General features: G+C 52.7%; 1 protein-coding gene across 1 annotated transcript; it reads left to right on the plus strand.

Moving 5' to 3' along the window:
* Positions 1 to 1,119: 1,119 nt before the first annotated feature.
* On the plus strand, positions 1,120 to 7,515 carry YIPF5 (Yip1 domain family member 5). Its single transcript, XM_064724631.1, has 6 exons — positions 1,120 to 1,223; positions 1,424 to 1,532; positions 2,673 to 2,845; positions 3,736 to 3,881; positions 5,475 to 5,656; positions 6,480 to 7,515. The coding sequence occupies exons 2-6, from the start codon at positions 1,432 to 1,434 to the stop codon at positions 6,640 to 6,642; spliced, it is 765 nt and encodes a 254-aa protein (XP_064580701.1). The 5' UTR covers positions 1,120 to 1,223; positions 1,424 to 1,431; the 3' UTR covers positions 6,643 to 7,515.
* The last annotated feature ends 62,563 nt before the right edge of the window (positions 7,516 to 70,078 follow it).

The raw sequence follows: 70,078 nt of genomic DNA on the forward strand, positions 1-70,078 counted from the left end.
AGCCATCAGGTGCAGCCCGCACACTGTGCAGCTCTCGCATGAACGCTGGCATCTTCTCAGCCTCCAAACACTCATTTTCCTAAAGCGTAAATTTGCATGAAGCAGCTTACGGCACAGTTACTGATCTCTGTTTTCCGTGGCTGCAATTCTCCTCTGTACTCCATTCAGCTCTACAAAGCGTCACATTTCCCGGGAGCCTGTTCCCGCCAGTGCCGTGGACTCTGCGCTGTCAGATCTGCTTTGCAGGTGAGGCTTGGAACAGGGCTGTGATTTAAATACAGCCATTTCACCGGCAGAATATTACATACACAAGTTTGTGACAAAATTACTGTAACTGTGTCCTGAGCCAAAATGAATTTAAAGAACCAAAGGAAAAACCTACACATATTTAAACCAGGAACATGGCCTGCATAATGTCGTGCGCCGCAGGGCTGGTGCTCGGCTCCAGGAGGCTGCCAGAGCTCAGAGCACATCATGCATGGGATGGAAATGGTTCTGGTGTAGTTCTGAGCCTCACCAGCGAGGTGTGAAACAGGGATAAAGCAGCAGCCCCGACTGAGCTCATTGGGAAGTTTCAGCTGCATTTCCTCAGTCAGGGTTTTCTGACTGCCGCCTCAAAGCCCACCCAAGCCACAAAACAGGGCTGCTCCTCCCTGTGCTCAGCTCCGGGACATGAGAGAGTTAATAAAAACAAATTCTAGTTAACAGGCTTCTAAAAGCTGCTGAAATCATTTTCCCCAGCCCTGTTTATAAGCAGTGAGTGACCCTAAAAGGAGCTTCTCCACATAAGAGTGTGTTCACAGTGCCAGTCATGTCAGCTCTCTCAGTGGCCCCGCATTCCCAGGTCCGCCAGCTCATTTGGGAGGGGTGAGCCAGCAGCCGGGCTGTGATACAAGAAGATTCACAGCTCTAGAAAAGCTATTTTCGTGTGGCACAGGAAAATATTTCTTGTAGACTTATGAAAGGGAGTGAAGCCGCTGCACCGGAGCCACACCGACCCCGTGTGGCTGAGCCTGGGCTCCAGGGAGCGCCGGGCTGAGGGAAGGCGGGGCTGAGGAGGGACTGAGGAGGGGCTGAGGGAGGGCCGGGACCAAGCCGGGCCGGGCCGGGGCCGTCCCGTCCCGCGCGTGCGCAGCGGCGCGCGGTGTCCCGGAAGTGGAGGCGCGGCCGTGACACGTCGCAGGGGCCGCGGCGGCGGGAGCGGGGCCGGGCCGGGGCCGCAGGTGAGGCCGGGACCCGGGCAGGGAGCGGGACCCCGGGCAGGGAGCGCGGGGCACAGACGGCCCGGGGCCCAGGGAACGGGGCGCGGGGCGCAGCGCGAGGTCCCGGGCCCGCGGCGGGGCCGAGCGGCGGGAGGGACAGCGGGCAGCGCCGCGCGGGGCCGCTCGGGCCGGCCGCAACCCGCCTCGCTGGTCTCTTGCAGAGGGGGCGATGTCCGGGTTCGACGGCTTCAACACCGAATTCTTCCAGACCAGTTACAGCATCGAGGACCAGGCGCAGCCCTACGACTACAGCGGGCGGCCGTACAGCAAGTAACTCGTGTGCCCTGCCGGGCACGGCATCCCGGGGCTCGGCTTGGGGCCCCCCAGACCTTATCCCGTCCCCCCCTGCCATGGCAGGGACTCCTCCCGCTGTCCCAGGCGCTCCCAGCCCTGTCCAGCCTGGCCTGGGGCACAGCCAGGGATCAGGGGCAGCCCCAGCTGCGCTGGGCACCTGTGCCAGAGCCTGCCACCCTCCCAGGGAGCAGTTCTTTCCCAATATCCCATCCAGCCCTGCCCTCTGGCATTGGGGAGCCGTTCCCCTTGTCCTGGCACTCCAGGCCCTTGTTCAAAGTCCCTCTCCAGCTCTCCTCTAGGTTTCCTTAGGATACTTCTGGGACAGTCTGTGTCTCCAGGAAAGGTTTGGCACTTCAGCCAGTTGCTGGTTTCTGGAAATGAGTCCCGGTTGTTCTGTTGGATGGAGAGCTGAACTCTCTGTAAATGGAGATCTGAAGGAATTTTGTGTTCAATTCTCTGCCTGGTAGATTTCAGAGCAAGTGTTAGAAGATGAAAGGACAAGCCCAATGAACAGTTTTAATTATATGAGTGATCTGCATGTCCTTGGGAGAAGAAATACTGTTTTTGTGCAGCTCCATCTCCAGTCACTCACTTGGGAACTAGGAATTAGTGCCACCTAAGTGAGCCTGCAGTGTCCCAGTGGCTCCCAGGCTGCAGCAGGGAGGTGTGGAGGGTGTTCCTGGGGCAGGGGGATCCTGGCAGCCCCATGTGAGCATCCAGCTGAGGGCTTTGCTCCCTCCGTGTGATCCCTGAGATGGGTGAGCAGGTCAGTGCCATTTGTGACCTGAACAAATGTGCCCCTGTGCTGGACTCTGCTGACACGAGGAGTTCTGCATTTTCCTTCTGTTTCGTAGTTAAAGATTTTGGAAGTGTTTATGGAAATCTCTGTGGTGAGACTTGGGATAGATTAGTGGCAGGAATACCTGAAGAGTTGTGTAGGGCAGAGGGTGGCTTTGATTGGGGTTTTTTGTGGAGGACCTATGGGATCACGTTGTGGAACTTTTTAACAGAGATGGAAGGGTTGGCTGTGACATACTGGCTGGAAGAAGCTTTGCCTTGCAGGAGGTGTTTCAGCAGCAGCTCTGGGTGTCCCTAACGTGGGCTTGTGCTTTGCAGGCCCTATGGAGGCTACGAGTACCCCCAGCAGGCTGGCTTTGTGCCCCACGACATGATGCAGCAGCAGCAGCCCTACACGGGGCAGATCTACCAGCCCACGCAGGGCTACACCCCAGCCTCAGCACAGTCTTTTTATGGAAGCAACTTTGAGGACGAGCCTCCGCTATTAGAAGGTATAACTTTGCTGTGGCCTAAATCCAGAACTCCTCCTAGTTTGGGTGTGAGTTGGTAGCAGTGTGTGCATTCCCTGCTGCTGGGACTGCTCAATGCGTTTGTAATTCTCATTAATTTTTGTAACCTGTATTTTGGCATGTGAAATCCTTGTTCTTGTGTGAACTTCTGCAGTTGGGAATTTGTGCTTTCTTGCTTCCCACCAGATTAAATCAGTTAACTGGGAGACCTGACTTTGTGGCAAAACACTCAATATTCCTCACGTTGCAAATAATAATTGTAACTGCCCACTTTGTAAAGTAAGTGCCTGCAGGTGCTGTGAGTTGATTCTTGGTTAGAATGGGAATGTTTCATTGCTAACAAGGAATGCTAAATACTGCAGAAATGCCTGTGTGGAGTACAGCCTGTGCAGAGTGCCAGGCTGGATATTCAGCTCAGTCTGGCTTGCTGGGATCAGATTCCAGCTTATTTCTGTTATTTTTCACTTCCCAACAACTGAATAAACTGTCCCTGTTACAGGGTGGAGAAACAGGCATCTGTCACACCTGTCACCTGTCCCCTGGCATGATACCTTCCACCCCCTGGGCTTTTTTATTAATATATTTATATGAATAAAATAGGATCAGGGTACTGGGCTGAAAGCACCCCTGTGAACCCAGAACTCTGTGCTTAGGCTCTTCCCTGGTCCTTCAGAAACCACCTGGGCCCTTCCCAGCACCTGAGACTGGGCCTGTGTGCAGGCAGCAGCAGGAGAGAGGGGAGGGCTCAATGCCCTGGTGCCCACCACGGATCTGGGGGAGATGGGAACTGGAGAGGCAGGGAACACAAAGGGGGGAGCAAGTGGGGCAGCCAGGAAGGGAAGAAATGAAATCCATGTTGTGTTCCCTTGCAGAATTGGGGATCAATTTCGACCACATCTGGCAGAAAACACTAACGGTGCTGCACCCCCTGAAGGTGGCTGATGGCACCATCATGAACGAGACGGACCTGGCGGGGCCCATGGTGTTCTGCCTGGCCTTTGGGGCCACCCTGCTGCTGGTGAGGCACTGCCAGGGGGGCTGCTGGGCACAGCTCTGCTGGGAAGGGCTCCTGGGGCTGGGCACGGGGCCAGCAAAGCTCATCCTGCCCATGCAGTGTCCTGAGTGGGAAGGGACCCCCAGGGATCATCAGAGGCCAGCTCCTCGCCCTGCACAGCACAGAAATTTGGGTGTGCATGGGAGAGGCGCTGGGGCCTCTCACGCTGCTGGGGTGGGTGAGCTCTGTCACACCAGGTGGGATTTCAGTGCCAGCTCCCTCTGGAGCAAACCTGCTCCCACACTGCTTGTGTTGCTCCATGGGGCTGGCACTGCTGCAGTCTGGTCAGTTTTTCTAACTGAGCTTAATTGGAATAATTGTGCTTTAATGGCTCAAAGATGACAGCAAACAGTGTTCCTTGGCATTGAAAGCTTCAGGGGTTTTAATCTGTTCTAGCTTTAAATGCTTCAGGCACTGCTTGTCATTTCTGCCTGAAATTTCATGTTGCTGTGACAGTTAAAACACACTCTGGTACCAAGGGCCCTTCAAGCCTACTTTAATAAGTAACTTCTATTTATGGAAAGTAGGCCAGTCAAATTAATGAACATGTTTAGAATAGATATGTTTCGATTTTCTTTTCCTTAAAATTTATTTCTCCTGTGTGCTTTTTAAAAAAATCCATGGAATGTGGTGAAAGGAAGTGGGCTGAGTCTGGCTCAGAGGTTGCACAGTTGTGATTGCTTCCTGTGCTGCTTGGGGAGGAGGAGAGCTGGGTCTGAGCACATCCAGTGGGAAGTTGTTGGAGGGGGACAGCCTGGAAGCTGCACAGCCCCCTGTCCTGCAGGGTGCCTCGGGCAGGTGCTGGAGGGGAGGCAGCAGTCTCAGCCTGGGAAAACCAGGAGATGCCCTGAATACATGGACATAAGCCACATGTGCTTCCCCTGTGCTTGTGAACAAGCAAATTTGGGTTTGGCTTTTTAAAATCTCCCTCAGATAATCCCAAGTTCACACGCAGTGCTTGGCAGCTCAGCCTCAGCTGTTCCTGGGATTTTTAAAGTAGTTCTCTTTGTGCCATAACTTTGTGCATTCTACCACAAATTAAAGGGCTTCAGCTCTGGGTTTGTCAAGAAGTTCCTGAATTACAGTTTGCAGTCTTACACACCAGTTCTGTAAAGATCATTATTGCAAATAATCAATCAGCATGAGAAGTCCTTGATAAACTCTAAGCAGTTCCTGGGCTGAGATCAGGGAACAACCAGATCCGAACCTGTTCATTAAGGTCCACAGAGGCAGGAGGAATTCCAGGCTCCTGGAGCATGAGATGTCTGGGACTCTGGGGGGAAGCACTCCCTGTGGGATGGAAATGAGGGAGCTGGGGCTGGGGGACAGTGCCTGTGCCCACCCCTGCTGTGTCCCAGGGTGGGTGGGTCTGCTCCCTGGGCTGGTTCCATCCTGACTCCATCCTGACTCCAGTCCTGTGCTGGTTCCATCCTGGGCTGGTTCTGTCCTGTGCTGGTTCCATCCTCTGCTGGTCCCATCCTGACCCCCATCCCAGTCCCCATCCTGACCCCATCCTGACCCCTATCTTGTGCTGACCCGGTGCTGTGCCCGCTGCAGGCTGGCAAGATCCAGTTCGGGTACGTGTACGGGATCAGCGCCATCGGCTGCCTGGGCATGTTCTGCCTGCTGAACCTGATGAGCATCACCGGGGTGTCCTTCGGCTGCGTGGCCAGCGTGCTGGGCTACTGCCTGCTGCCCATGATCCTGCTCTCCTCCTTCGCCATCGTCTTCTCTCTGCAGTAAGTGCTGCTGTGTGCCCCTGGGCACAGGGCCCTGCTGCCGTGGGAGGGAATCACTCACAGGGGTTTGCAGTTCAGTGCTGCAGCTGTGTATTGTTTGAATGGGACAGGAATCTTCAGTATGGGCAAGAATTAATTATCAATGCCTTCAGGTATTTACTGGGGGAAGGGGGTGAATCCTGGCTTGACCTCTAAGTCATTAAACAGCTTTTGAATACCTAGGCTCCAAGAGCAAGCTCAGGTTTGTTTTCAGCCAGCTCTGAATCTGACAGGTCTCATCACCTGTAAAATCTGAAAGTAATTATTATTGAAGACACAAATTAGGATTATACAAATACAAGAAAATGGGAGTGATTTGTCTTGGCTCTGCGAATTTAGGGACTGAAAAGAAACAGCTTGGCAGAGAATTTATATTCACTGCTTTGAAATTTTCATATGCATAGAGTTAATTTTGAGGGGGCTTTCCACTGTCATAATTAACTGATACTGTTATAAAATTCTAGAATCCCAGAATGGTTTGGGTTGGAAAAGCCAATCCAGTGGCACCCCTGCCATGGCAGGGACACCTCCTGCTGTCCCAGTTTGCTCCAACCCCCAGTGTCCAGCCTGGCCTTGGGCACTGCCAGGTTTGCAGGGGCAGCCGCAGCTGCTCTGGGCACCTGTGCCAGGGCTTTCCCAGTGCTTTTAGTGGGAATATTTCAGTTAATGCCAAATGCTGAAATTCATCCCAGAACCTGCACAAGGTGTTGATGAGTCCAGGTGTGACTCCTGCAGGTGGACATTCCCAGGGCTCACAGGAATTCTGTTCTTTCTGCCTTTGCAGGGGGATGATGGGGATTATTCTCACGGCTGGAATTATTGGCTGGTGCAGCTTTTCTGCTTCCAAGATCTTTATCTCTGCCTTAGCCATGGAGGGCCAGCAGCTGCTCGTGGCCTACCCCTGCGCGTTGCTGTACGGAGTCTTCGCCCTCATCTCCGTCTTCTGAACAGACTCTGGGGGCCAAAAGGAAAATCCCAGCGTGGAACATGGACTTGGACCAGAAACAGCTGCAAACAACTGTCTCGTGTTGCTATCATGAAACTTAGACCTGTTTGAATCACCTGGAACAATGGAAAATGTCTCGTGTTCACTTTTTTAGGACCTTGAATACTGTTTTCAATGACCTGGAGAGTCCAGAGCTTTAATACGTGTTCATGCTTATCAAGTTCCTGTGATTTCTTTCCCATTCCTAGGTATTTAGAAAAAGTAACTTTCAGTTGTTTATTTGAGGGTTGTGATTTTTGTTCGTTTTGTTTTGTTTTGTAGGGGAGGGCAAAGGGTTGCAGTTGCAAATTGGTAGATTTTTATCCAAAACAGTTAAAGGAGCTGCCGTGGATTTGGGGGACTCTGGATAAATCTGCAGGAAAGAGGAACCTGTTTCCTGACCCCTCTCACCAAAAATGCACAAATGAACAAAAGTAATTAGAGTATTTCCTGTATTTTAACCAATATCCTCCTAAGCTCTCCAGTCTCAATTATTTGTTCATTTGCTGTGAGAGTATTTCAGGATTTAAGATACTTAAATTATGAAGTAGAAAACAGATGCTTAAAAGTGAAAGGGATCTGTGATTCTGTCACACTTGAAACATGACCACATTGGGGTGTCTGTAGCTTTATGTTAACTGGGGTTTCTGAAGGACGTGGGCAGAGGTTCCTTCCCTCATGGTGCACATTCTGCTGGGTGGATGAAGAGGAATCTCTCTCACAGTGCTTCCAAGGAAAACACCATTTGGAAAACGTTATGCTTGTCAGTATTGTAGTTATTGTAAAATAATTTAAGGCATATTGATTAAATTTTCCTTAAATTTTGAAAAAGGTGTTTGATTTTCCTAACCTTTATTTTTGATGTTCAGTTACTAAAATAGAGACTTTCATGTTGAAACAAAATCACGTTTAAAATTGAATTCATTGGGTGGATTTGCTGTTTGCTACAGTGAGTGAAGAGCAGGAGGGAGCTCCTGTCCTGTGTCTGTGCAGTTCAATAGCATTGATTACCAAGAAGCCTAATTAACACAGTTCTAGGGCACAGAAGAGCTCCCTCAGCTGCTTGAGCAAGTCAGGTTCTAGCACTCTAATATTGTACTTTGAGAACAGCTAATTCAGCTTAGCCTGCACATTCCAGAGGGAAAGTTCTTACAGCTTTGCAGTGATTCCATAGGTGCCTTCCAGGGTGATCACCTGGGTAATAAAATACTATAAATAATGTTTTCTTTCACCACAGCATGAGCAGACTTCAGTGCACAGGAAGAACAACACAGTGTTGCCCTGGCAATAGAGCTGCTGAGTTTGGAGAAACCATAGGAAAAGGGATTTATTTAGATTTAAACGTTCACAAAGTCAGCAGTGGAGGACACTGCACGTTCTCCTCCAGCAGTGAGGGCTGACCCAGGAGTTTCCTCTCACAGAATTTAGCAGTTTGTAACTGAATTTCCAAGTGGTCTCTGGGGAGCAGAGAGAAGCAGATGAGAGCAGGAGGTCAAACACTTGACTTCGTGGAGGACTTGATAAAAACCAGTTATGTCTAGAGTGGTTGTCTTAAAGATCCCAAACTTCTGCTTCAGTAATTAATGTGATTGCCTCGACTCTTTATTGCCTTTCCAAAATCAATCCCATCGATTTTCCGTAATGAAGTTTTGTCCTAGTTCTTGCTTCAATTTTAGTTACATTTCAGATGATTCAGTCTCCCAGTCCCATAGAAAGGCAAGAGTGGAAGCTGGAGTTCTGCACTCCCACATTTGCCTTTCTCAGTTAGGACTTCTCTTCCCACGTCTGAGCTCCCCCTCAGTCTGTCCCCACCCTTCTCACCTGGCTTTCAGCACCACGTTATCCTGCTTTGGCTCCCTTTGTGTCGCTCAGGTTATAGCACCAAACAAATGCTGCCGTTGCCTTTTCAAACCCCCTTTTGTTACTCCCCCAATCCTGAAATCATGCCCTGCCCTGCAGGAGCTGTGAGTTGCCTTTCCCAGTCTGTCCATGGTCACCCTGGGCTGTTGGTGACAGTGGCAGTGGCTGTGTTTTCCAGGTCCCCTGTGCTGTGGGGCAGCTGCTGCCCCCGGTTCCGTTCGGTTCTGTTTGGTTCCGTTTGGTTCCGTTCGGTTCTGTTCCTGTCCCACATTCCCGGGCCCATCCCGTGCCGCCCTGTGTCGTTAAGGTGCTGCTGTGTCTGTCACCGCCGTGGGTGTGGAGCTGCTGAGTGCCGGCTGCAGGGACAGCGCTGGAGCGTTCCCCGGGGCTCTGTGTGCTGGCACCGGGCTGGCACCGTGCCCTGTGGGCGAGGGCTGGGCTGGCACGGCCGGGAGGGGTCACCTGGGGCCAGCTCTGTCCGCAGCAGCGTTCACGGGTGGTACTGGGTTTGGGCACTGCGGTAGTGACAGAGCTGCCCGAGCCTCGGCCCCAGGCCCCGACCGCTGCCCAGACACGGGGGCCAAGGCAGAGCAGCTGTCCCGGGCTGTCCCGGGCTGCTGCAGGGCCGGGCCGTGCGGAGCCGGGCGCTGCTGTTTGCAGCCTCTCCACTGGGTGGGTCTGCAGCACTCCCGATGTGCTCCGAGCCAGCGCAGAGCTCCGACATTGCTGGGAAAGCTCTTCCAGCCCACCGAGCCCAGCTGTGCCCGAACCCCAGCACAGAGCCCCGGCACAGAGCCCTGGCATCGCTGGGAAAACCCTCCCAGCACATGCAGCCCCAGCTTTGTGCCTGACCCCCGCCTTGTCCCGGCCCAGAGCAGCGGGCACCACGGCCAGGAATTCCTTGGGCACTCCAGGGATGGGGATCCAAACCCCCCTGCCGGCGTTAACACCTTGTCCCTGCAGAAATCCCTGCTGGATCCAGGTCCTGCAGTGCTGTGCAAACACCGAGCACCACGGTGCCACTGCTGCACCCAAAGCTGCTGCTGGGCTGCAGCAGGGCCTGGGGAGCCTTTCCCTCCTCCTGCCCTCCCTGCTGGTGTCCCACATCAGCAGCAGTGACATTCCCCGTGGGCACAGCCCTGATCCAGGGGCTCTCTGTCCCTGGCAGGGGAAGGGATCCATTCCAGCCACGATGGGGATGCTGCAGGGCCGGGATCCCTCCCCATTCGTGGGGAACCTTTGCCGTGTCTCACTCCTTGGGTAACAGGGAATTTCAGCATCTTCAATCAGAATGCACTGATGCATTCACATGTCTGCATAGTCAAGATGACAATTCCAACACCATGGGGTAGTTTATTTCCATTCATTTATTTAATTATCTGCTTTAAATATCAAAGTCTGTGTGTGGGTTTTGTTGGTTTTTAATTGCATGGGCCTCTCCTAATTTCACTTCTTCATCCCTGGTGATTTCCCTGTCATTGCTGGATACACCATCAGAATTAAGTTTCCAGTGTGCCTATTGACAAAAGAGAAGATAATAATTACAAATGATTGATCAGTGCAAGCCCACATCATTGAATTAATTCTTCCCTCCTTCCCACCACTGTTAATTCAGAATAAATTTGTAGCAATCAAGAGATCTTCACTCGTGTGCTGATGATCTTCATGTTCTGCCTGAGCTTTAATTGAGCTTAAAAGGCCTAATTCTGCCTCAATTCTATTCTTAGTGCTGTTTCAGACCTGATGTAGAGTTTGAATTTGAAGATGATCCTCCTGCCTACACCTCGCTGGGGTTAGTTCCCCACCCCATCAGTGCTTCCACTAACGGACCCCATTCCTGGGTGGGGTGGGAGGATGTGGGGTGGCTGTGCTGGGATGGAGCCCATGGATGGAATGGGATGGGATTGCATCCCCCGCTCCTCAGACCCACTGCAGGACACAGGGGCTTGACCAGAGGGTGCCAGGGGGAGACAAAGCCCCAGGGCTGGCACAGGGGCTTGGCTGGAGGGTGCCAGGGGGAGACAAAGCCCCAGGGCTGGCACAGGGGCTTGGCCAGAGGGTGCCAGGGGGAGACAAAGCCCCAGGGCTGGCACAGGGGCCCGAGGGAGTCCTCAGTGAGCACAGGGAGCTGTGGGGGTCACCCAGAGCACAGAGGCAGGCTCCTGTTGGGGAGCAGCAGGGTTTGCCTTCAGCTCTCTCCCTGCTTCTGCCTCTGCACATTCCCTGTTTGCTGCCTGGATTGCTGAGCAGGGGATGGAATAACCACGGGCTCCCTTTCTTGGACCCCCATTATTTCAAACACAGGCACAATCCCAGACCCCAGAGGAAAGGCAGCAAACCGAGTTTTGGACCTGTAAAGCACTGGCAGCAGCAAGATAACACCCATTAAAGCCATCAGGCTGGAGCTCTGAAACCTCTGCAGTTTACCCAGTAATTTGTCTGGAAGGCTGTTCTGAGGGAGCTTTTTCCATGGAAACCTGCAGTGTGATCCCCCAAACAACCCCGAGCGCTCTGCCGGCGCCGGGCTCGTGTTTAGATCCCACCCAGCTCTGTTGGCCTGGTTGCCATGGCCCCGTTGTCTCCCCAGACCCCGCTGGATGGAGCCCTGCAGGGAGCTGGGGCTGGGCTGTGCCCGTTCTGAGGGGTTGGGCTGGGCAGGGGTGGGCTGGAGGTGCTGCAGGTGCAGGAACGCTGCCAGTCCCTGCCCAGCCCGTGCCAAGCCCGTGCCAAGCCCGTGCCAGTCCCTGCCCAGCCCGTGCCAGTCCCTGCCCAGCCCGTGCCAGTCCCTGCCCAGGCCCTGTCCAGCCCCTGCCCAGCCTGTGCCAGCCCATGCCCAGCCCTGTGCCCACCCAGCCCCTGCCCAGCCCCTGCAGCCCCTCGGGCACTGACCCCTCTCCCTGCAGAGCAGCTCACAAAGGTGTTGGTTAATTATTGTTATAATTTCTGCACACCAGGGGGAGGGCAGGGGCACAGAGAAGGGGAATGTTTGTTGAGAGGTCACAGAACAGGACCCTGGCCCAGGCCCCCAGGTCTGCTGGGAAGCAACCCCAGCACAACAGCAGAGTGTCTTTGCCTTGTGCTCATCAATCCTGTTCTCAGCAATGTACCTGCATCCTTCTCTGAACCAGGAATTCCTGACTGGTTTTCGTATCTGTGGTTCTCGATACTCCTCACTGTTTCCAGGCTTTATCTCAGCACATCTCCAGAGGGATTCCCCTGCTCAGGCACAGATCCCTAGGGCACATGTCACCCCAGGCTTTACAGACGGGCTCCTTCCGCACCCTAAAGCCACGATGCCAGCTGGGCACCCCCTGTGCCCGAGGAGGGGAGCCCTGGGCACCCCTGGGGCAGGAGGGGGCACGGGCTGGCAGCAGGGACAGCCCGGGCACTGTGGATGGCAGCGGCGGGGTCACGGCTCCGAGCAGCCCTGCAGAGACACGGACCGGCCAGGGCCACCAAGGCTGGGGACAGAGCTGGGAGGGCGGCTCTGGGCGCCACTAGATGGCAACCGGCTCATTGCGATGGGGCATGCCAGCCAGAGTGTGCCATGAGGGCCCGGGGGGATGCGGGATGCCGCGGGATGCCGCGGGATGCTGCGGGTGCCATCGCTCCCGGCTGCGGGACTTGTGCGGGCTGGCACAGGAGCTGGCACAGCAGCGGGACCGGAGCTGGTCCCAGCCCGACAAACACAGCCAGAGCCAGGGCTGCTTTTGGATATGCCTTGGTGATGTGTTTGAGACATTTAACATGTCAGAGCTTAAGAGAGAAACTCTGCCTTCGATCTGTGAATTATCCAGAGCTTCCCCCTGATCCACAGAATTCACAGAATGTCCAGGTTGGAAGAGACCTTCAAGTTCCCCCAGGCCAGCCCGCGCCCCAGCAGCTCAGCTGGTGCAGGGACTCGTTGTGAAGAGAAGGAAGCAGTGGTCGGTGTTTGTGTTCCCAGGCTCTGTGCCTGCTGAGCAAGCCCACGATGCCTCTGGGTGCCCTGCAGCCAGCCCAGTGCCACCCCAGGTGCCACCCGGGGCACAGGACATGTGTGCACCCCGCTCCTCCTCATCCTCCTCACAGAGGCTCCCAATCCTCTGCAGCCACGCTAAAATAACCAGAAAGGGGTGGGGAGGATAATGGGTTCTGGCCAAGCGCCACTTCCCTTAGCAGGGAAAAGTTACTGGCTGTTCTAGTGACCTCCACAGTCATTTAACCAGCTACACTTAATTATGCTGAGTAATAGAAAAAATTCCTTATATTCTGCAAGCAAATTCCTCCTTGGTCGATGGAAACCAGAAATCCAGTGGAGCAGGAAAATGCCTCTGCCTGACAGCGCTGCCTTATAATCTATTTTTAACTGAATTTCTCCATCTCCTTTGTAAAGAAATAACACTTCTTCATTGCCTCTGGCCATAATTAATGTGCCGTAACTCAAGTCCAAGAGACATATAAAACCAGACTTTAAACAGAGCATTAGCTTTCAAGCAGAGCAAATAATTCTGGAGAAAATAGTGTTTTCTATACTTAAAACTTTCCCCCCTGGTTTTCATTAAGGCCCTTCAGCTGCTCAAACACGGAACGTGCTTCCCCAGCCCCGTGCTGGTCTGAGCACGTCCCTGCTCAGAGGATCCCAGCTATGGGGGCAGCCAGGGGGGCTCACCTGCTGCAGGGCACCCCTGCCCTGTGGGGCTGGGAGGGAGCACGGCCATTGTCACTGCAGAGAGGGGAGCCCAGCAGGGAATGAGGAGCACGGCCATCCTCACTGCAGAGAATTCATTCCAGCAGGGAATGAACTCTTGGAGGGTTTGAAGGCCGTGCTCAGTGACCACGGGGCTGAGCTGGGCCCAGCACCCCCAGCCCCCTGCTCTCAGTCACCAGCGACAGGCGGCTCCTGGGAGCCACGGCCTGCTGGAGCAGGGCAAAAGCACCCCAGACACAGCACATTCTGAGGGAGCCCCCAGCCAATGCCATCCCTGCAGGCGCCCCTCAGCCCTGGGTGCCACAGCAGCACCACATTCACTGCCCAGGTTTGCATCCTAAAGGTGCCAGGGGATGGGGTGAGGCCTGGAGCCAGGGCAGGATGGCACAGAAAGCCCGCCCTGCCTGCTGCTGCCCCTGCCCAGCTGGGTGATCTGGTGAGCCATGTGTGCCCCCCATTCCCACAGGTGTGCCCAATGTGCCCAAAGTGCCCACAGGTGTGCCCAGTGTGCCCAAAGTGCCCACAGCTGTTCCCAATGTGCCCACAAGTGTTCCCAATGAACCCAAAGTGCTCATGCCCACAGGTGTTCCCCATGTGCTTGATTCTCACAGGTATGCCCAATGTGCCCAAAGTGCCCACAGGTGTTCCCAATGTGCCCAAAGTGTCCACAGGTGTTCCCAATGTGCCCAAAGTGCCCACAGCTGTTCCCAATGTGCCCACAAGTGTTCCCAAAGTGCCCACAGGTGTTCCCAATGTGCCCAAAGTGCCCACAGCTGTTCCCAATGTGCCCACAAGTGTTCCCAATGAACCCAAAGTGCTCATGCCCACAGGTATTCCCCATGTGCTTGATTCTCACAGGTGTGCCCAATGTGCCCTAAGTGCCCACAGGTGTTCCCCATGCACTTGATTTGCCCATCACCACAGGTGTTCCCAATGTGCCCAAAGTGCCCACAGGTGTTCCCAATGTGCCCAAAGTGTGTCCGTTGCCACAGGTGTTCCCAATGTGCCCCTGCCCACAGGTGTTCCCAATGTGCTTGATTCTCACAGGTATGCCCAATGTGCCCAAAGTGCCCACAGCTGTTCCCAAAGTGCCCACAAGTGTTCCCAATGTGCCCACAGGTGTTCCCAATGTGCCCAAAGTGTCCACAGGTGTTCCCAATGTGCCCAAAGTGCCCACAGCTGTTCCCAATGTGCCCACAAGTGTTCCCAATGTGCCCACAGGTGTTCCCAATGTGCCCAAAGTGCCCACAGCTGTTCCCAATGTGCCCACAAGTGTTCCCAAAGTGCCCACAGGTGTTCCCAATGTGCCCAAAGTGCCCACAGCTGTTCCCAATGAACCCAAAGTGCTCATGCCCACAGGTGTTCCCCATGTGCTTGATTCTCACAGGTGTGCCCAATGTGCCCTAAGTGCCCACAGGTGTTCCCCATGCACTTGATTTGCCCATCACCACAGGTGTTCCCAATGTGCCCCTGCCCACAGGTGTTTCCAATGTGCTTGATTTGCCCATTCCCACAGGTGTTCCCCATGTGCTTGATTTGCCCATTCCTGCAGGTGTTCTCAATGTGCCCAAAGTGCCCACAGGTGTTCCCAGTGTGCCCAGTCCCACAGGTGTTCCCAATGTGCTTGATTTGCCCATCACCACAGGTGTTCCCAATGTGCCCCTGCCCACAGGTGTTCCCAATGTGCTTGATTTGCCCATTCCCGCAGCTGTTCTCAATGTGCTCAAAGTGCCCACAGGTGTTCCCAAAGTGCCCATTCCCACAGGTGCCCGTGCCCTGTGCCCCCTCTCCCTCTCCTGTTCACCGTGCACCCAGAGGGGCTCTGGCTGTTCTCTGAGGGTCTCTCAGCTGGCAGGGAGGGCCCTGGCTGCAGGTAAGGGCTGTGCTGGGGTCTGGGGGTCTCCAGGGGCTGTGCAGTGATGGCTGCAGTGGGACAGGGCTGCTGGGGCTGTTTGTCTGTCTGTGTTCCCCACGTGCCTGGCACCCCGGGGCTGTGCCCGGCCCCGGCCCTGCTCTGGCTGGGCCTGGTGCTTGGAGCCCCCTCCCCTGGGGCTGTGCAGGTGGTCAGGGCTCTGCTGCACACCACGAGGGAGCCCAGACCCATTTCAGGATGTGCTATATGGTAAAATAAGTTGTTATGGCAACTCAAATTCTAAAAATAGACCAAGGAGAAAAAGATGATGTACATAAAAATGACCACATTTTATTTTAATTATGAGGGGTTTAAGTGCTTTCCGTGTGAGGAATTGTGCAGTGTCTGTGTGAGTTTTGCTGCAGCCCTGGGCCTGGAAGGGTCAGGCATTGCGGGGATGCTCCAGAGCCCCTGGGCAGCAGCTCTGGCCAGGCTGGGGCTGAGCAGCTGGGAGAGAGCAGAGAGAGGCTCAGAATGTGGGGGGTCCTGCTCAGAGACTGAATGTCCCAGCCCTGAAACTCCATCTGGGGGAAAACTTCATCTTTGGGCTGAGTTAAAAACCTCCCTGAGCAAACCCTGCTGGTGGAAGCTGTTCCGTGGCTTGGATCCTGTTACCCACAGCAGCTGTGGTGCCCCTGCATCCCTGGCAGTGCCCAGGGCCAGGCTGGGAGCACCTGGGACAGGGGGAGGTGTCCCTGCCATGGCAAGGGTGGCACTGGAGGGGCTTTGAGTCCCTTCCCACCCAAGCCAGTCAGGATCCTCTGATCTGCAAGTGCTGGGGCAGGACCTGGCTGTGGGCTGGTGCCTGTGTAGGCAAAGGGTGACAATCAATCATCCTTTGGCATGGTGGCCAGTGGCTTCACAGGGAGCCTGCAGCCAGGATTTGAGCTGCTCTGATGTGCCCCTGGCTGCCCTCGCTGTCCCTTTGTCAGCCAGCCCAGGAGCTTTGACCCCTTTGCTTTTCCCACTCATTCTGTGCTGTGAAAGGCAATGCTTGAGCCTGAGTCTGTTCTCTTAAAAACAACAGCAGTGGCACCCAGTGCTGTTCCTGGGGCTCACCCAGGGCCACCCTGGGGCTCACCCTGTCCTGCTCGGAGCTCACCCGGTGCTGCTGTCACTGCAGAGCCCCCAGGGGCTGCCCAGGGCCAGCCCTTGGGGTGCAGGGAGCAGTGAACTCCAGCCACTCTTGGAGGGAGGAGAGCTTTGTGTCAAAAGCCAAGCTGCAGCTGCAATCCTTCCATGAATTACAGCTGGACTGCCCTGGAGCTGCCAGGGCTGGCACACAGGGCAGGGCTGGGCCTGGCACTGCCAGCTCCAGGGCAGGACGGGCTCCCATGCTCACCCAGGGACAGCAGGGCAGGGTCGGTGCCATCCCTGCTGCCCCCTCCCTGCCCTGCACAGCTGGGGGAGCCCTGCACCCCCTGAACACGAACATCTGGAGAGGGGTCACAGAGAGGAAACCTCCCCGGGCACCGAGGGGAGCTGTGAGTGTCAGCTGCACGGCTGTGTGTACGAAACCAGTTTAATTAAATAAAGATAATGTAAATAGAGATCTGCATCGGCCCTGTGTGCCACAGCTGGAGGAGCTGCCAAGGAGCAGGAGCTCCCTGCCTGGCTGCTCCACAGGAACAAACTGCCAGGCCGGGCTGAGCCCTCCCTGTGTGTACACACACAGAAATAGGTGTATGTGTGTGTGTGTGCTGTAATTCCTCAGGTGCTGTAAACTTCGTGCCTCTTCCAAATATTTGAGCGCTCCTGTGACCTTCTAAGCAAAACAGGCAGAGTAAACTGTATGCAATCTATATGTGCAGGGGCTGTCAGGGAGAGCTAACATTTACCCACAGCCGGGGCTGTTTATATTGCAGCTGCATGAAAAATGGCAAAGCCAGAGAGAGAGGCTGCTCCGCCAGGAGGCCCGGGGGGTTCGGGCTGGGGATGGCCTGGGATGGGGACAGGATGGCCCGGGATATTGAGGGGGGATGGCCCGGGATGGGGACAGGATGGCCCAGGATATCGGGGAGGGGATGGCCCAGGGAGTTTGGGGGTGATGGCCCGGGATATTGAGGGGGGATGGCCCGGGATAGGGAGAAACTGGCCAGGGAAAACAGGGAATGGGTAGGACTGGCTGCAGCTTTCCAGGCCCTGATCTCAGTGCAGTGCATGGTAGTGCTGGGCTCACCAGAATCTGCTCCCCTTTCCCTCCATCAGCTGTCCATACACACATCCTGTCCTTTCTCACACCTCTAACTCTTCATTTAATGCCTATAAAGTGTCCTGGGTCAGGCACCACCTCTGGCACTGCACAGGGGCAGCGCCACATCCAACCCAGCTCAGGGAGAACCCCAGAGCTCCTGAGGGCTCCCACAGAGCCACCTCTGCCCCGGGGGCAGGGGGCACCCAAAATGCCCCTCAGGCAGCGTTTGGGACATAAAACTCCAATGTCACACTTTTCCTTTTGACTCAGCACTGGATAATTCCCAGGGGCTCACCCTGGGGAGCCACGCTGGCCTTGCCTGAGCTGCCCAGTGAGCAGCACTGGGAGCACTGGGGGGTTTGGTGGCCACAGCATCAGCCCAGCCCTGGGGGCTTCTGTGGGACAGGACACGGGAGGGGAGCTTGGGTGGGCACAGCCCCTTCCCAGGGTGGGCACAGCACCCACCCCAGCCCAGACCATCCTCCCCAATTCCCTGGGCCATGCAGCTCTTTCTTCCCCTCCTTGTGCTCCAGGCCCCCTTTGAGCTGCAATCCCCGTGGATCTGGAGGTTCAGGGGGCTCCAGGCCCCTTTGAGCTGTGGATTTGGAGGTTCAGGGGGCTCCAGGCCCCTTTGAGCTGCAATCCCTGCCGATCTGGAGGTTCAGGGGGCTCCAGGCCCCTTTGAGCTGCAATCCCTGTGGATCTGGAGGTTCAGGGGCTCCAGGCCCCTTTGAGCTGCAATCCCTGTGGATCTGGAGGTTCAGGGGGCTCCAGGCCCCCTTTGAGCTGTGGATTTGGAGGTTCAGGGAGCTCCAGGCCCCTTTGAGCTGCAATCCCCGTGGATCTGGAGGTTCAGGGGGCTCCAGGCCCCTTTGAGCTGCAATCCCTGTGGATCTGGAGGTTCAGGGGCTCCAGGCCCCCTTTGAGCTGTGGATTTGGAGGTTCAGGGAGCTCCAGGCCCCTTTGAGCTGCAATCCCTGTGGATCTGGAGGTTCAGGGGGCTCCAGGCCCCTTTGAGCTGTGGATTTGGAGGTTCAGGGGGCTCCAGGCCCCTTTGAGCTGCAATCCCTGCCGATCTGGAGGTTCAGGTGCAGTGAGGAGCTGTACCCTGGTGCCCTGTGATGCCAGGGAAGCAGCCTGCCTGGAGTGCAGCTGCCAGCAGTGCTGGCCAGCACGGTGCTGAAATTAAGGACAAATAGGCAGGAGTACATTTTGTGCATGTAGTGTCTGCTGTTGACTCAATATTTCTGCCAAACATATTTACCTGAATATTCATAGTCACTCAGAGGTGCCTGCATCTCCTGAGCTCAGCTAATCATTTAAATTCTGGCAGTGGCCCTGCTTTGCTCCAGCCCCCAGCATTGTTCACGGGGTCCCTTTGGCTTCCAAAGCCCAAACAGCAGCACGCACTTCAGAAAGCAAGAGGGAAAGTTAGAAATTAGAAACAAAGATAAAAGAAACCTTTCCCCCTCAAATGAGCTTTTCCATTTTCTCCATTAAGGAACAGGAGGATGAGGATGTAGTCAGGTGGGGCTTGGCCTCTTCCCCAAGGCCAGCAGGGACAGGAGGAGAGGGAACGGCCTCAGGCTGGGCCAGGGCAGGCTCAGGGTGGGCACAGCAGGAATTTCCCCATGGAAAGGGGGCTCAGGATGGGCACAGCAGGAATTTCCCCATGGAAAGGGGGCTCAGGCACTGGAACTGCCCAGGGAGGGTTGGATCCCCATCCCTGGAGTGTCCCAGGAGGTGGCACTCGGCGCTCTGGGGACAGGGTGGGGATAATGGGGCACAGGTTGGGTGTGATGCTCCTGGAGCTGCTTTCCAGCCTCAGGGATCCTGGGGTCCTGCTGTGTGCCCAGGCCCAGCTCTGAGGGTGCATTCCTGCCCTGGCAGCCCTGTGTGTGCTGCAGGCACAGCCACCCCTGGCAGGGTGGCACACACAGCCCTGGGTCGCTGCTCTGTGTCCTGTGCATTGTGCAGCTAAAGAGAATCCATGAGAAACCCACAGGAAAGCTGGGCTTGGGCTTTCTCCTGCAATGATATGGGATATGACTGGAGCTGCTGGGTGTGGGGAGGGAAAAGGGAGCATCATCTCATCTCCCTTTGCATGAATCACCCGTGTACCAGCACTGCATTCTTCCTGCCCAGGCTGTGCTGCCAGGGCACATTTCCTTGGCTCAGGACTGGGCTTCCAGGTGTGTGCCCAGCATTTCCTAGAATTTAAACCCAAGGCTGATGAGCTGTCAAACAAACAATAATGCTGCTGTTTTAAACCTCTGTTCAGTGCTTGAATAGGGGCTGATTTCCACTGGTGCTGCTGACTCCAATCATCCCAGCTGGACCTCAGGCCCTCCCAAACCTCAACATTAGAGAGAAAATTTTCATTCTTCCACCTATAGTTAAAAGCTGTGAAAATCTTTGTGATTTCTACCACTAATGACGCTCTAACTATTGGATTTTTTACTTTTTTTAATAGCTGGGGAGTCCATTTTTAAATCCTTGCCTTTTCAATAGCTTCATTGCAGTAATTGCCCAGGAAAATCGTGTTGTGGTCGATACCAAAGTGCTCCAGAGCAGAGTGGGAACAGAGTGTCTGTGCGCTGGCTCTCAGCAGCTCCCCAAGGGCAGCCCTGCCCTGCCAGGCTGGCTGTGCCCAGCAGGTGCTGCTGGCGGCCCTGGCAGTGCCCAGGTGCCAGCTGGGCTCAGGGGAGGCCATGCCAGGGCCCAGCACACCCCTCAGGCTGTGCCCAGCAGCCCGGACCCTGCCAGGGGGCTCAGGGACCCTGGCATCTCGGGTTTGGGTTGTTTATTGCTGCCCCGAGATGTGCAGGGTGTCTCTGCTTCGGCCCGCGGGGCTGATGAACGCATCTGGGCTCTTCACTTTTCTGTCTTGAGGTTGTTTATTAATTCTTATCTATAAAATTTTCTTTCTGTGCAGCTGAGATCTGCTCAGCAAGGCAGTCAAAGGCCCTCTGGCTGCCCCTGAGGTGGTGTTGTCTTTCTATACTGCAAACTACATTTATCATATTTACACTTAATTCCCAATACCCATCACCTATGTTAGACAGTGCACCTCTACTCCAAACCATTCCCAAAGTGCCAACATCACTGCAGAAAATGGAGAACAAGGAGAAGATGAAGAAAGGCTGGACACAACCAAGTTCCTCCAGCTTGTCCCCATAACCCTCACGCCAAAAATCCTAAAATCTACATTTTCCCCCTGTGATCATTTTGTTATTACACCATTCAAACCTGTGTGACTTTCAGGTCCTCATACAAAGCTGGTATCTTGCTCCGAGGGTGAAAATCACATCCCCAGGTGCTCTGGGCTGTGTGCCAGGGTCTCCGAGCTCCCTGACAGGGTCCTGGCAACTCTGGGCAGCCGAGTTGCGCTGAGTTCTGACACTGACTCAGAGCCCAGAATGCCCCTGTGGGTTTGATTATGACCCGTGGAGCAAATTACCAAACTTAGATGAGGATCTGCAAGCCAGGACAAGTTAAGCAGAATGGTAGTGAAATTATCACAGGGTGGAAAAGTAGATTTTGGGGTTTTTGGAATGGAGGTTCAGGGGGCAAGATGGAGGGATCTGGGCATGTCCAGCCTTTCTCCTTCTTCTTGGCCTCCATCTTCTGGGTGATGTTGGCACTTACAGATTGGTTTAGAGTAGAAGCACCCTGTCTAACATAGGTGATAGGTATTGGGAATAAGTTGTAAATATTGTACACTTAATTTTTATTATAAAGACATAACACTGCCACAGGGGCAGGCAGAGTGCAGGAACTGTCCTGCTGAGCAGACCTCCACAGGGCAGGAGAAAGAATTTTATAGATAAAATACAATAAACAACCTTGAGACCGAGAAATGAAGGGCCCTGACTCTTTATTCAAGGGCCAGGCTGGGAAAAGAGACTTTGTGACACATCTGGGGGTCGCTGTGAGCAGCAGAGACCCCGAGAGGGCAGAGCCCCCCACCCCTGTGGGCAGGGCCCTGCTGTGGAGGCAAAGCCCCCTGAGCCAGGGCAGGGGCTGGGGCAGCGCCAGGGCTGGCTCTGCCCTGGTGGGCACTGAGATTGGCACACTGTGCACACTGAGCAGCTGTGATCAGCTCCTGTTAAACCCTGGTCACTCTGGTGAGGCCCTGGCTTGATCTCCATGTACAACCCATTCCCCAGTTCTGCTCTGAATGAGCTTAAACATTTGGTAAGGTCTTCAACTGCAAATATCTAATTTCTTATTCAATATTCAGAATTCCAAATGAAATAAATTATCTGTTTACATGCATCAGTCAGACCATCTGGTTCCATAGGAGAATTCAACAAAGAATCCATTAATTGTCACACATGTTTATTCATCATTCTTAATTCATAATTCTTATAAATAATTAAATCAGAAAATCTTCTGCAAATAAACAAGCCAAGTGATTATTTTGAAGCTCCGACTTCCATACCTAAAAGAAAACAAAATTAATAGCTCATGTGAACATCCAAGAAAAGGAAAACATTCAATTTGGTGAGTACATAAAGCGCTAGGATTTTCTGCAACCAGCTCATCCCTTTCATCTTGCATTTAAAACCATAATTACCACTGCCAGCAGAACATGGAGAAGGCAGCAGAGGGAGAAAACAAAGTATGGAGAGAAAGTGGGAAGGGAAATGATGTGAGAGCACCAAAAAAGACAATTTGTGTTCCTCTGCCTGGGCTCTCTCCCCATCTCCACCTCTGGGTATTTATAACTCTGTGCTGGGTTGGGAAAAGAATGAGCACAAACGTCCTCTGCTAAAGACCTGGGGGATTAAAAATAGAGGGATGATCATGGTTTTTGGAGAAAATCTTGAGGCACATCTGCATAGTGTCCCTGCATCCCTACAGCCTCTGCATCTGGGGCTTTTCCCTGCCACTCCAAGCATTATTTCTGGAAATAAAGAGTCCTTGGGCACATAGTGCTTTCACTGTGAGTGACTTCAAGCTGGAAAATGTGATTCATTGGAGCTAAAATGTAATTTTCAGAATAGTCATCTCTCTCAGCTTATCTTTGGGGAAAGAGACATCCTGGTGTGCCAGGGGTGAAAGGCTGGGACCTGCTCTGCTGTACACAGAGTGTTTTATTACTTTCACATCTCCTATTTTAACTTCATTGTCTGACACAGCCATTACCTCTTCAAGGACGGGGTTTTTAAAGGTATTGGGAGTCTTGTACCTGGAGAATGCTGTAATGTCAGGCACAAAGGCACCTAATGCATCTCTGCCTCTGCTGCCAGCGACACGGCCGGGGCCATTGTGGCCTCGTGGTCTGGCTCAATTCTCCTGCCAGCCTGCTGCAGGTTCAGAAACTGGGGTCTTTGTTCCCACAGCAAAGAGGAGCACAAAACTGGTGATGGGTAATGGCTGTGCTGCTCTGCTTTAATAACCTGAATGAGCACAGTGCCACGAGGGTGTGACTGGAGGGGTCTGATGGGCACATGAGCTGGAATTTCTGACATTCCATTATATGCCAGAGCAGTGCGAGGCTCTGCTCCTGTGTGTTCCTGCTGCTCCAGGGGCAGCTGCTCTCAGCTCAGGGTGCTGGAACAGCTGGCTCAGGGCTGGCACTCATGCCCACGACAGGGACTGTGCCACACCAAGGGCAGAACTGCTCTGAAGGGGCAGGAAAACCCCCAGGCCGGGTGTAGGAGTGTCGGGGATAGCACGGTGGGGATGGATGGAGATGAGACATCTCTGCAGCCAGGTCAGGAATTTGGGGTTCATTGCAAAGGGCCTGGGTGCAGGGCCCTGCTGGGATTTGGGGTTCATTGCACAGGGCCTGGGTGCAGGGCCCTGCTGGGATTTGGGGTTCATTGCAAAGGGCCTGGGTGCAGGGCCCTGCTGGGATTTGGGGTTCATTGCACAGGGCCTGGGTGCAGGGCCCTGCTGGGATTTGGGGTTCATTGCAAAGGGCCTGGGTGCAGGGCCCTGCTGGGAGCTGCAGCCACAGCTCAGAGCAGGCCTGAGAGAAGAGAGGGGGAGAGAGGATGAGAGGGTGAGAGAGTAAAAGCATAAGAGAGTAAAAGGGGTAAGAGCGAGAGGTTCCCATTACAATACAATAAATCATCTTCTCTGTTGAATATTCTCATTCTCACTAACCAATCTAGTACAAGATACAAATCCTACAGCATTTCCATACAGCCTATAAGAATCATTACATTGCCACACTCTGTTACATTTTAAACCCCAAAAACTCCTCTTTGGTCCCCTTCTGCCAAGCTGTAGGGTCTGCTCTGACCCTTGGGCCTGTCTGCAAGCAGAGGGTGTTGTTCCATCAAAAGGGGATCACCTTCAGCTGGCCACGCCATTGTTTTCCAGTTGTTCAGTAACTGAGGGATCGCACTTACAGTTTCCATATTCTCAAAACCTTTTGCCAGGCAATCATATTGATAAGGGCTTCCTGTTTCACCTTCCCCGACACTGGGGCTGTCCCGCTCCCCAAGAGGCAGCAGTGATGGTTGCCTGTCGATCATCATCATCCTCCTCCTCCTCCTGCTGCTCCCCCTGCCCGGCTGTGGCTGAGCCACTCGGGGTTCCTGTGTTATCACTGCTGCTCTCGGGGTGACTCATCCCAGGGCTATGTCGGCTCTTTACTCACCCTGCTGTTACTGGAAAGTTCTTTCTGCAGAGGCCTGGGATATAAAACTGAAAGCATTCTGGTTGTAAAGCGCCTCAGATAACAACCAGCTCATCCCAGAGCCCGCTGTCAAAGCAGGGCCTGCCTGTGCAACAGCAATTCCACAACTGCAGCGAGTGCTGAACTCCTCCTGCTCCCATGTCAGTGCTCCTGGTACTGCCAAAACTGAGATTCCCACCACAGAGGAGTGGGGAGGCTGCCTTCTCCTCACATCCAATTCCTTCCCAGCTGAAAAACAGACTTTTAATGTGCTACTGCTGGGAGGTTTGGGTGCTTTCTCCAAGATTATGACAATCCCAGAATTTCAGGGATGTGGGTGGTTGTAAACTCTCCCTTGAAATGTGCCATAAAGCAGCAAAGGGAGCCAGAATTCACATTATTTCCTTGTTACACCCTACAGGAGCTGTCATCCAAGGGGTATGTGGCTGTTGAATTAAAGTTTAGCTGAAGAGATTTCAGCAGTGCTGGGGGTTTCTTCCTGTGGCTTTTGCATTGATTTCTCTCTTCTACCCCTGTTATGTTTCTGAGTTTTCCATCTTTGGCTGGCTGCACCCTCCTCCTCAGGGACCCAGCTTCAAATGGGACACTTTTCCTTTAAGAAGGATTTCCCTGAGGAGCAGGTTCCTCTCTCAGGATTCCCCGACTGTACTTTTAATGTCTGGAGTGTTTTCCTTCTCCCTGCGAGCTCCTGGCAGAGCGAGCAGCTCTAAAACACAAATATTTATGGACGAGGCAGTGTTTGGATTAGGAGATGAAGAGTCTGGATCAGCTGCTTTGCCTATCTGGTTCAGAGAAAGGCTCTGAGGAGCCCTGGGTGTGCTCTGGGACACCAAGCCAGCCTTGGTCCCTCAAGAGCAGCCCAGAGGAGGAGAGGCTCGTTTTGCAGGAGGAATTTCTCCATGGCAGGGAGCGTCAGGCACTGGGGCTGCCCAGGGAGGTTGGATCCCATCCCTGGGGTGGCACCCAGAGCTCTGGGCTGGGCATGGGCACAGCTGGGGCTGGGAGGGCAGGCAGGGCTGTTCCAGCCCCAGGGGCTCTGCGATTCAGGGATTTCACAGCTTCCTGCAGAGATGCAGCATTTGGCACCATTTCCCAGCTGCTTGGCAACGTGGGCCTGCCGGGGAGACAAGGTTATTAGCGCAGGGACTGGGGAGGGAGGGATGGATGGAGGAGCTCTGGGCACAGCAGGGCAATGGCGCTGCATCCCACCAGAGCCCAGCCCAGCCTCTGGGCTTTAGGAGCTGATTTCTGCTTTTTCCCTGGGTAAACACAGAGCCCAACCGGGCTCTGCCAGCCCAGCACCTTTCAGGCACAGTGAAATTAACTTTTAGAGAAATAATAAAAATAATGGCCCAGCCTAATGAATGCCTGAGGAATTCTATAGAAGGCCTTGTGACACCTGCATTAATAGCAAATGAGTTCATTGTGATTAATGTTATTAAAATAAATGCCACGGCGGTGAATAATGGCCTGGCCATTATTTTAAAGTGTTGCCACTGGATCTCTAAAAGCTCATGAGTCAACCCTGGAGAAGAAATTCTGCACTTTCACGTCTAAAACTGTGGGGAATTCAAACTTTTCTGCAAAAACAGCCCCAGGAGCAGCTGGGAGAGCTCTGTGAGGGACAGAGTGTGCCCTGGCTGGGGCAGGGCTGCTTCTCCTGGGCCTCTGAGGTGGGGTGGGAGCGTTCCTCACCTGGGAATTTCTTGGTGCCTGAGGATGATGCTGGAATTCTCTGTGCTGGGTTGTGTTGGGCTTTTATCAGGCCAGATTCGTTTTATTCTGCTGTTTTTAGAGGGGGATTTGTATTCTTGGCTTTCAAAGCACAGCACAGCAGCTTTACAAACATCACAAAAAAGAAAAGGCTAAGAATGAGAATATTTATAATTAGTGACAGGTACAAGGAACTATTTTCAGTGGGTTTTACCTGTGTAAATCTTCTCAGCAACTTGTGAAGCTTTGGAGAGATGTTCTTTAGAGTCTTGATTAAAATCTCAGCTGGAATAAAATATTTAGCAAAAAGATGTTTTTCTACTCTTCAATTGCTCCCTAATTAATCATCTTTGTTAACTGGCTAGAGGACATCCTGCTTCACTTTTCCTTTTTGGCTTAGGATAATGTATGTAAATTAATTTGGTGTTGTATAATCTAATCATCAAACACCCCAAACAACCTTGGTGCCACTGGTGTGTGCTGTGAGCAGGACAAAGGGAGCAGTGCTGGTCCTGGTGCTGGGGGACAATGACAGGCAGGGTGGTGGCACTGGGCTGGGACAGAAGGGCCTTAAATTGTGCAATAAAACCAATGAAACATGAGGAAAAATATTGATGATTAATTGATTGATTGATTGATGGATTGATTGGTATCTGACTCCAGGCATTGCCAAAGCAGCACAGCAAAGTTTCTGAGGTGTGTTTTGCCAGGCAGTTAAAATCACCAGGGGCGTAAGGAAGGTAATGGGGGGAAATCTCTATTTCCTATAATTATTTCTGAAGCAATGCATGTGCCCAGTCACAGAACTATTTTAGGTGCAGTGATGTAAGGTCCAATTAGCAGAATGACATTGGGGAAGAGGTGTAAATCTGCAGGGTTTACATTTTATTGCTGCTGCTGCTGCTGCAGGGCCAGAGGCAGGGCTGGGCTGAGCAGAGCTGGGTTTGGGCTTTGTTCCCTGCAGGACCCCGAGGTGGACGTGGTGGGGCTGAGCTGACAGCTGGCCCTGATGCTCTCCAAGGTCTTTTCCAACCTTGCCAATCCTGGATTCTGTCTTAGGGCTGCACAAGGTCATTCCCAGCAATCCCAGCTCAGAGGTGCCCACAAACCCCGCAGGGGTTGGGAGTGGGAAACCCGGACAGGATGAGGATGGAGCCCAACGTTGCTTTAACATCCAAACACACGTGTGCACTTTGTTGTTGCTAGGGCCTCCAACCTCCTAATTTCTGAGGAGGTGTTTAATTTATTTTCCTTTTAAATGAAGGCTGTAATGGGAATGAGTCATGCAGCCCTGTTTACCACGGGGCTTTGCTCTGGGCCATGTTCCTGGGGATGTCTGAGCTGTTACTGGCGGTGAGGGGATGCTGTCACTGCTCTCACTGCTCTCACTGCTCTCACTGCTCTCACTGCTCTTTGGGACAGGGTGCTGTGAGGCAGCCTGAGCAAACCAACTGATTTCTGTGCACACCACAGGAGGAGTCCCAGCCTGAGCTGCTGTGTGAGAGCAGCAGGATGAGCCCAGGCTGGCCGGGGGCTGCGATGCAGGGATGTGTTTGCTGCACACGGGTGCAGCCAGGTCTGAGTCTCAGCTCCTGTCCCCCTGCTTTCCTGACTCTGCAGGAACGTCAAGCACAGCTCGAGGCTGTGGCACCCCCGGCTGTTGCTGCTGGGGTGTCCTGGTGCTGCAGAGGGGCCGTGCAGATGCAGCCAGCTGTGTGCGTGCCGTGCCCCGGCCGCGCTGGGAGCCAGGACAGCACAGGAACAAACCCTCACGTTCCTGGGGCAGGGCCAGGAGCAGAGGTTGATAATTTAATCTGTGGGCTCACAGCTTGAGAGCCTGCACAAACATCCCCCTCCTTGCACACAGGATGGATCACGCTGCCATGGGTGCTGGGAGAGCCCAGGGAATAAATGGGCTCCCTGCAGTTATTAAATGTGATGGTTGGCATTCAAGCCCAGGTCAAGTATCTCATTCCTCAGCTTCAGCATTGTAGTAAATATCCCCAGTTATTTCTGATTTATGCAGCTGCCATAAGCACTCCTGCCCATGGGAACGTGCAGGAGTCACACTGAGCCCTTTGGGCAGAGCCATGGATATTGCTTCAAGCTGGAGCTTTTGATGGAACACCAGGTCCCTTTGTGCCTCCTCTGGGAGCCATTCGTCAGCAGGCCTGCTGTGAGGGTGCCAAGCCAGGGCTGGCAGGGCTGGTGGCAGGGGGTGACACCCCAGTGACCCCCAGTGTCCCCTGCCTGCCCTGCTGTGTGCCTGGGACACCCGGGCTGCAGTGCCATGGGCACAGGGGGCAAAGGAAAGGGCTCCTTTCAGCCCAAACACAGCAGGGACACAGCTGCTCTGTGCACAGCTGCACCTTGCAGGGAAACGCGCAGGAAACCTTGCAGGGACAGAGCTGCACCTTGCACAGAGACAGAGCTGCACCTTGCAGGGAAATGTGCAGGAAACCTTGCAGGGGACAGAGCTGCACCTTGCAGGGGCAGCAGGAGGTGCCTGCAGGGCTGTGCCCAGGGCCTGCTCCTGCCCTGAGTCCTCTGCTGGAATCAGATCAAACAAAGTTTTCCTGCCTTAACCCGGGGTATAAAATCTGGGGCTGCTTTTGCGCATTCAGGGCTGCCTGGCTGCCCTTACATGGGTTTCCTTACAGTTTCTGGTCACGCAAGGAGCTGCATCATTTCCAGGCAGGATTGGCAGGAATGCGGCTCTGCCGCTGCCGAGCAGCTGGAGGACACCCTTAAATACAGCAGGATCCTCCCCGCGAGCTGCTTCACGTTCTCATGAGGGCTGGGAGACAGAGAGAAATCCTTTCTGACCCCTGTGACCCTGCTGGCAAGCAGGGACAGCTCCCTGCTGGGCCTGGACAGGTTCTTTCAATGTCTCTGGGCCTTGGGAGCATCCCTCCCTCCCTCCTGTGCACATGGCTGAGTACAAAGGGAATTCATTTCCCCCCACAGCTCCATCTCCAGGCTCTGGCTTTCATCTTCTCTTCACAGGCTGCTCGTGCAAGAGGCAGAGTGCTCTGCAAATAGGGGAGATGATGGGGTGCACTGAGAACAGCTCTGGGGAGGTTTTGGTTGCCCCAGCCCTGATGTGTCCTCCTGGCTCCTCAGTGCTGGCTTTAGAGCTGTTCTTGTGGGGAACAAAGGGATTTCCTCTGCAGCCTGGGCAGCACACAGAGCACAGCCCCTGGGATCCCTTCATTTGCTCACAGCTGCTTTAAGATGCTTTTTCAGAGGTAGTTTTGGGATTGTATTTCCCTTTTCAGGGCCCCCAAACTGGATGTGTCCGACCTCGTATTCCAGTTATTGAGCATTTAAAGGGTGCACAAAGACACTTCACAGGGGCAGAATGAGAGGAGACGTTAACAAATCCATCACCCATTGTTCTCCAAAGTGTGTTAAACTGTGGAAGCAGCTCTGCACGGGTTCAGCTCTCAGCTCTGCTACTGACAGGAGATAATGAAGAAATCATTGAGCTCCAGGTGGAGATTGAGGAAGGGGAATATTCTGCTCTAAGAGCTGGAAGTTAAAGATAAGCAAAACAAACTTTGAAATGAAGGTGTCCAGGCAGAATGAAGGCAAAAGCAGAGTGAGAAAAGGCTCCCACTCCAACAGCATGTGCAGCTTTGGGGCTGGTTTGACTAAATTGAGTTGAACAGGCTCTTCCAGACTCAGTAATTCAACACAGGCTGCTGCTGGTGCTTGGTAAAAATCCTGCCCAGAGCTGAGTAGGATGGGGATGCAGGGAAGGTGTGGAATGAATCACTCTGTATGCTGCACATGGACAAGCAAAGAAAAGCAGGGCTGGGAGGGCCGGGGTGAGGCACACCTGCTCCTCCTGTGCCACAGCCTGGGAGCAGGGACAGCAGCAGGGCTGGATCTGGGCACAGGCAGCTCCTGGTGCCTCCTTCCTAAAACACTTCTGCTCCAGAGCAGCCGGAGACCTCCCTCACGCCTCATCTTTACCAAATTCAGTCAAGGATGGACAGCAAGTGTTCTGCTGCTCGCAAACCCTTTCACACACCTCTCCTTTTAGCTCTGCAGGGCTCTTAATGAAGTGCAATAGCAGAGCTCAAGGTTTTTGGAGGAGGTTTGGAGGGGCTGCTGCCAGCACGGAGCGCTCGCAGTGTGTGAGCTCGGCGATGCTGGGATCCCATCTCTGGGAAACTGCCCCAACAGCTGGGGGGCACAGGGAGCTCCAGCACAGCCCCTGGGGGCTGGGGATCAGGAAAGGCTCTGATTTCCCCAAGGGTGCTGGCGCTGCCCAGGGATGGGCACAGCCTCAGGCTGCCAGAGCTCCAGGAGCCTTTGTGCACCAGGGATGCACAGGGTGGGATTTGGGGTCTGGGCAGGGCAGGGGTTGCAGTGGGGGATCCTGGGGTCCCTCGCAGCCCCTGTGATCCCCAGGGCTGAGCAGGGCACAGCCCAGGAGGGCTGGGACAGCCCCGCAGCTGCCACGGCCCCGCTGTGGTTTGGCCGCTGCTGGGCTGTCTAGACAAGCCTTGGAGAGAGCCCTGCTCTGGTTCCTATTTGATTGAGACAGGCTTTTCATCTCTAATGTAAACATGCCCCAATAACAGAACTCTGCCGTGGCATTTCTTGTACAAAAGCCCCTTTTTTGGAAGGAGCCATTGGATTAATGCAGTTCCATTCCCCACTCCGGATATAATTTCATCTTTCCCATTTAGGCATTAGGTTTCCTGAAAAAAAAAAGGGTGAGGTGGAAATGCTGAGCCCCTCAGAAAGTGCTGGTGTGTAGCAGAGAGCTGCAGCTGTGCAAGCACGGGGCTGTGCCTGGAGCAAGGGAACTGGGATCCACCTGGTGCCATCACAGAGCCAGCCCTGGGTCTGCCCTCGGGGCACCAGAGAGCCCTGCAGGACGGACGGACGGACAGATGGATGGATGGATGGATGGATGGATGGATGGATAGATAGATTATATTTATCCAACCTAGAATACAGAAAGAAATCTGTGAGATAACTATAGATCCAAACAGAAAGACTGTTGTTGAGCAAGAAAGAGGAATTAAGGTTATGAAAGATCAGAATGAAAAGTTTAAAAGGTCTGTGGCATCACTGCAGGACAAGGAGCTGCTTCTCAGCTTCCTCACTCATAACTCAGAAATTGGTTTGAGGATTGAGAGGCAGCACAACAGCAAATCTGCTGCAGGAGCTGTTCATAAAAGCAACATTTGGTTACACAATTATTGGATCTTACCTGAAAGGGCTTTTACAGTATTTGTTACCCAGTTCTACCTGTAACAGTGTTGTCAATGTGCTTAAATATATTTTTCCATTAGGTTACCCATGTTCATGTCAACAAACCCCAGAAGCTGAAATTATTCATTGCACAGAATCCCAGGATGGTTTGGGTGGGGAGGGAGCTCAGAGCCCACCCAGTGCCACCCCTGCCATGGCAGGGACACCTCCCTCTGTCCCAGGTGCCCCAACCTGGCCTTGGCACTGCCAGGGCTCCAGGGGCACCACAGCTGGACACAGAACAAGAACAGTTTATCTGTTTCTGGCCACTCACAAGAAAGGAGTTCAAGCAATAATAATAATAATAGTAATAGTAAAAGTAATAATAATAATGATGATGATGATGATGCAAAGCATTTCTCATCAGCAGGGCAGGAAATGGAGCCGTGTTCTGTCAACAGCAGCGATGCTCCGAGTGAGGAAATAACTCCCCAAGTGCCCCTGGGCTCTGAGCTTAATCCCTGTATTTGTATCAGGTTTAATAAGGAGATTTATATTGGGCACCAAATGTTAAAATTACCTAAACTTGAAAGGCCTGCCTATGAAATGAGTCGGAACAGATTCTCCGTGGAAGTTACTGCAGTGCCAATAAGGATTAATTAAAACTCAAATGTTCTTCATTGTGTGTTAATTGAGGAATTGTTATTCAGTCAACCTTCTTGATTTTTCTCTGTGTTAAATAATCATGGCAGTATTTCACCTAGTCTCACTGTTTATTTAACCAATTAATTAAGGGAGGGGATATTCTGCATTTATTAGTATTTTAATTGCAGAATTTTATTCCCGGTGGCCTAAACATCTACATATGCTCAGGTTAGGTGTTTAGCTTTTTTATCTTTTAAATGACCAGTGTTCCTGGTTGTACACACTGCAGACTGGAGGGAAAAAGCTTTCAAGTGCTCTGCACAATTGAACTTCATTAGAGCAGGCAAAGCAGGGGCCAGGTTTCCATCTCAGCTGTGCTCATGTCAGACAGAGTAATTCCCCACTAAATAATGGATTTGCTTTGAGCTGGTGCTGGTATGGAGAGGAGGGTTTGGCCTCTGTCACTTAAATAATTAGAGTGCACGCTGTGTAATGCTGTTTAGCAGTTCAAAGCATTTTATTTAATGATTATTAATTTATACAAGGTCACTTCATAATGTATTCACAGTTGAGTTGGGGCTACAAAATTCAAAGCTCCACAGAGAGCTCTCCTGTAGGCAAAATGTGAGAGAATCCTCACCTCAGAGGGATAAAATTCCCAGGTTTGTGGGGCTTTTCCTGTGTGACCCCACTCTAGGTGGCATCACCACTTGCACTGGATCCCTGGCAGTGCCCAGTGCCAGGCTGGACAGGGCTGGGACCCCTGGGACAGGGGAAGGTGTCCCTGCCATGGCAGGGTGGCACTGGGTGGGCTTTGGGGTCCTTCCAGCCCAGACCAGTCTGGGATTCTGGGATGTTATCAAAAAACAAAAAATCCCAACCTGTGGGGTCCTGCAAAATCACAGATATTTGCAAATCTGAAACGGATCCAAGTCCTTCGGCATTCCTGCCTCCTTCCCTGCCTGCCTCTGCTGGGAGGCAGAAGGCAGCAGAGCCCAGCCCAGCTCCTGCTGACACTCCTTATCCTTTGTGCTCTTCTTTCCATTGCCAGCTGCGCTCACCCCACAAACACATTTCTCCTCCTGACTTCACCGAGCCTCTTTATTTCACTGGGGAGATCAAGGCAGAGATATTACAAATAGAGTAAACCTTATCTTGCACAGGATAATATGAAAAACATAAAAGCATGTCCAGTATCTCTTTGTTTCTCCCCACCAATGCTGAGTGATTTATAGCCTCAATTCTTATTTCCCTGACATGTGAAGTGGCTTTATATTAAAAATTTGGCATAACAAATGTATTTTTTCTGTAAAGTTAAAGATTGATGTAGATTTTTTAAGGCCCATGTTCCACTCGTAGTGCCTGGTTTAACAATTGGGATGCAGTTCCATTAGAAAACCTAAACCAGCCCCTCAGTGAGGGAGCCCTGAGGTGAGTGCTCAGCTCCCTCTGGATTTGCTGCCTTGGGAGTGCTTGGCAGAAGCCAGGTCAGTGTGATAAATACAAAAATTCAGATTCGAGGCGCTGTCCTGGTGGCATCCCAGGGGGAGGATGGCACTGATGGGATTCTCCTCCCCTCAGCAGAGGGGTCAGGGCAGCCTGTCCCAGCCTGTCCCAGCTGGATCTCTGTGGAAAGCTTGTTCTTCTCCCCCCTGGCTGGTGAGTGCCCACCCAGCAGCTCTGCAGCGTGTGAAATGTCTGCAATAACCCCAAGGGGGCTCGTGCCAGGCAGGGGAGGCCAAGGGGCAGAACAGACCTGGTGACAGACCAGGCAAAGGAGCAGAGAACAGTTCCTGACAAAATGTGGGAGTTCTTGGCTCTGCTCTGCTGCTCATGGCACCGTGGGGAGTCAAGGGCTGACACTGAGCCCTGGCAGAGAACCAGAGCTGAGCATCAGGGTGGGTCAGAATTGGAGGTTTTAAAAGAAAAGGAAGAAATAAATCCTGTTCTATCCATCTCCCGGTGCCCATCCATCCAGATCTGCTCCTTGGAGACCACTCTCACTGCCTGGGTAATGGCTTTCCCTAAAAAACCCTCTTCCATGGAAACACTGCCAAAACAAGGACAAGTTTTGGGTCCATCAACCTTGACAATGTCCTCTGACATTATTAGCTGGATTCATCAGCTATTAATGACAACAAGATATAGAGAATATACTCTGGTAGCACTGGGGAAGACTTTCAATTCTCTCCCAGCTCTATTTATTCATTTAGGCTAAATGGAGTTATTAAAGGTCATGACTTCATTTCCAGAGTATCAGGTGAAAATACTTCCCAGTGTGACAAATAGAGGACGCCACTTGCAATAAAATTAACTACTATATATCAACTTTGATTTTAAAAGATACTTCCTCAAAGTTTTTCTTTTATGAACTCAGGGCAGGTGGGGCCTGGAGAAGTGAATTATGGTGCTTAGTGCCCAAAGGAGAGGAGTGGATGGCAGTAATGAATTCAGGGACTTTGGGTTTTCAGCAAAGGGCAACGAGATTTCCTCAGCCCTGAGTGACAGGGAAAACCTGGAGCACAAAACCCCTGTGCAGAGGCTTTCACAGGAGGCTGTAATTTCATTTCTGCTCTGAGATTTCACTGTGAAACATCACTGGAGAAACCCCCTGTGCCCTTCAACCCCCTCAGGAGAGTCTGCCCTGGCTGCCCTTTCCTGTGGTGCCCCTGCCAGGGCTGGGCATGGGGCACTGCAGGGCAGGGCACACTCAGGGTGATGTTAAAGGTGATCCAGGCTGTTCAGGGCACACTCAGGGTGATGTTAAAGGTGATCCAGGCTGTTCAGGGCACACACACACACAGAGTGATGTTAAAGTCTGATCCAAGCTGTTTTCCCCCAGCAGGAGCCTGGGAAGCCATCTGCAGCCCTGACTGCTGCCAGAGCAGGGGTCACCTCTGCTGGCCTCAACGGAGCTCCCAGCACCTGAATGCAGCCCTAAACCCAGCCAGAGTGGTGCTGCTGCCCTGGTGAAGATCCCAAATGCAGCCCTCAATCCAGCCAGAGTGGTGCTGCTGCCTTGGTGAAGATTCCTGCACCTGAATGAATCCCTAAATCCAACCAGCACGATGCTGCTGCCCTGGTGAAGACCCCAGCACCCAAATGCAGCCCTAAATCCAGCCAGGCTGCTGCCAGGACTCCCAAAAGGAGATGGAGCAAGAACAGAGGGCTTGGTGTGCTGACCTTGCCAGGACAGACCTGGCCCCGGTGAGGACGATCTGCACAGGAGGAAATAAACCCCGTGGCCAGGAGGAGATGGAACAGCAGCAGCAGAATCCTGGCAGCACTGAGCTCATGGGTTTCACAGGATCCCTGAGGGATGGCAGACGATGTGCCTCCAGGTGTGATCAGGCAGTCAGGTAGGATTGATCTTAGTCCTGTTTTTGTGCTGAAAAGTGGATGATAAGAACACAAAATGCTCCTGGGTCGCAGCTGGGTGAGGGTCACTCCTCACAGGCACCTTGGCGGGCTGGGAGAGCAGCCCAGGCTGGCAGGAACAGTGTTCCAAGGTGGCCACGTGCTGCACTGCCCATGGCTCCCAAGGGCATCAATGGGATAAATCCCTGCCAGCCTGACCCAGCACAGCCCCAGGATCCCCCTCTGCTGCTGTGAAAGCTCCAAATGTTCCCTGTAGAGTTTTGCTGGGGTTGTGTGAGAAAACTCTGGGTCCCCCAAAGGGAATGTGGAAGGATTGTGGTTAAACTCCAGCTCCTGCCCTGCTCAGGTGGTGCAGGTTGGACTGCAGGGTCCCCACCCCAGGCAGGCTCCTCCAGGGCTCACCCACTGCCCTCGGAGCTGCACAGCAAAAGTGTCTGTGTAAAACTGCTCTGAGAACACCCAGGCATGTGGGCAAAGCCAGATGTTGTGTGTGCTGCATCAGATTGGGATAAAAGGTGCTTTAGACAGAAAACAGGTCTGAGATGAGCAGAACGCCAGAATAGCACAAAGGGCCCTTTGTGAGCCTTTATCCAGCAGGCTGGGGCTCTGTGCACCTCCATTGTGCTGGAGCTGTGTGTTCAGTTCTCCAAACACTGCAGTACAGAAATCAAGCTGTAATCAACCAGATCATCCTCCTGTAGCTGCTCTTCCCCATGGGGCATCCTCAGTTATTGAAGCAAGGAATTAATTGGGGAAGAGGCTGAGGGCTGGGGCCGTGCCTGGGCACCACGGGCACCTCACTGGGCAAAGCTGGTCAAAACCAAAAGCCTGGCAAGGGTGTCCTGCTAACAGTGTCCTACCCACTGCTGGCAAAACCAGCAGGAATGATGAGTTTAAACCCAGTAATATCCAGATGTTTACCTGGAAATAAAGATGAAAATGAAAAGGGAAGAATAATGAATATGTGGGGGTTTTTAATAATTTCTCTGGCACAATAGGCAGTAACATGTAAGGAAAAACGAGCTGAAAAGAAAATCCGGGGTGATTGATTTTTACCCCAGAAAAAGTAGGCGCTGCTGTTTCTAGAGAAAACCCCAAAAGTTCAGGCTGAACTTGGTATTTTGAGATTTTTTGTTCCGTGTGAGACGTTGAGGAGTAATTATTGCAAAGGCAGTGGCGGCATTACTGCACCCACTGGTCTGAGGTCAGAATGCTTCATCAGATTAAGGGATCACAGGACTTCCAGAAGATTGGTTAGGGTCAGGTCAAAGGTTTAGTGATTGGATTTTATTTCAGGGATTGCTAAAATGAACCAAGAAGTGCTGGTGCTCCTGCACGGGGCAGCACTGGGATTTGTGGGGCTGCACAGATCCCACCTTGGGGTGTCCCACAGGGCCCTGGAGCCAGGGGGGCACAGCTGGGACCCCTCTGGATCCTGCTCCATCCAAGGACACGGGGGTGGCACAAACCCGAGTGGGTGAGAGGGCAGAGCCCCGGGGGGAACTGACGGCTCCTCATTCGGGGATTACTCTCCAATTCCCGCTTTCACATTCGGCCACGTAGTCCCTAATTAAAGTCAATAAGCGCATGAAAGACGCGTTGAAAGGTGTGCGAGCGGCTGCCAAGGGGATGTGTGAGATCACGGGCAGCAGTGTGAGTGCGCCGTGCTGGGGTTTCTGTAGTTCCCCTGTGCACAGACTGGTTCGGGCAGTCGGGAGAGGAAACGGCCCGAGAGGGGCCGGGAGTGTGGGAAAATCCCCCGAGAGGGGCCTGGGCTGGGCTGGGCCGTGCCGGGCTGGGCCGGGCTGTGCTGGGCTGTGCCATGCTGGGCTTTGCTGGGCCGGGCCGGGCTGAACTGGGCTTTGCTGGGCTGAGCCAGCTGGGCCGGGCTGTGCCGGGCTGTGCCGGCCGGGCTGGGCTGTGCTGGGCCGTGCCGGGCTGGGCCGGGCTGTGCTGGGCTGTGCCGGGCTGTGCCATGCTGGGCTTTGCTGGGCTGGGCCGGGCTGTGCCATGCTGGGCTTTGCTGGGCCGTGCCGGGCTGAACTAGGCTTTGCTAGGCTGAGCCAGCTGGGCCGGGCTGTGCCGGGCCGGGCCGGGCCGTGCCGGGCTGGGCCGGGCCGAGCTGGGCTGTGCTGGGCCGGGCTGGGCCGGGCCGGGCTGGGCCGTGCCGGGCTGGGCCGGGCCGAGCTGGGCTGTGCTGGGCCGGGCTGTGCCGGGCCGGGCCGGGCCGTGCCGGGCTGGGCCGGGCCGAGCTGGGCTGTGCTGGGCCGGGCTGGGCCGGGCCGGGCTGGGCCGGGCTGTGCTGGGCTGTGCCATGCTGGGCTTTGCTGGGCCGGGCCGGGCTGAACTGGGCTTTGCTGGGCTGAGCCAGCTGGGCCGGGCTGGGCCGTGCTGGGCTGAACTGGGCTTTGCCGGGCTGAGCCAGCTGGGCCGGGCTGGGCCGTGCTGGGCTGGGCTGGGCCGTGCCGGGCCGGGCCGGGCTGGGCTGCTGGGCCCCCGGGAGAGCCCAGATTGAGGGCAGGGAGCAGCAGGGCAGTGCAGTGAGGAGCAGTGCGGTGCCAGCATGGGTGCTGGCTGTGCCCAGCTGTGCCCAGCTGTGCAGGGACAGGTCTGCCCCGCTGGGGCTGCAGGAATGCTGCCTGCCCTGCAGGAGTGTGCCGCACGGTAATTTACCTGTAATTTACGGGTTTTGGACAAAACCCAGAGAGGAAGAAAATGGCCCTTGGGACTGAAATGGCAAAGCAATAAGAAGGGGTGGATGTGTGAGGCTGAAAGCTCCGTGACCGATCTGCAGAGAAATGAGCACTGACCCGGGTCAGTAAATCCCTGCCAGCCCAAGGGAGCTGAGCGGAGCTCAGCCCGGCAGGAAGGACTCTGAGCCGAGCCTAGAACCTGTCAGGCTGAACTTTGAGCCGAGCTCAGTCCCAGCTCTGTAAGGAGAGCTCTGAGCTGAGCCCAGTCCCAGCTCTGTAAGGAGAACTCTGAGCTCAGTCCCAGCTCTGTAAGGAGAACTCTGAGCCGAGCCCAGCTCTGTAAGGAGAGCTCTGAACTGAGTCCCAGCTCTGTAAGGAGAGCTCTGAGCTCAGTCCCAGCTCTGTAAGGAGAGCTCTGAGCTGAGCTCAGTCCCAGCTCTGTAAGGAGAGCTCTGAGCCGAGCCCAGTCCCAGCTCTGTAAGGAGAGCTCTGAGCTCAGTCCCAGCTCTGTAAGGAGAACTCTGAGCTGAGCTCAGTCCCAGCTCTGTAAGGAGAGCTCTGAGCTCAGTCCCAGCTCTGTAAGGAGAGCTCTGAGCCGAGCCCAGTCCCAGCTCTGTAAGGAGAGCTCTGAGCTCAGTCCCAGCTCTGTCAGGAGAGCTCTGAGCTCAGTCCCGGCTCTGTAAGGAGAGCTCTGAGCTCAGTCCCAGCTCTGTCAGGAGAGCTCTGAGCTCAGTCCCAGCTCTGTAAGGAGAGCTCTGAGCCGAGCTCACTCCCAGCTCTGTAAGGAGAGCTCTGAGCTCAGTCCCAGCTCTGTCAGGAGAGCTCTGAGCTCAGTCCCAGCTCTGTAAGGAGAGCTCTGAGCTCAGTCCCAGCTCTGTCAGGAGAGCTCTGAGCTCAGCCCCGGCCCGGCAGGAGGCAGAGAGGGGCCGTGGCACCAGACAGGGACCGGGATCTGGGTCTGCAGAACTCCCAGAACTTTCTCCCCACTGGTTTCTGCCGTGCTCGTGGTTGCTGGGCTGGGGAGCAGCTCAGGCTTGGCAGATCTCAGGAGCTGTCATCTCACTTTCAAGTGCTTCAGTGCTTTGTAATCTTGGCAGAAGGAAGGTGCTGAAGGGGGTCTGTTCTTAAGTTTCCAATTCCTGCCTTTCCAGTGTCAATTAAACAAGAAAATCTCCTGCAAGCCTCTTCTTGTCGGATTCTTCAGTCCTATTTCGAGATCAAATAGGCTTTAAAACAGGTCTGGATAAGCTCACAGACTTAATCTGCTCGGGAGGAACAGATTGGGCAAGAGCCCGACGTGACAGTGGCTCCTGCAGATCACAGGTGCCTGCTCTGCCTGCAAGGGCCTCCTGCTCCTCCTGGGCTTTCTGGTCATTCTGGTCATCCTGGGGCTGGCCTGGGTCAGCCCTGCTCCTCCTGGACATCCCGGACATTTTGGGCTGGCCTGGGACCCCCTGCTCTGGCAGGAGGGACTCCAGCACAGCTCCTGCCCCCTGAAGGCAGCTCTTTCATGAAACTCTTTGGTTTTTCTCTGCTAATACTTGAGAGGCATCGGCATTATTGAGGCTAATTAGAATTCAGAGGGAACTGATTGTTCACCAGAGAGGGGGGAAAATGTTCCGTGGAGCCCTGGGTTTGGTGGAACTATTGCACATAATTAAGCAATTCCACATCTTGGCATTTTATTGCTCTTGTTATCGTTGCACTTGGTTAATAAGTTTTTAATTGCAAATCATCTCTGTGACACAAATTACGCTGTGTTTACTGATCAGCAAAAACGCCATGAGAACCATCCTGGGGCCAAGCCTTGCAGGGCATTGCTGCCAGGCCCTCTCTGGCATGCTGTGGCACCAAAGTCTCTGCAGGTCACCCCAAAGAAATCCATTTCCAGTCCCAGGTGTGGTGAGCAGCTCAGATCCGGGCTGAAAAGGCTTCCAGGGGCAGGGGTTTGTTTGTGTGCTTAGAGCTGGGTTTATCTGTGTGCTCCAGATGTTCTGTTGTATCCTGCCCTGCTGTGTGTGCCTCAGACTGGGGAGAGGTGGCTCCTCATGCCACTATTCAGGACTTAAATTCACAATTGCCTGTGCAGAATTCATGTCAGCCTGAGCAACTGCCATATACCCTGAAATTGATATTATTTGTTTGTCTGCAACGGAGTGTCCAGGCTGAACTGCTGGAAAACATCTGCTTTGTGCTGACAAGGAAAAGCTCAAAAAGCTGAGTGGGAAAGATCCTTCCTTGCTCTTAAAATCCCCAACTATCCCCTCCAGGACAAATGGACAAGCCTGGATTCATTTTAACTGATTTCTTCCATGATATGTGAAGGAAATATGTGAAAACCTATTCACTCTCAGGTAGGAAGTTTCTATTCAAGAGAAAAAACCTGTTTGGGACTTAAGCTAGCAATTATTTTCAGTTTTATAAAAGGGGGATAAAACTTTCAGAAAACCACAATGAGGCTTGTATTTGTTTTAAAGAAGGATTTAGCTTTTGAGATTTTTGAGAAAAAAAGATGCAGAAATCTATTTGGAAGTGGTTTATTTCCAGAGTTTACATGGATTTAGCCCATCAATCAGCACCTGAAATGGGAGAGAATGCCAACGTTTGATGTCAAATGAAGTATTTAATTCAAATTAAAGCAAAACCCATTACTCAGCAGTGGTGAGAATTCCAAAGGCAGGAGAGCAGAGGGGTCCCTGTGTGACTGCCCGGGCTGGGGGGTCCCTGGGGGTCCCTGTGTGTGACTGCCCCTGTGCAGTGGGTGCAGCCCAGCCCCAGGTGCCTGGGCTAATTGGCAGCACTCATTAGCTGGGAGCAGCAGCCCGGCCTGGGGTTCCTCTGATCCCAGAGCTGACTGTGCAGTCAGGGAGACCCGGATTTCTGTGCGTTTCTGTCCTGAGCTGTTGATTTTTCGTGAGATCTGGAGCAAACATTTATCCCTCCTGGATAAGTGACTGCAGCTGTAAAATGTTAAACATCACTCCAGGAGCCCTGGACAGGGGTTTGGTGGCTCTTCTCCAGCTTCATCTTCCTCTGCTGCTGGTGCCTTGGTTAAATGGGGCACCCTGTGACTCCTGGGGCTCCCCTTTAGCTTGTGCCTTACCTTTACAGCCTTGGGAAGCAAATGAAATCCCTCCAGTTTAGGTAACCTACACGCACCAGGGAGGGCTCCCCAAGGCACCTCTGCCTTTGTGTCACCCCGAATTCTGTCTGGGTCCCTGCACCAAGGGGTTTCCCTGGTCAGGGCTGAAAACATCCCCTTGGGAAATGTCATTTCTCAAAGCTGTGTGCAGGTAAACTGAGCACAGACTGTTCCAAAATCTAATTGTAATCTATTGAACAGCAAGGGCACTGACATGAGCACAGATACAGTCTCACCTCACCTAAAAATAAATAATGTCTCTGGGTCCTCAGGCTGGAATTATTCCCCATGGGTAATTCCTTTGAAATCCAGGCTTTGAAATCCCAACCACAGCCTGGGAGAAGAGCTCATGGCAGGTACAGACAGCCAGCTTAGCATTCCTAGAAGGCAGAATAACTGCAAAGTGCAGCTGCAGGGTCTGGGTCCATTTAACTGGGTGTGTTAATGGCACCAGCAGTGAGAACGGGGCTGAGTGTGGGGTGTTGAGGAGGGAGAGCCCCCAAACCATCACCACGGGCCCAAAGGGACCCCTGAGCAGGGGCTCTGTGAGAGCTGCCAGCACTGGGAGTGACACATCAGAAACTGTGCGTGCAACAGGAGAGGAACTGCCCATAGCCCATCTGAGAGGGCAGCCTGGGTCTGTGCTGTGGGGAGAGCACAGGGAATAAAACACTGAAAACCTCCAGAGTCAGTGCTGGGGAACGGGGCTGCTCACAGAAATCTTGTGTTGAGGCAAAATTCATGAATATATGGGAGAGGAGAGGAGAGGAGAGGAGAGGAGAGGAGAGAGGAGAGGAGGAGAGGAGAGGAGAGGAGAGGAGAGGAGAGGAGAGGAGAGGAGAGGAGAGAGGAGAGGAGAGGAGAGGAGAGGAGAGGAGAGGAGAGGAGAGGAGAGAAGGAGAGGAGAGGAGAGGAGAGGGAGAGAGGAGAGGAGAGGAGAGGAGAGGAGAGGAGAGGAGAGGAGAGGAGAGGAGGATCATTGTCTTTCCCTGGGGCTGTGTTGTACCCCTGGAGTACGATAATGTGACTCCTGCAAACATCTCCTTGCACTGGTAGTTCATGTGAAAAGCAGAGTAGCAGAAAAAGCTCCTTCAAGGCACCTCTCCTCGGGGAAGGCCAGAGCGTGCATTTCCCAGCATGAATGGCAGCGTTATTTGCCTGTGTTAACACAGACAGCAGTTATTGTTGGCACGGGGCTTGTTGTAGTTCCTGCAGGATTTTCCTCGCTGCCCTTGATGGATTGTCAGCTGGGAGCAGGGAACAGAACAGACACTTGAGCATGGAGCTTGGCAGCTGAGGTGCTAAGAGCAGAGCGCCCGGAGCAGGTTTGGGGCTGCTCAGGGCCCAGAGGGGTTTCTGTCCGTGATTCTGTGCGGGACCCTGTGCCCAGGGCTGGGGGAGCCCCCAGGGCTGGCGGGGTCCCAGCTCCCCACAGGGAGCGGGTTTCTCCTGCAGCCAGGGGAAGGTTCCCACTCTGGCTGCTGTATTTGGATGCTGTATTTTCCCTGGATCGATTGGCTTGCCAAGGCATGGAAATTTCAGAATGTTTCACCACGATGCAGTTGAAAGGAAAACGTTTTCTGCCTGCTCAGGCACAAGGATACAGGTACAGGCTGTTTCTTCAAGGAATGTTCTGGACTGAAATATTGAGTGAGTGCAGGCTCCCAGAGCCTCCCAGTGCTCAGGCTCTTGATTTCTTTGAATCTGCAGAGTTTTTCTGCCCAGTCCAACTGCGAATGGAGCAGCACAAACAGATGGTTCTGTGTGTGAATCAGAGCAATGCAGAATCTTGCTCCATGCAGAGAGGAGAAGAGCTAACTTCAAATGGAAGTTAATAGCAAGGATACGTGGAAAGAATTCATTAATTGGTATTTAATGATGCATTAGTATTTATTTAAATTTTTGCATAGGGATTGTAGCCATAAACTGGAGCTTTAAATAACTGTGCTGTAACGAGGAGTGGAAGCAAAGCAGCAGCAGAGAGATTAAAAAATTAATGCCGTGCAAAAGGAAATGAGTTCACCTGAGCAAGTCTGTTAAATAAAATATTTTCTGTTATTTTTCATGCACTAGCACCTTATCTCCATCCAGGGCATGTAGTCATTGTGATAATGAAGGCTGCTGCCATTTCTCACCACGGGGAGCTGCACCTCTGTCCCTGCTGCTCCTGAGAGAGCAGGCTGGGGACAAAGCCCAGTCCTGTTTCATTTGTGCACACTCAGCCTGCTTTCCTCCCTGATTTCCCAGCTCGTTTCACTCAGCCTGTTTGAGCATTAAACAATTGTGAAGGTCTTGGAATGCCCTCAGGTTCCTTCCCCCCAGTCCCTCCTGTCCCTGTGGCTGGGCCACCCACTCTGAGATGTCCTGATCTCAGTGAATGGACACCAGGAGCTCCACCAGAGGTGGGAACACTCTGATCAAACCCAGCCTGAGCATGAAATGCAAAATCTTCATTAACTTTCAAAGGAGTGAAACCATTTTTTTCAACTTCTCTCACAAAATTATGAGGCTGCAGCTTCAAAGGCAGTTCCTGGAGCTGGATGGTGCCCGTGCAGGATTCAGTGAGAATGAGATGCAGATGTACCTTGTGTTCACCACAGGCTGCAGCTCTGAGAGCTTGGCAGGGCAAGTGACAAACCCAGGACAGAGCTGCTGGTGGCACTGTCCCTTCTACCCCAACATGTGCCATCCCAGGGGTGGGGATGCCCTTCTGCACCCTCTGCACCCAGGCAAGGCTGAGGGAGGGCTTTGGGTGCTGTAAATGAGGCTGCACCACGTGGGGCTGCACAGAGCAGCGCATTAGATCATCCCTCCTTCTGCAGAATTGATGCTGTGCCCATTTATCACCTCCCACATTCACACTCAGCTCATCCCATTTGCCTTTTCTTATTCTTCAGATGTGCATTTTGCACCATTCAAGGGATGCAGCGCTGGGAAAATGAATAAACATTTCAGTGAATCCCAGGGGTTTAACTGGCAGCCCTGGGCCCAGGGGATGGGAGAGCAGCAGGAGAAGGGGCTCAAAGCCTCTGGCTGTGTGAACTGACATCTCTGGAGCTGGACGTGCTCCATTCTCCTCCTGCCTGAGAATGCAGGGATCTCTCTGCAGAAACCAATGGAGCTTGGTCAAAGTAAAAATGGAAACAGCCTGTCTGAGTTATAAATGGCACTTGCTGCCAGGAGGATGGAAACCATGAGGAGTGAAGCTCCTGCCATGGAGAGCCAGGAGAGAGCAGTCTGTGGAGTGAGAATGGGGAGCAGCCACAGCTCTGCCATGGCACAGATTTGATCTCTGGGATGTTTATTGAGTAATAATCCGTTTCTGATCATTTCTCAGATCCCAGCAGGGTTTATGGAGAATTCCCTTTCCAGCCCTGCACACTGGGCGCTCCTAGCCCAGAGAGGGGACAGTAAACGCTGGGCAGGGCAGGGCAGGGGACACTCCCTGAGCAGCTGACCTGGCCTGGGGCTGTTCTGGTGCTCAGGGGAGAGGATGGGTGCTGGTGCTGGTGCTGGGGCTGGGTGCCCTCTCCTGAGGATGGCACCGTGCTGGGCAGGGATGGAGGACATGTCCCAGGGCAGCAGGACCAAGCTGCTCCTTCCTCCTCCTCCTCTTTGTCCTCCCCCTGCTCTGAGAGTGAAATAACTGGGGTGGCAGCTCTGTTTGGTTTTGTCTCCCCTCCTAGTGAGCTGTTATTTCTAATTTTGCCCTCAGTGTCTCTCAAAGTGTACTCACTACCAGGAAAAGAGCAGGGTTTGTTTTGTCTGAGTGAAACAATGCAAGTCCTGCTCTGCTCGGGCCTTGGGGCAGAGTGAGGTCCTGCTCTCCCAGGTCCCTGTGCCCCTCCAGGGGCTGTGGTTTTGCTGCTCATTTCTCTGGATGCCTCCACCTCCACAGCCATTCCCAGACTGGGAGTCTCTCCCTGCTGCCCTGGGACTGTCTCTGCCCTCCCAGCAGGGAAGACCCCCAGAAGCAGGGCCAAGGCACACACAGGGGCATCAGTGGGGAAACTGAGTGTGTGAGAGGCATCTCAGCTCTGCTGGAGCCAAAATGCACTGAACAGGACTTAAGAATGCATTTCATGAAAAGATTCCCAGTAATTCTGACTTTTGCTCTGTGTGTTCAGAGCTGGAGGGTTACAATGGGCACAGCCTGTGCTGTCAGACGTGACTGTGCTGAAGGTTTGCCCATTTTGTTGCTGGATCCTTGGGTTGGAAAGGGACTTTCTGAAGGTGTTTTTGGTCCTTTGGGAAGAGGGGAAGGGAATTGGATGTTCCTGTGGAGCAGGCAGGGAGGAGGCTGGAACTCACTTCCAAAAACTCCCCAAGCTGCAAGACTTCCACCCTTGAGGCTCTTGAGCACGTGTCTTGTCTTCATTAGCCCCAGATAAATGACAAAGTGGAGTTCCTGGGATTGTTGGAGAGCTGCAGCCTCCAGGGCTCTGAGGGCTCTGCAGGGCTGGGCCCTCCTGAGGTTGCAATACTGAAACCCCCTGCCCTGCAAACAGAGAGCTGTAACCACTGCAGGAAATAACATTTTGCTGTAATGTACCTAAGTACAGGTATGAGGGAGTGCAATGGGATGATCTTTAAGGTCCCGTCCAGCCCAAACCCTTTGGGATTAATTAGGAACCTTTGAAGGGATGGTCCTGTCCCCAGTGAGGTCACAGCTGTGGCTGGAGCCTTGCTGGGCTGCACTGGTGGAACTGCAGTGAGGGAGGCTGAGGAGTCCTGGGCCCTGTGAGGTGTGAGGAGCCTGTGCTGCAGCAGCAGCTCTGAGCAGCAGCCTCTGCAGGAGGGTTTATTTGAAGTTTAGAGGTGGTTTGGTGTGCCCACATGAGGGGCAGCGATGCTGGTATATTTGTATCCATGTGGGATGGCTCCTGTTTTTAAAAATGCTGACATTTCCACGGCTCCAGAACACTCAGCAAATGGAAACTCCATTGCCAGGGCTGACTGGAATCAGTACCAGGCTGTGACCAGACATTTGCCTGCTACAGAAGCACGTTTTGCCCAGCCTGCAATGAAAACCCTTGCAAATGGCCCAGATATGGCTATCAGGCATGAAAACAGAGCAAGAAGCTGCTAAGATAAAATCGACCTGAGGGGGCCCACAAAGCTGTTCTGTTTGGGAAAAAAGCCACCGTTGAATCATGCTGTGGCAGTAAAAGTGGCATTTTCAGCAATAGCTCTGAGCTGTGTCTCCCTCTCTGAAGGGAGCAGAGCTGCCCAGTGTGCAGAGCCTGCCTGCAGAGCCCAGCACGGCTGTTGTTCAGAGCTCTGGTTAATGCAGAGCTGTTAATTGTCTGACCATTAAATTACTTGGCTTCTACTTAGTCCCCACTGGGGACTAATTTTAAATTCAATTAGCACAGAATTTAAGGGATATAGTTGAGGGATTCCAGAAAGCTGTGGAGATATGAAATCGTGTTTGATAAGATGCAGCCAGGAAAGGGAAGCTTTTAATCTCCATTTCAAGCTTTTAAACCAGGAGAAACTCCAAAAGAGAAATGAAATTCTCTTTGAATACGTGTGCACAAGTGACATTCCTTTGTGTTAGCGTGCTGTAATTTCTACCTATTTTGTTCTTTCTGTCCGACTATTGATCAGCCAGCATGTGAACAACCAGGGAAGGCTTTGGGAGCTGCAGTCACAGGGGAGTATTTGTGAGCTCAGGTGTTGTTGGATTCTTCAGGTGCTGGCTGAGACTTCAAAGTGTCAAACACCATGCCAGGCTTTTCACTCCATCAGAATCGAGAGGGGTGAGAAATGAGAAATCCACGTGGGGCTTGGATGTCTGTGGGGCTGTGTGTGCTGTGCTCCCCATGGGGCTGTGGGATCTGTGCTCTCCTTGGGGCTGTGGGTTCTGTCCATGGGGCTGTGGGTGCCCAGGTTCAGCAGAGCTCCACGTGTGCCCTGCACAGGGACTCAGTCCCTGCCCTCTGCTCCTGCAGGACACAGAATATTCCCATTTTGGGGTGAATGCTGGCAGAGACAGAGGCACTGCTGGGAATGGTGTGGTGGGACCCCGTGCCCAGTGCAGCTCCCAGCCTGGGCAAGCAGCAGGGACAGGTCCCTGCCCTGTGCCAGGGCCAGCTCCTCAGGGATGTGCCTGATCCTCCTTTATTCTCATGCCTTTATTCTCCTTAACTCCTCTCCATTCCATTTCACTCGTGCTGTCCACTTTCTTTTCTATTTTGATGTCTGTGTATATTTTTGGGAATAGAGCCCTATATAAAAATAGTTTCAATTAAAAAGAATAGTTTTTAATAGTACATTAAAAAAAATCAAAAACCAAATCGCAGAATAATTACAATTCAATTTAAAACTTTTTAAAGGATGGCAAGTTTATTTTTCTTCACTTTTCTGGCACAAATCCATTCGGAAACAGAGCCTGACAACCCATCTTAATTTTGGATAATTACATTTTTGCGATTTCTAATTTGCTAATCTATAGTAATTCTCCCGTGATTTTTAAAAGGCAGAAGGGGGAGTATGGAAAGCTGATTTCTGATCAGAGTTCTCCCTGCTATAATTAACTCCATCTAAAAACCCATAATTGATGCCTATATAGCTCCCCAATAGCATCCCTGGGATTGGAACAGGCTGCATTGTAAACTGTGCCTGTGCTCTGCAGAGATTGATTTGCAGCCACCACCAATCTGTTGCTAAGCACTGGGTGACGGCACACGCCGAAGTCCTCAAGGACAATACAGAACAGCCAGAATGTTTTTCTCAGTATCAAACCATTTTCCCCCCTGTCTCCCGAAATATTGCATCAGTTGCTCCTTAATCAAAGCATAAAAAAATGTTGCCAAGGCAATGCCAGGGCCGGGAGCTGCACATTGGGGGTCTCAGCAGAGCATCAGGGCCAGGGGTGCTGGAACCGGAGCTGGGCTCAGTCAGGGATGGAGGGATGGGCTCGGGGGGCTTCACCTCTTCAGCTGAGGGTGGGCACCACGAGCAGGAGGCCAGGCAGGATCCTTTGGAAAAGCCAGGCAGGATCCTTGGGAAGGAGCAGGCAGGTTCCTTTGGAAGGAACAGGCAGGATCCTTTGGAAAAGCCCTTCAGGTTCCTTTGGAGGCCAGGACGGTTCCTTTGGAAGCCAGGCAGGTTCCTTGGGAAGGAGCAGGCAGGTTCATTTAGAAGCCAGGCAGGTTCCTTTGGCAGCAGTGTCTGTGCTCAGCAGCAATATCCATCCCAAACAGCCCAGAACAGAGAATTCTTCCCCAGTCCTGCTGTTCCTTTGGGACCATGAGGGACAGACAGTGGGAATGTGCATCTGCAGCAGAGACGTGATTCTTGCACACCAAAACCCAAATCCCTGTGCCCATCCATCTGTGCATTTTCCTTATGTACAGATGCCAATTGAAAACCCATCCTTAAAAAGAGATCCTAAGCCATCAGGTCAGGAAAGGCTCCAAATGCTGAACTCTCTGCTTGCCTGTTCTACTTTGTTATGAGATTTTAATAAAAAGGCAGAGAAGAATGCCAGCTGAGCTGGCACAGCTGACATTTTGATAACCTCGTCAATAAAAGTTATTTTATTTTAAGCAGCTGCAGAACTTTGCCTTATTGTTTAGCTGTCTGTTCATTCTATTCCTGTCTTGTTGATAACAGTAAAAGGATGATGAGTAACGGTGGCAATCAATAGAAAGGCATGTTTCTTCCTCTATGGCCATGAACCCAACTCTTTAAATCGCATCTTCAGATTCCAGGGTCTCTATTTCATCATAAATAGATACACAGGGGGAAAAAACATCTGAGTTTCTAGATGGTTTTATGAATGTTTGTTCCCAGGTTTTCACTCTTGTGCACCAACTTGAATTCTTTCAAAAGCCAAGCACAATATTTGTTCCAAGTGCAGGACAAGCTTTTGAGCTGCATCCTCGCTGGCCTCTCCTGCCAGGAGAGCTCAGGGGGAATCTGTGGTTGAAACTATCACGGCTGCAAAAGTCAGAATGAAACCAAATGCTGCTCTCATCAACACTTAATTGGAGTCTGGGTGTTGAGGGTGTGGAACTGCAGCTGGGAGCACAGAAATGGAGGTTCCTGAGCCACCAGCAGCTCTCAGCTTGGGGCAGCTCTTCCATGGCTATGCATGGTTAGTTGTGTTTTGTGGCTTTACACATGGAAGGTATCACACCAGAACAAAATTGGAATTATTGCTTTAAAGTATTACCTCCTGCGTTCTGAAATAGTTTTAGTAAAGTTCAAAGGCCCAGCAGCAGGATCAGGGATGGATAAATAATGCAGGCCTGGCCCATCCTGGTGGGAATGGGAGCACAGGGTCCAAGCTGGGAGCTGGGGCAGCAGCAAACGGGGAACAGCTGGGAATGGTTCCTTTCAAATGGTTCTTCCCAAATCCCTCTGTGCCCCTGGAGCCCTGCCCTCCCCAGGAACAGACCCAGGAACAGACCCAGGAACAGACCCAGGCTCCCCTTGGAGCCACAGCTGGGCAGGCAGGGGGGCAGCAGGGCTGAGACCCTCGGTGGGCAGCACCAGCTTGGGCACAGCTGGGTAAATACCTGAGTGAGGGCACAGCTGGGGCACAGCTGGGGTAAATACCTGAGTGAGGGCACAGCTGGGGCACAGCTGGGGTAAATAACTGAGTGAGGGCACACCTGGGGCACAGCTGGGGTAAATACCTGAGTGAGGGCACACCTGGGGCACAGCTGGGGTAAATAACTGAGTGAGGGCACAGCTGGGGCACACCTGGGGCACATCTCTGAGCCATTCTGGGCACAGCCAGCCAGGCTGAGGCCCAGAGGGCTCTGGGCTGCCCTGGGGCTGCCCTGTGGCTCTGGGACAGCTCCCAGGTCCTGTGGTGGCACAGGAGCTCCAGCCCCACCATGGTCCCTCCTTTAGCCCAGCTCTTCCCCTTTGGGGGACCACGCTTCCCCATGGGCCACTGCAAAGGATGGTTTCTGAGAAGAGATGATCACAGTGCATCTCCACAGGAACATCATCGTTCAGCTCATCCTTGGGGGAATTTTTTGTCCCTGTTTGTGTGTAATTAGAAATTGAAAATACAGGCAGAAGGCTCGTTGTACATAAATTGACGTGCTCAGCTCCAGGAGCACATTTGAGTAGAACAAAAGGGACTGAAAAGACTAAAACCATTCACCTTGTGTGGAATAAGAGCAGAATGTACTCAATGAGAGGGAGAACCAACCAAACCAAACCAATGGGAAAGAAACCAACTGTTCCAACCTACACTGCTGGGCCCTTTGGAATTTAACAACTGGAAAGTGTCTTCTAGAACTAACCTATGGAACTTGATCTCTGTTGCTCCAATTTTTCCAATTTATTATATTTTCCTCCTCCTGTAATACCAGGATAATATTTTTTCCTTATTTTTATTTCCTTGAGTTAATTCTGAGTATTTTTCCACGGTTATTTAATATTTGCTATTCAGACTGTGACAGTTCTGCCTGTAGTTGAAAAAACTCATGTTGTGTTGCCAAAAGCAGCAAGAGAAGCCAGGCTGCTTGTGTTAATATTTGCATTTGAAAGTGCAAAACTGAATTTTCTCTAGCACCAGACACTTCTCTCCTGGTAAAAGTGCTGGAGAAAAACATTTGCTGGGTAGAGGGAAAGATGCAAAAAATACTTATGGAAAATACCACTTATTGAATGATATTTTCAAAATAGAGAGTCCTTGGAAATGTCAGCAATGTGTGGAGCAGCAGTTGTGGTTCTGTCCCCTAGAACAGTTTCCTATTTGCCTTTAATGCCACATTCAGCCCTTGGGAGGGAAATCCCCAGCTCCATAATGGCTTTGGGGACTCTGGGAGCCCACGTTGGTTGGGTTTGGGGTTTGGTCCAGCCTTGCTGAGGGATGGTGAGATTGGATCTTTCACCCTCAGCCCCTCGGTGGCCTCCCAGCCCATCCCACCCTGGCCAAGGGGCTCTGCTGCCTGCTCAGGGCCCAGGTGTGCTCCTGGGGCTGGCCAGGGTGTCCCTGCTGCCCTGGGGCATCCCTGCACACAAACTGCAGCCCAGGATGGATGGAGAGCCCCAGAGCCTCCCCAGCCCGTCTCCAAATCCATCATCACTGGCCCCAAGTGTTTCTCACTGGGACTGGTAACATAATAATTGTTGCATGATTTGCTGAAATCCATGTTCTTTTTTAAAGATGTCATTTATTTGACAAATGCTTCTTTGCACGCTGTCACAATAACGAGAAGAAGAGACTTGCAGGGTGAAACTGTGCTCTGAGCAGCATTGATTTAGTGATTAGTGTCATGTTCGTCTTGGATTTTGTAATTCAGACTCATTAACCTGAAAACATTCTTGCAATTTTCTTCTCCTAGACTGGTTTGAAAGTACAAAAGCAGCCTCTATTCATTTCCAAGGAATCCAAGAGCAACTGTCTCTTGTAAGGCGCTGAACAAGGAGGGGGCAGGCTGAGAGGCACAAAATGGTATTTAAAGCATTACTTTTAGCATTTGGTTCCAATCCTGATCAAAATAGTATTTAGCTGCTTTGCTTGGTAGTTTGAACAAATGAGATTAAATCATGTGTTGGGGGAAGCCCAGCCCCTCTGTCCTGCCCTGGCAGAGCTGGGGTCCCACTGGGACCTTGCTGCCCTTGGGCTGTCCCAGTCCCCAGGCTGGGAGAAACTGCTCTGTGCTTCACAGGCAGCAGAAATTCCCTTTGCTCTATCCCAGCCCCTCTTTGGGGCCAGCTCACAGGCCTGTCTGTGCAAGCAGTAACCCAGAACATTCCAGAGCGTGGAGTGGAGCCCTTCCATTGTCACTTGTAAGCACAGCAGCACTTTGGCTCCCTGGACCCTCAGCTCAGTCCTGGCATCCGTGGTGCAGCTCCCTGGTTCTGCACTGAGCAGCTGTGAACGCTTTTCCTGATGGAACAGTTTCCTACCAGTGCAATCTGTAATTTGTGTATGCAGATCCCTTTTAATAGAATCAGGCTCTTTATTCAAGAGAGCAGATCTGATGAAACATCTCATTTCAGCGGGGGCAGTTTAGGCCAGACAGCAGGAAAACCTTGCTAATGATTAAAATGGTGAGGCAGGGCCTGGGCTGCCAGCAGAGCTTAAGGAAACTCCATCATGGGAAGTCTTTAAGAATAATTTTGGCAGTTATTATCAGGAATGATTTAACTATAATTGATCTTGACTTGGAGCAAGAGAATGGACTGCATGACTTCTTCTCTCTTGTTTTGCATGATTTCCAAGAAATTCTCAAAAAATAGAGTTGCATTTAGATGGTTCAGTATTTCCAAATGTTCCTTCCCCTCTTTCTAGGGGAATTTTTTACTACATTGCAACTGAGCGTGCAAATAGTTGGACACACTTTGTAATTTCGCACATGTCAAGGTCTGAACCTCTTGGAGATGTAGCTCCACCTCTCTAAATATTTAAATATTTAAGTATTTAAATATTTTTCCCTCTCCTGTGGCTTGGTGGGTTTGTTGTGCTGCAAAGAGTGGCCTGGAGTTGGTGTTTCCCCAGAGAAGCCAAACGTGGGGATGGGGAAGGAAGGAGGAGCTGCAGCCTCTGGGCTCAGCCAAATCCTTCAGTTCCACAAATGAGAGTTAGAACAGAGAGGGCTTGAAGCAAATACTGCCTAGGTTAAGTTAAAGAAAGAGCTGAGCATTCAGAAAATGACTCAGTGAGCAGCGAGGAGGGGGCTCTCCTTGAGCTCTTGTCTCAGGGCTGCTTCATTAACTCCTCAAGTGAAGTGACTAACAGCAAAACTGATGCACAGTGCTGATAATGGGCTTGACCTTAAAAACCTCCATGAAACGTAGCATTTGCTCATTTTCTAATTTAACAAAGCAATTATATTAGTCACTCTTTACATCTGCTTCCCCAGGCTCTGTGGAGATAGATAGATATAGATAGGTATAGTTAAATATAGATATAGATTTAGATATAGATATAGATATAGGTATAGGTATATATATAGATATAGGTATAGGTATAGGTATAGGTATAGGTATAGGTATAGATATAGATATAGATAGATATAGATATAGATATAGATATAGATATAGATATAGATGTAGATGTGGATGTAGATGTAGATGTGGATGTAGATGTGGATGTAGATGTCACATTTCCCATGTTCAGAATGGGTGTTTCAGCTTTGTGTATGAAGCTGTTGCACGCTGCTGGGGCTGCTCCCCTGTGTCTGACTGCAGGATGGCAGCAGTCTGGAACAGCTCCTCACACCCAAAGCCGCAGGCACAGGCACTGGAGTGGTGGCAGTGGCCAGATAACCTCAGATCACAGCTGTGTGTCATCTCTCACACACTCTGTGACTCCTTTCAGACATCCCACTTCATTCAAGCTGCAATATTGCAGTGGCAGCAATCTGCAGCCCTGACAGCAGATACCCCAGTTCACATTCCCCGACAGAGGTGGGCCAAAGCTGGAGTTACTTTCCAAATCCCTGTGACTTTGCAAGTTGGAATTAGAATATTTAGGCAAACCACAAAAGTGATTTTGGCTTCGGGACGTGCAGAACTTGCCTGGTGAGCTTTAGCCAAACAAAACCACTCTGGGTTTTATTTCCCGGCAGCTTTTCCAGGCGAGGATGCTTTTCAGAAAATGAAACCCATTGAGCCAGGCCAGGCCAAGCAGAGAGGGAAGGGTGTGTAAAGGTTATAGCCAGTAACACCGGGAGGGTTCTGCTCCACCCCTCTGTGGCTGCACTGAGCCCAGCAGAACCCAGCCCCGGGCACTCATGAGCCTGCAGCCAGGAGCACCTGAGAGCCCATTCCCACCTCAGGCTCCATCCTGAAACACCTGAATGAGGTAAAATGTTCTGTACAAAACCATTGTGTCCTTTTTAGTGAATGGCTGTGGGCAGTTATTGCCATCCCCGGGCTACCCCAGGAGCAGCAGGACCAGGCTGGTCCCTGCCAATCAGGGTTCCAAAGATGTGCATTGTCCATGGAGCTCTGTGGTTATCCAGGTTGGACGCTGGGCTGGGAGCCCCTGGGACAGGGAAAGGTGTCCCTGCCCATGGCAGGAGTGGAACAAGGTTCACTTTAGGGTCCCTTCCCACCCAAACCACTCTGGGGTTCTGGGATTTTCTGTATTCACCTCACAACCCGGGTTAGGCATGGGGAAACTGCTGATGAGGAAGCAGCTCTGCCCATGTCTGATTCTGGTGTTTAATTCAGTATTTCTGGCCAAATCAACCTGGTTTGGACACCCAAGTGCCCCAGCCCCTCCTCTCCCAGTTTCAGAGCCTTGGAGAGTCCATCTCTGGGGAAAACCAAAGAATTGGCATCTCCTGGTGTTTTGATTTATTATGTGCACACAGGTCCCACTTCCCCACCTGCTCAGGGAGTGTCCTGGCTGCAGGAGCCGAGCTCTGGGGCACAGGGCACTGCCTGGTCCCTCCTCTCGAGGGCTCTGCTCTCTGTGAGCATCTCCTGAGCAGCCAGCAGGGCTCGGCTGGTTCTGCACACTGGGAACCCTGAGGAGAGGTGTGAGGGTCCCTCGGGGCAGCCCTGCCCTGGGACAGGAGCTGGGGTCACTCTGGGTAGCCCTGCTCCCAGGCACTGCATGGCAGAATGAGGCTCCAGCCACTCCTTCTCCTTCCAGCTGCACAGAGCTTCACCATGTCAGCAAAGCTTTATGTGCCCTTCCTTCTTAGAGTGAACACAAAAAGGAAAGGGGGACTGGACATTCCAGTGCCCTTTCCCATTGCCAGGGCAAGGAGCAGGGGTGACCAAGGCCAGGGCAGTGCCCTGCCTCTCTGAGATGGGCTCAGGCATCCCAGCAGGGCTCAGGCACTCCCATACGGGGACAGAAATGATGGAAGCAGGACTGAGGGGGTTGAAACCTCTTCTCCTTACTCATACCAAGGGATTCTTGGTCCTGTGTGTTTCCCCCTGGAATCCATCATTCCCTGTGTGTGACCTCTCAGTACCCAGCTGTGGCAGTGGTTGTGCTCTCTGGACCCATAGGTGAGAAAGGAACAGAGAAAGAATTAAAGGACAGGAGTCTGTGCTCATTCAGTGAGCACACAAAGGAGTGAGACCCTACAGAACCACGGGCTGAGCTCCCGAGGGCCCTGCTCCATCCTGCTCTGAGGGATCAGCCCCTGCAGGGCAGAGGGATCAGGGCAGAGGGATCAGGGCAGAGGGATCAGCCCCTGCAGGGCAGAGGGATCAGGGCAGAGGGATCAGCCCTTACAGGGCAGAGGGATCAGCCCCTGCAGGCTTTGCCCAAAGCCCTGCCCTGCAGGTCTGTCCAGCAGCTCCCTGGCACACTGAGCTGCAGGGACAGAGGGGAGGCTGTGCAGAAGTGCTGAGCTGTTCCTCCCCCTCCTGGGCTCAGAGCTGCCCAGGCAGGCAGCATCCTGCAGGAATTCTCTCCTCTATGGCTGAGCTTGGCTGAAAACTTCACGAGCTGAGCGGAGTTTGGGTTGGTGATCATATCCAAAGTGGGAGATGTTTTGCCAGGGGGTTGCTATGAAAATTGCTCCCAGCTCCATTGACTGCCTGGGCTGCCTCTGCAGCATCAATTCTATCCCTGGCTGACACCTTGGATTTTGGAATTGTCTCCATTTTCCAGAGAAAAGTATGTACATCAGCTATTTTTGGATGGCGTATATTTAATCTCCTGCAAGAAATGGAGCAAGTCTCTTGTTCCTTATTTCCAGAGCCATTACATTTCTCTTGGTGACAGCTCCAAGGAGCAGAAACCCTTATCTTGGCTAATGCCTTCATTTGGGTGATGCAAAGGCACTGAACCAAAGATTCCCCTGTGTGGCACTGTGGGGTGAACCCTGGGCAGCACCACGCAGGTGAGGCAGCTCCTCCTCAGCCTGGAGAAGGGCAGTGTTCAAATGGAGCCAGGCTCTGGGTGGTTCTGGGTCTGCCTGGGAGCCAATTTCAAATGCCACAGGCTGGTCATCATCTCCTTGGCCATCCTTTCCTTATGCCTAGCTGAGGATAAGCTGTGCTCCCTGCACCATGCACAGTGTGTTTGGGCTCTGTGCTGGAGTGAGGAATGAGCTGTTATCTGTGCCAGCACTGGGGAGAAATGTGGGACAGCCCCGGGGCTGCCAACGGAAACAAGCTGTGGAAGATGTGACTGCTTTAATGGCAAACACAGAGCAGAGGCTCTCACGGAGGCTGCTCCTTGCCCGGGGGTCTGAGCAGCTCCAGAGGGGCTGAGGGACATCCTGGGGGCTCTCTGGGCTGTCCCTGGTTCTGTTCATGTGTGACAGGGGAGCTGGGCTGAGGAAACCAGGGAAGGGTCAGTGCTGCCAGGGCTGGGGGGATCACAGAGCCCCCCAAAGCTCTGCCTGTGCTGCTGGGGGGGATCACAGAGCCCCCAAAGCTCTGCCCATGGAGGGGCTGGAGAGGATCCAGAGCCCCCCAAAGCTCTGCTCTGCCTGTGGATGGGCTGGGGGGGATCACAGAGCCCCCCAAAGCTCTGCCTGTGCTGCTGGGGGGGATCACAGAGCCCCCAAAGCTCTGCCTGTGCTGCCCAGGGCTGGGGGGGATCACAGGGCCCCCCAAAGCTCTGCCCATGCTGCCTCTCCTGCTGTGCCTGGCACAGAGTGAGGTGATTCCTAGAAAGGTGACCCAGCAGTGGGACAGGGCTGTCTGGGAGTTTTGATATTGAATCTTTTCCCAAAGGATGGAAAAGCATGCCAAGGAATGCTGTGGCATCCCTAAGGAAGTGCCATCACCTGTTCAGAGCTGTGTTCTGATGGGGACTCACAGGAGGGGACACCAGACTGCAAGGAGGAGGACTTGGATAAACATTTAAATTGCTAAATGCAGCCCAGCTGGCAGAGGGGAAAGTGCTGATAAATAGATTTGTGTTTCTGACAGGACAGGTGGTCCTGCAAGGAACATGGAGCTGGACTCCTTATGGGTCCCTTCAACTCCAGATATTCCATTGTTTTACCTTCTGCCTGACCTCCAATTTACTCTAGGCGCACCTGATTGGGTAAAAGCTCCCCAAATCCATCAGGCTGCCATTTCCCTGCTGTTTGCCAGCCCAGCTGGGACAGCTCCAGGCTGGCCCAGGTTGTGTCTGTGTGAGGAGCAGCTGCTGGGCAAACACGGGCAGAGCGTTCTCTCTGCCCACCCATAACACTTTCCATGTGCTCTGAGGGCACAAGTTCAGCGCTTTGGCCAGGACAGCTTTGCACACTGTGCTGCTGGAGCTGCTCACCTCTCACCTCCCAAGCTCCCAGTGCTGGGCCAGGAGCCTTGCCAGCCCCTAGGACAGGGCGAGATTTGTGCCCAATGCCAGCCCTTGTTTGCAGTGGCTGGGCTCCATTCTCTGGGATTTCTGTCACTGAAAGGCACAAAAAAATGATTTCTTGCCAAGAGATGATTCTGAAGTCTCAGAGGAACAAAAGTTAATGGTCTGAATTTGTAATTTCCTTTCATCTAAAAAGCTACAGCTTATATGAACAATTTACAACAAAAGGAGAAAAGCATCGCACACAAACTCTTATAAAAGACCCAGAACATCCAGAATTCGGACCTGAGTAAATTTTTGCTAATTTTACTCACATAACTTCTCCTGTGGCTTCATTTTGCTAATTTTACTGACATAGCTTCTCCTGTGGCCTCACTGCAGCTGTACCAAGGTGGTGGTGTTGAGGCTGGAGCAGATCCTGCTCAGAGAATCAATCAGGTCACAGACACTTTCATTGTTGCCTTGCTGAAGGGCCACGGGAGGGTTTCACGGCCGGTCTGATCCTCAAGTGAAGAATTTTGGCCCAGAAATGAATGCTAAGTAGGAGAAGAGGCTGGCTCTGGAACAGGGATCATCTCCACAGGAAGGGAGGTCTGGCCCTGCTTGGCTCGTGCCTCAGACAGTGAGTTCTGGGGATGCAGAGGATCCCCAGCCCTGCACAGCACAGGGGAATCACTGCATGGAGAGGGGCTGCAGGGTACCTGGTGGAATCAATCACTGCATGGAGAAAGGCTGCAGGGTACCTGGTGGAATCAATCACTGCATGGAGAAAGGCTGCAGGGTACCTGGTGGAATCAATCACTGCATGGAGAGGGGCTGCAGGGTACCTGGTGGAATCAATCACTGCATGCAGAAGGGCTGCAGGGCAGTGGAGCAGCAGCTCCTGCATCGCCCTGCTGGGTCACAGGGATGCGGCTGCTCCTCCTCATGCACAGAAGGGTCTGTCCAAGCAGCACCTGGAACATCTGGCCACGGTTCCATCCTCTGGAACTGCTGCAATTCGCACACAAAGGTCAAACTAACAGCACCAACATCTCCCAGCCTCTGCTTTGACTTAATTAAAAGGAATCAAATACTAATTAGCATTCTTAATTGGGTTTGTCAATCCCAAATGAGCCCAATGGAAACCAATAAAATCTCGGTTCTGGCCTTCATTAGCAGAATGAGAAGCTGATTATTTTTCTTACAAAATAAAGCAGCTCCTCAGAATTTCCATCTGTCTTTGCTGGGAGGGAGAGCTGTCTGAGAATCCCCCCATGGTTTTGGGAGCCTTTAGGTGTTTTATCCTCAAGAGTCTGAACTGGCACTTCCGGGTGCTTTTGGGGTTTGCTTTCCCATCCTACTTTATTAGGAAATACATTTTTCATATCTTTGCTGAAAAATTACTTCACAAGTGACTTCCTTGTCATTTTTGACATTGAACAGTATTTATTTTTCAGGAAAAGCTGTTCTGCTTGTCCAGACAATGCTGAGGGTTCTTAAACAGATGTTTTATTCCCAAATAAATGCTTGTGTGGCATAGCAGAAGCTGTGCAACTACAGGACAGAGCTTCCCTTGTGTAAATATTAATCTTTAGTTGTGACAAATGTCTTTTGTGACAGCAAAGCCAAACCCTGAGCCAGCTGTCTGTGTCCTAAGCACCACTGGCCACTCAGGTGTGCTCAGGTGTGTCTGGGGCAGCTGGAAACACCTCCCTTAGGTTCCCTGAGGAGACAAAGCACTGGATAAGCCATTTGTCACTGGGTGCTGCAATCCTACAGTGCAAGAAGCTGTAGCTGGGGATGGACCTGGGATCATGTGCAGGTGGATCTGGGGTGATGAGTGGTTGCCGGAGCTCAGGGGACAAAGCCAAGCTCCTCACTGCTCCCATGGACAGCCTGGAGCTGCTGGAAGGGGTCACCCTTTCCCTCCACCCTCCAGCTCCATCTGCAAGTACTGAGGAGTAGGAGAAGAGGAAAAATAAACTGCCTGTTGAATAATGATTTCTGTTCACCCTTTCTGGTTCAGACTCACACTGGAGGCTCAGCTGGGCTCTGCAGGCTCAGCCTGACCCATGGACACCCCCAGGCACCCCCAGAACCCTGGGGCAGGCTCTGGGCCAGCCTGGCACAGGGAGGGTGGCCAGGCTCTCTCACCAGCAGAGCTGGCCCAGCAGGAGCAGGGGGGTTGAAAATATGGGAGAAGAAATTGACTTTTATTTTCCTTGGAATCCTCTAAGTGTCTCTGACAACCGTGGCCATAAAGTTGTTTATACAAGCAGAGGTACCAATAGATGAAGGATGGAAATGTTGCCCCAGTGTAAACACAGGCTGGGCTGGGCTGAGACCCTCTCCATATCCATGGGATGCTGCCATGCTCCTGACATATGGTAATGCTTTCCCCAGTCATCTCCTGCAGAAGCAGTTCTGGGCCAACCACTCATACACTCAAATTCCATAAAATATCTAGCAGAGTTTATAAAGTTATTAGAACAGAAATGGCTTTGGAGCTCTCGTTTCAGTGTACAGTGTGCAGCCTCAGCAGAAGAAATCTGTAAACAGCTATTTTAGCTGACTACAAAGCTCTCTTTAATATTTACTCTGACAATCTCCGTGGTGGAGCTCAGCCAATGTGTTTATGCAGCTCCATGCCTGAAGGTTTCTGCTCCAGCTTTGCAGCTGAATGTTTTCCTGTGTGATGGACACTGATTCCAAACTCTCCCCAGCCCTCACATCCAAGACAGTTTGTGTTGTGAGCTGTAATTTCAGTGCAGAGGCAGATTCCACACGGGTTTCATGTCAGTGTTTTACATGAGGAGCGGAGCTTGGAGGTTCCCTCTGCAAAAGTGACACAAGAACAGAATCAGGTCCCCCAGGGTTCGGTTAAAGAGTAATAAATAACATTGATGTGCGTCCTCAAAATAATTATGTCTGCTAAAACAAACTGAAACACTATGCCAGAATCTCTGTGGCACTTAAAATTCAACATTAAAATTGCTTTTTGCAGTTGTTGCCTGGACACCCAGCACTGGATCAAGCCTGGGTAGAAGTCAAATGGAAACAGCTTTGTTTGGCTCTGAGTGCTTGTTACTGCCTCCCAAACCCAGGGATGCTTCAGCAGAGAGACACAAACAATTCCCCAGTAACTGGCTGGTCGATGCAGAGCTAATCAATGCAATTAGCTGAGCTGGCTGAGTGATTGGCCTCGGCTTTGAGCAGACCCCTGTCACAAGCTGTGTTTGCAGCCCTCTGCCATCAGCAAACTCGTAACACCCACAGCTCTTGCCTATCCTTTGATGCCAGTATTAAATTACCTCCTCTTCCATCTGCACAAGCCAGGCCGATACAAAATGATGTGAGAAGTGTGCAAAGAAATAGGTTTTTAAAGGTAATTTAAACAGAGTACCCTGTGAAAGGCCTAAGGAAATGCTACTGGGGAGCAGTGGTGTGATAATGGAATAGAGGCAACATTATGGAAATTGCTGTTCATTGAGCATTTATTCTGAATATAAGCCAGCACTCTGCCCATCTGCAGGAGGTGTAAAGCAGAGTTCAGAGTGGCTGGGGCACCTGCACTGCTCCTGTTGCTTTAGTGACTGATGGTGAATTTATACTGAGGCTGGAATTTCAAAAGGGCTCTCTTCCATTTGCCTGTTTATATTTAGTGTATGTCTAAATAGAGAAGCAATCAAATGATGAGATTAACACAATTTTTGGTGCACTTTTACTGATTGCCACTGTATGACCTTCTAATTATTCTGTGCCTCCAGCTTAGGCACCCTGAAAAACCCATGATTGTATTAATGGGGATTCTTCTCCTTTCAGAGCATCATTCCCTGAGCTCCTTCAGTTTCCTCCCAGTTCTGCAGCCCCTGGGGCTTGGCAGCCTTTGGTGCTCAGTGCCAATAAAGGTGACAGGAGTGGCAGCAAGGGCACTGCATAGAAGTGATGGCCTGGGGAGGAGGACCCTCAGGGAACTCACACATCCCTCTGTGCAGAGCCTGTAGGAATCAGGAGGGAATAAAAAACCCCAATTATATGATGAATTCTCAGCTCTGCAACTCAAATGTCAGTAGCTGCACTTTGACTGCAAACACCAAACTGCTCTAGGTGGAGGTTTTGCCTCCACAGTGTTGTGGACCAGCTGCAATTTTGGGCATTTGGACTTGAGAAATGAAGGGCTTAGGTGAACATAGGTGGTTCTGGTGCCTGGGCTGGCCCAGGGGGTGGCACAGAGCTGAGGGCTTGGGAAGGGTGTCAGGAAAATGGGGCTCCAGGGGGTTCTTCCCTGGCACGACTGAATGCAGTTTATGTTCAGTGAATATCTTCATGTGTTTTATCCCAGCCTCTGTAACCAAACCTCAGCACGACCTTGCCCAAGAACATGCATTTTGGTTTGGTTCCTAATTTTAACTCCTAGATAAAGCTGAAGAGGTTTGGCTTTTAGCACTGCTCCTCATTCCGAGCTGGCATCTGACCTGGGTGAGTGAGAGCGGCCTGGCTGCTCTCCAGGAGCTCCCTGATCCGGGCCAAGCTGAAACATCTGATTATTATTATGTGCCCTTATTGACACACTGCTTAGAGAGCCCCTGAACTGAATTGGAAGAGACAGTTTTAATATCCTCTGCAGGAGAATTTTCCAGGAACAGAGAGAGGTGTGTGTTTGGGCAATGAGGGCTCTGCACATCACCCTGCAGGAGTGGCACCTCCTGCCAGGCCAGGCCAAGCCCAGGTGGGCAGCCCTGGCTGAGGAGAGGGCTCCATAACCTGGGGAAGATGGGGCTCCTGGCATGGCTGGCAGCAGCCCAGGCTCCTGCTCCTGCCCTCTCACCTGCCTGTGTGCCCCTCTGGCCCTGGCACGGGGCTGGAGGCACCAGCAGCCAGTTCTGTGTGCAGTATGAAACACAGCTCGTGGTTCCAGACATCTGAGCTGGAAATGTATTAACTTATGAGATTCTGGCTTTCATAAGTCTGAGGGTTTCTGATGTTTTGGGACTGTTGTCATCTTGATTTATTTTCTGGGCTTGAAAAGCTTGAACTTGGATATCCATCTTTAGGTCTGTGCCTGTCTGCTCAGCGCTTCCCTGAGCTGCTCTGGTATTTCATCTTCCTCGAAGATTACTCTGCTGGAGTAAATGTAAGGATGGCAAAACCCTCTGGAGGCAGTTTGGGCTGGTTTATTTAGACAGAAAAATGTGGTGGATTTTCAAAAACGCTGCCGTGGGAAAGAAGGGAGCCGTGTCTGTTCTGGCAGCCTGTGCTCAGGTGATCTGAGGGGTGTGATCAATACCCTGTTCCCATGGGGTGCTGCTCCCACTGGAGCCTGCCCTGCTGGCACCTGGATGTGGGAAATCAGCACTGGAGCTGAGCTGGTTTGCAAAGGGGGAGAGATCCCTGCCCTCCATTGCCACAGGATTTCATCTGGAAACGCAGGGAGGGTGCATAGGGGGGCACGGCCCTGTGCAGCCTCAGCTCAGCTTCCCAGCCCTGCCCAGGGCACACAGAAAGTTCTGGAAGCTCTGGGCTGTGGCAGAGGTAGGGAAGGTTCTGGAAGCTCTGGATATAGCAGACAGAAGGTTCTGGAAGTGCTGGCCATGGCAGACAGAAGGTTCTGGAAGCTCTGTCCGTGAGGGCTGACCCAGCATGGCTGGGCTGTGGCGGCCATCACTCTCAGGGCACGTTTTAAACCCAGACTTTGGGACCTGGTTTGGAATTTTTGCAACTGTCAGATTTGTTTTAATCCCCGTCTTCTTTGACCAACAAAGACTGTAGAGGAAAATTTATTTCCTTGTCTTTTTCTGCGCCATGTGTTTGATGCTGCTCCAGTACCAAGTGATTCAGACAGCCCCAGCTGAGGGGGAAGGAGCCAGATCTCCCTTCTTGTCTTTGCAGGAGCGTTTGGGGTCAGCTCTTCGGCTGTGCAGAAATGCAGCTCAGGAACACTGCCGGGCTCCCTGCGCCAGGAGAGCTTTGTGGCAGTCACTTCAGAGAGCCGGGGGAACTTTTTGGGAGATAAATCACCAGCACGGCTTTGACAGCAAATATCCATCTTCAGCCCAGAGCACTTAATGGCCATGAGCTAATCTTCGTCATAAATACCAGTTCCAATTTTGCTTCAAACAGGTGGAATGTCAAATGGTGAGTGTTGGCCAGCTGAAATTAGTTTGATCTTGATCAGGACTACAGTGGGAGCTCTGGCTGTGAGGGCAAACACAAAGATTAAGTGTCACCCTGCAGAAAAATGATGGATTTGCTGCAGGGGAAGAAAGAAACCAAACTCCTCATTTCCAAGACCCCATGTTGGAGTTACTCCAAGCAGACTTTGCCTGCTCTGTGCTCAAAGGTTCTGAGCAGCTGAAGCAGAGATGTGAATTTTAGACAGATGGGAGAGGGATTTGCAGCTCTGGGGATGCAGACTGGGTGCCCAGCTCCTCGCCCCAGCCTTGGTGCTGCCCTTGGCTGTGGGCACAGGCCTGGCAGGGACTGTCTGGGGGTGCTCAGTGCCACCAAGAGCCCCCCCTGCTCCCACCCCACAGCAGGGCACACAGCTCCTGCCTGCCCCTCGGGCAGCCCCTGGGCTGCTGCCTCAGTTTCCCTGCTGCGCCAGCAGCACAGGGAGGTTGGGGCAGCTCTGCATGGATCTAGCTCCAGCATGGAGGGGGCAGAGGTGCCCATGGTGCCCACGGGGGACAGGGGGAGTCCCCAGGCTGGGCTGGGCACAGGCAGCTCTGCCATGGGGACACAAACCCCCAGTGCCCAGCCCTGCCCGAGTGTGCCCACAGCTGTGGAGGTGCTGCAGCTCCTCCAGCCCAGCTTTGTGCCATTGCATTTTGATATCCTTTCCCCCACTTCCCTGTGAACTCCTCCCAAATTAACCAGCTCTGTGTTTCCAGCCTTTCACCAGCTAGCAGAATGGCTTTTTTCATTACTAAAAAAGACTTCAGAGCTTCCCAAACACCATCAGGCACTGGAAGCACAAAGGAAGGCGCAGGCTGTGCTAGGGGGACTTCACAGGCTGATGTCTTTGTACCAGTGAACAGCTTTGAATCGAGCTGCAACTGAGCAGTGACTAACACGGAGTGCAGAGATTTCTCCTCTTATTTAGATCTCGTGCATCACTTTTATAATCGTGCTGAATAATATCACCAGTGCTGTACTGTGGCTTCTCCAAGGATTTCAGTGTGTTTATTGAAATTGCTGCACCAGTCTGTGGGGGCTCTTAGGAAGGCAGGATGCTCTGGGGGATCCAGCATTCAGATCAGGATTAGACAGTGTAAGGGAGAGCCGGTGGGACAGAGGGACAGAGGGATAGAGGGACAGAGGGATAGAGGGATAGAGGGATGGATGGATAGAGGGACAGAGGGACAGAGGGATAGAGGGACAGAGGGACAGAGGGAGAGAGGGATAGAGGGACAGAGGGATAGAGGGACAGAGGGATGGATGGATAGAGGGACAGAGGGATAGAGGGATAGAGGGACAGAGGAGAGTGTGGATAGAGGACAGAGGGATAGAGGGACATGGGGATGGATGGATAGAGGGACAGAGGGATAGGGACAGAGGAACAGAGAGAGAGTGGGATAGAGGGGACAGAGGATAGAGGGACAGAGGGATGGATGGATAGAGGGACAGAGGGATAGAGGGACAGAGGGATAGAGGGACAGAGGGATAGAGGGACAGAGGAATAGATGGATAGAGGGACAGAGGGACAGAGGGACAGAGGGATAGAGGGACAGTGGGATAGAGGGATAGAGGGACAGAGGGATAGAGGGACAGAGGAACAGAGGGAGAGTGGGATAGAGGGATAAAGGAACACAGGGACAGAGGGTCAGCGGGACATAGGGACAGAGGGATGCTGCCCGAACAGGTAGCTATCTGTGCCCCTCCCCTGCCCGCTGTGCCCAGGTGTGCAGCCCCAGCACCCCGAGCCCCAGGGAAGGGAAGGGGAGCAGGGAAAGGACCAGGGGACAGAGCCATCCCCGGGCACCCCCGGGACCGTGCATCCATCACCGCCCAGGGTGGGAGAGGAGGGCAGCGGCACCAGAGACCGCCCTGAGCCGAGCGAGGGGGCTCTGCTTCCCGCAGATGTGTTGTTTATAAATACGTGCTGTACTTAGGAAAGTGCCGTTCAATTTCCCAATAACGCCGGATTTATTTTTCCCAGTTGTCTCCAGTCTCCAAGCCGGAGGGCGCAGCCGATTGGCTGCCGGGGATGGTTTCTCAGGAAACTGGCAATTAAGGAGCAGGAAAAACGTCTGTGAGTCACAGATACTTATAAACAAGGCGAGGGGATTGATCGGGCTGCTGGGGAGCCATCGGGCAGTGCCGGGTCCCATCCCCAGCGCTGGCACCGCTGGCACCGCTGGCACCGCTGGCTGAGAGCAGCGGCCGCTCCCGGTGCTGTCCGGGGTTATCCAGCTGTGGTGCCTGGTGCAGCGATGTGCCCAGGAGCAGCAGCATCATCTGTGTGTGCCCTGTGCGTGCCCTGCACCCGCAGCTGGCACCGGCTATCCCAGTGCAAGGGGACACGGGGACACCCAGGGTCCCTTGGCCATGGAGCTGCGCTGGCAGGGCTGGCTCCGGGTGCTGCCCTGGCACACCTGCTGCGGGAACACTGGGCAAGGGAGCTGGCCTGAGGAAACCTCGTGTCTCTCCTCTCTCCAGGGCTGGGACCCCTCTGGGCTCAGCGCTCAGAGCTTCATTTTTGGGGACGGCCTGAGCTCGCTCTGTGCTCCTGCAGCCTCTGTTGCCAGCTCTGGAAGGCCTGTCTGTGGGGTGCCCCCAGCTCCCCAGCACAACCCTGGCAGAGCATCGCTTGCTCCAGCCATGCCTTCTGCTCCCTCCACCCCTGCTCCTGCTCCAGTGAGGGGCCGGGAGGGCACGAGCAAAGCCAGGGGCCTTGCAGGGTCACCCAAACCAGCAAACCCAAAAGGAGAGACAGAAAACACAGCTGTGAGACGTGTGCAGAGCCTGCCAGGGGCAGGGGCATCGCGGGCAGCCCCACCTCTGGGCTGGCCACTGGCTCCTGGCAGGGCTGGCCATTGGCACCTGGCACGGGTGGCCATTGGCACCTGGCAGGGCTGGCCATTGGCACCTGGCATGGGTGGCCATTGGCACCTGGCACGGGTGGCACCTGGCAGGGGTGGCCATTGGCACCTGGCACGGGTGGCACCTGGCACGGGTGGCCATTGGCACCCTCTGGGCAGGACCTTTGGCACCGTTGGCAGTGGCCCCCAGACCCATCGGGGTCGCCCCCAGCCCCTCGTGGTGCTGGGCTGGGCCAGGGGCACGTTGTGAGCAGTGAGGCACTGCAGAGGGTGAGACAGGAAACAGCGAGGGCTCTCAACAGCTCTTTTTCTATTTATTCCGTATCCATTGGAAAAGCGATTGTGTCCTGAAATAATTCCTGTGCTGTCATACGGGGAGTTGATGATAGAACCAGAAATAGCTTCCCCCACGGTAATGCCTCGTGCTGTGCTGCTCTGGGCGGTGCTGCCGACACAGCCCTGCTCTCTTTTCTCCTCTCTTATCCCCCAGATCCACAGAAATATTCAGAAATTTGGGGAAATTTCTCCTTTTCCTTCTGAACCCGTCTCTCAGCGCCACACAGAACTGAACTCCTGTCAGCGCTCCCATTATCGCTTTCGTGCATTCTGACATACATTAGTCTGGAATATAAAAATCTTCTTTCATATTAAAGCTAATCTAGAATTTTGATTTAATAAATTGGATCATGCTCAAGGAAATCAGAGTGAAATATCAGCTTGTTAAGTTTCATATCACCAGCTCTCTGATAGGTATAATACGGCAATTTCTGGTGAATAAATTATCAAAAAAGTTTTATGTGCTGTGTCTAATCTCAATTTCCATCAGATAGAAATTACCACCTACCTCCCAAAGGATTTTTATTATTATTCTTCTGTACAACAGCAAAATTAATTATGCTGTTTGGGGTGGGAGTTTATGAAGAAGACACAGAGGGTGGTTCTTAGGGAATTATCTTATTAATGTTACTTCAGCCATCCAAATAAACACGAGGGATTCACTTGAGAGGGAGGCAGAGTCATCAACTGCTTTGATTCAGTGGATCAGCTCTGTCCCACTTCAAAGTCCCATCTTCATTACTTGGCACCAGCTCTCAGCTTTATCACTTTTTAAACGCCCTCCTCTGCTCAGCACTTTGCAGATATTTTCCTGAGCGGGTTGTTTTTTCCACTGGCCCTGGTTGAGCTGCATCATTATTCCACATCTTAACGGCGCTCTAATCTTCCTCCTAATTACATGTAATGAGTATTTTGGAGTTGACAGAAGTACATCAAGACATAATAATAAAGAAAATTACTAAATTGAGTCTTCCAATTACATTCTATTAGCTCAGATGGTTGGCATCTAGTAGAAATAAAAATAGGCATTATTAAAATCCTTCAATTTTCCCTTGGTATTTTATCCTGGCCCCACATGGTGCTTCCACAGTCACATCAACAGCAGGTTCTCTGTCCAAGCCAGAGCCTTGCAGAGGCAGAGCAGAGCAGGGTCCTGGCTGTGCAGGAGAGGCCAGAACACAACTGGCTGCCCTGGAGCAGCTCCATCCCTCATCTGGGAAGCTCTGGACCCATTAAATGCCCCAAAATGGGTGAGGGTGCTGTAAATGGTCACCCTCAGCACAGCAGGAGAGGGCACTCAGCCCTGCTTAGGATAAACTCCACTTTTTGCCTGTTGCTTATTGAAGGAAGTAAATTTTGTTCATTCTCTGACTGAAGGGTGGAGGTTTTGCTCTTGTTTTCTCACCACATCTTGTATTATTTATGGCCTCTTTGCACAGTGCTGATTTTAGTATAAATAGAGGAAAGGTCTTAATTACCACATCTCTTCCATCCCCGGAGCCCTTCTGAGTTTTCTCACCTGGTGGTGCAGCTGTGGGTCAGTGCAGGGTGAGCGCTGCAGCATCTGCCCCTGGGGCCTGCACAAACCCCACAGCATCTTCATCCCAAATCCTTGATCTGGCGCTGGGCCCAAGCCACAGCACCTGCACCCAAACTCTCCCAGGGTCGGTGGTTTGTGTTGAACTCCTCTGGCCTTGGGATCTAAATGCAAACCCCAGGGTTTGTGTCACCCCAGGGTTACCTTGTCCTCACCTTTGTCACAGCCTTTGCTTCTCTCCACGTGCATCCCACTACAGAGGGGTTGACGTTTCGGAAAAGCCCCTCCCAACAGAGAGAGAAGAGCTAGAGAGGAAGATTTCAATATTTGATCATGTCCACAGGTGTGTTTGTGTCTCCAGGACAGTCTCGGGGTCCCTGGTCCCTTCCTAGCCAGGGGAAATCCTGCCAGGCTGCTTTCCCTGCTCCCCCCAGCGTGGCCTCAGCTCCGGTTTGGAATGGATTTGTTAAAGTCAGAGTTAAACACGAGTCAGGCTGCAGCTCTGCGTGTGTTATGGCCCAGCAAACCACGCAGACACGCCGGGCTCTGCCCCCTGAGCTGCCCCCAGGCGCTGGCAGTGAGCAGCTGAGCCCACGCTGCTCCAGCTGCTTGCTTGCTGTGCCCCACAAAGGGCCACAGGCTGTGCCCCCACGGCTCGGGGCACCAGCCCTGACACTCTCACTCACTCAGCCCAGCAGCCCTGGCCTGTCTGAGCCATTCCCACAGCCCGGCTGCAGGAACAGGCTGCATGGGAGGCGCTCCCTCGTGCAGGGCCATTTGGAAGCAGCGGTGTGATCAGACTGAGGGATTGCCCATTAAGTGCTCGAGTGGTGGAAATGAAACCTGTGAACAGCTCGGCTGTTCCTCCAGAAACGGCCCCGCTGCGGCTCAACCCAGCTGATCTTTCCCAAAGACAATTACAGCATGCAAATATTTATAAATCACCCTGTTCTTTTGTGCCCCTTGATATGTTAAACACAACCTCCGTGTTTCCAGTAAGGCCTGAACAAACTCTGCCCCTTATCCATCGTTCCTGAGCAGGGACACAGGTGCTGCTGGGCCTCAGGTGTGTGCTGGGAGCCTGGGGAGCCAGGATCACATCCCCACATTCCCTCATCCTCATATCCCCACATCCCCACATCCCCATCCTGCTCCGCCTCTGGGATGGGGGCTGCAATCCCCCCTCTGCCTTTCAGAGGAGCAGGATGACATCCTACTAAAATTTCCTGTGATGCACTGGGAACGTGGAACTGACAAAAAGAAAAAATGTCCTTTCAGAGCTGCAGGTGTTTAAATGCAATGGAATCAGAGGCATTTGCCACTTCCCAGTGCCAGCAGTGCCATCCTCCCCCTCCGTCTGCCCACCCAGCCCTAACCCTGTCCCCCAGCCCCTTTTTGCTGCAGTTCCAGCCCCTCTCAGCCTGGACTGTGGTGTGGCCCTACGGGATGGGGTGGCTTTGCCTCTCCCTGCTCTGAAACGTCACCATTGGTGGTGATTGTCAGGAGCTGGGTGTGGAAGCCAGAGCTGCAGTGGCAGTGTGTGACTCTGCTGCTGCTGCTGCAGAAAGCCCCAGCCCCGGCTGAGAGCCCCCAGCCCCATCCCTGGCTTTGGCAATGACCATCCCCTCCCTCCTCCTCCTCGCCAGCCCAGCTCCTGCCTCGGGCCGGCAGCCAGGCCAGGGCTGGGCTCAGCCTCGGGCTGGCCACATCACACACGCCGTGATTTACACATCCTGTCCCGAGTAATGGCTCCAGCAGAAGAGAAGCACCGACTGCAATTGCTGCTGTCACTTGTGCTTCCTGTTTATGAGGCAGGATTGGGTTACACAGATGTCAGCGGTGGCACCGCGAGCGCCGCATCTGCCCTGGCTCAGGTACGGGGAAAATGAGGGAACATGAGCTCTCAAATCACATTTCGGTGCCAATATCTTCCTTAGCAATAAGGCAAAGAAGAAAAACAATTTCAGGAAAAGGCAGTATATAAGGCCTGGTGGCTCCTGAAGCAGAACAATTATTGCTGCCACAAAGGAGCCTGTGATGCATCATCTGCTCCTCAACAACCCCTGCGAGAGAGGAGGGTGAGAGGGGGACTCGGGGGGCAGATCTCTAACCCCAGCCTCTAATAAAGAGCTGGAAAGAAGTCAGGAAATTATACACTTGTAGGGTTGATCTCAATGGTAAATGCGAGTCTACAGAAATTAA

The sequence above is a fragment of the Zonotrichia leucophrys genome, chromosome 13, assembly GCF_028769735.1.
Source record: "Zonotrichia leucophrys gambelii isolate GWCS_2022_RI chromosome 13, RI_Zleu_2.0, whole genome shotgun sequence".
NCBI lineage: Eukaryota > Metazoa > Chordata > Aves > Passeriformes > Passerellidae > Zonotrichia > Zonotrichia leucophrys.

Coding starts and splice junctions, on each gene's coding strand:
- YIPF5 (XM_064724631.1), top strand. CDS start 1,432: ATGTCCGGGTTCGACGGCTTCAACACCGAATTCTTCCAGACCAGTTAC. Junction 2,846..3,735: donor CGAGCCTCCGCTATTAGAAG/GTATAACTTTGC, acceptor GTTCCCTTGCAG/AATTGGGGATCAATTTCGAC. Junction 5,657..6,479: donor GCCATCGTCTTCTCTCTGCA/GTAAGTGCTGCT, acceptor CTGCCTTTGCAG/GGGGATGATGGGGATTATTC.